Source organism: Equus asinus, chromosome 27, assembly GCF_041296235.1.
Source record: "Equus asinus isolate D_3611 breed Donkey chromosome 27, EquAss-T2T_v2, whole genome shotgun sequence".
NCBI classification, from domain to species: Eukaryota; Metazoa; Chordata; class Mammalia; order Perissodactyla; family Equidae; genus Equus; species Equus asinus.
This window is the reverse complement of record NC_091816.1, coordinates 40605362-40677450: the sequence shown is the minus strand read 5'-3', so window position 1 is coordinate 40677450 and position 72089 is coordinate 40605362.

The following is a 72089-nucleotide window of genomic DNA, read 5'->3' as shown; positions in this document are numbered from 1 at the left end:
CTAGGACTGGAAACATGCGGCCATCTTGGGTGACATGTTCACCGCGATGTCATAAACACCCTCAGAATTCTAAGTTGTCCTGAAAACCTCCATGCACGCAGTGGTTCAGACCCATCTCATACCAGTCTGACTATTCCCCCTTTCCAGGTAGGATAGTTTTCCTTGTTCTGGATTTCTTGTCAGTTTCTAACTTTCTCCTCGAACTTTGAAAGGTCTACTATATTCCCTCTAGACACCGGTTTCTTCCCTTAAAGATCATCCCTGGTTTCATCTCTTATCTTTTGTGGATATGGCCAAATGGGTGGGCTTTCCTTAGAGAATGTCCTGAAGTCCGTAAGAAGTTGATGTTGTCCAGGCAATCCCCTGATGCACAATGATCGTGTGATCTCCTAGCGGTGTGACAATTCCACCTTGGCAACTCACATGTTTAGTTTCCTTCATCATTTGGGCAAGTGTAGTTGACGCGTTCATAGATTGTAATATTCTCATGGTTCTTTTTCTGGTGAGTATTGATAAGGTCATCTCACACTTTCTACTTCTTTATGATCTCTGTGCCCACGAGACCATGAAATCTGGATTTCCTAATGCTAGTAATCTGATCCACACACGTGATGCTAGCCAATGAAGCCCCGGCCACCGAGGCGGAACGTGGGAACTTACCTGCTGCAATACAGGGCAGGCCCTGAATTGGACTTTTGGACCAAACTTTGTCCTGAACTTGGGAAGATGTTGGCCTGCTTGGCTCATGCATGAAGGGAATCAGTAGTAACAACATGGAAGGTAGCATTTTCCGTTGGTTCATGAGTTTAGCACGGAAGATGTTCTCTTCCTAGTATTCCTCTTCATCTCTTTGCAAAGGTCTACCTTTCTGTAGCATCATTAAGCATTTTGAGGTGATTACCAATCCTTGGAAGGTCATCCTCTGTAATCTGTTTCAGCCTCCAAAGCTTTAGGCCGTAAATCTGCACCCCTTTTTGGAGTTTTGATTTTATGTGAATTGGTGGCCGTAACCCTGCATTATAACATCCTATATCTTTCACATTTACATCCTCACAGATTTAAAGTTCTGTGTAGGTTACATCATCTTCACCACCATAAGCCTAATTACAGGCCCTCACCACACACTTGTGCCTATTCAACTATGTCTCCCTCGGGGCCCAGGCTCCCATTCCCTCTGGGAACCACCGGTTCCATCTCACGTGATTCCAGCTTGTTTGTCCTTTTTTTCTATATCTCTTTGTAACTTAGATCGCATGGTATTTGACCTTCTCCCTGGGCTTGTTTCAATTCCCCTCATACCCTCAGGAGCCATTCTGGTGGTCACAAATGACTGGACTGCATCCATTCCTACAGCTGAGTGCTATGCCATTGTGTGGATATAGCCCATCTTCCTTCTCCATTCGTCCCTTGATGGGCACCAGGGCGGCTTACAAGTCTTGTATCTCGGGAGTAAGGCTGTGGTGAACACATTGGTGCACGGATCTCTATGCATTAGTGTTTCCAAGTTCTATGGATAGACAAGCTGCTGAGGAATAGCTGGATCATATGGTAGAAATTTCTGAGGCAATTCGACACTGCTTTTCCTACTGGCTGCACCGGTTTACATTCCCACCAGTGGTGCAGGAGGCTTCCCTTGTCTCCACCTCCTCTCTGACACTTGTTGTTTCCTGTCTTGTTCCTTATAGCCATTCTGACCACAGGGAGCTGTTATCCCATTGCCGTTTGGATTTGCACTGGCCTGAGAATTTATGATGCTGAACATGTTTCCATACAGCTGTTGCCCATCTTTCTCTCTTTGGGAGAAATCTCTGTTTCCATCTTTTGCCCAGGTTTTACTGGGTTTGTTGTTTTTCCTCTTGTGGAGACGTGTGAGGTTATTGGATCGTTTGGCTATTCAGCCCTTCTCTGATGTGTGGTTTGCAAACATCCACTGCCAGTTGCTGTGCAGTCTTTGCATTGAGTTATGGTTTCCTTGGCTGGGCAGAACCTTCTGCGTTGGATAGAGTCCCGTTTGCTTCTTGTTTCCTTTCTTGCCCTTGCCCAGTCACACATGCTTCTTCCAAATAGGCAGCTAAGCCAGATGGTAAAGAGCACGCTGCCTGGGTTTTCTCCTAGAAGTTCCATGGACTGAAGTCTTACATTCAAGGCTTTAATCCATTTCGAGGTGGTATGTGCCTCGTTTAACATCATGTCCTACTCTCATTTTGTTACGTGTGGTTGTGCAGTCTTCCAAGAAACCTTTCTTCTCTAGACTTTCCTTTCTCCGCTGTCTTCTCTTGTCCCTCTGGTCGAAAATGAGCTGTCCATATTTGTGTGAGTAGACCTCTGTGCTCTTGATCGTGTTCTATTCGTCTGGGTGCCTGTTTTGGGGCCCAGACTGTGCTGTTTCAGTACCTAGTGCTTCGTCCTGTATGGTGAAATCAGAAAGGGGGGTACGTCCAGCTTTGTTCATTTTCCTCAGGATTCCGTTGGCTATTCAGTGTCCCTTATGCCTGGATAGAGACTTTAGGATTCTCTCTTCTATTTCTGTGGGAAAAATTACTACAACTTTGACTGGGATTGCATGGAATCCAGAGATTGCTTTATCTGTTACGAACTTTTCAAGTGTGTTAGTTCTTCCATTCCAAGAGCACGGTGTAGCCTTCCGTTTCCTTCTCTCTTCTGGAATTTATTTCCCAAAAGCTTTCTTCCCTTTCGTGTTACATAGCATGCACCCGTTTGGTTAAGGTCATTCATAGATATCTTATTCTTCTTACTGGTATGCTTCTGTTTTTGAGGTTCAGTATTTATGTTCTTTGCACCTTTTAATTGGTTCTGTTTTGGCAAACGTTTATGGCTGTGCTCACATCTGCTGACACTGCAGCTGTATTTGCTAAAGAAGAGTGGCCCTGTCTAACGTTGCTTCCCATCTGCCTCTGCACTACCTCGGACGCCTGCCCCAGAATGGCTGGGCCAACGGTGAGGAGGCTCACCCCCAGGAATCCACGTGGCCTAGCACGGGCTTCCAACCCAGAATGCACGGACTTCACTGCTACAACACGGGCTGGCCCCTTTCATGTTCCATTGCCAACCTGCTGTTGAGTGAAATGTGAATTAAATATGCTACATAAGCCCAAATCTGGCCCTGTGTAGACTAGGCCTGGTTTTCTATCCGGTCCACTGTGATGTCAGAGGATTTGTCAGAATTGTGTCTCTGCTGTCCCAGCAAGCTTCATGGACACAGGGTTTCAGAGCCCGCTTGGAGCAGTCTCGTAACTCACCCTTCCCAGTTAGCCCAGGTTTGACCTTCATTGCAAGTTTTGGGGTTGTGACCTTCTCGGTCTTTCCAACGTTCAAGCATAGTCTGTCTAAAGACTGACGTATTGCACTGTGGATCATTCAGGTGTGATTTCTGTTGGGCTTCCATTTTCTGGGACCCTGTTTTCTTTTCCATAGTCTAATCGTCATGGTCTTTCTGAGGTATGTCCCTTCGAGATGCTTGTCAGTACATTCTCCTTCATTCCAAGTTAGGAATTTTGTATTTCTTTAATCACCATATGTTCTGTAGGCCGATGTGTGAGTGCTTTCGTGATTCCTGGGTGTCGTCTTTGAATTTCCATCGGTCACTTGAGGGAGTCTTTGCTCTCTTAGTCTAGGTGCAACTGAGCACTGAGTTCGCGTGGTCATCTGGGTTCGTTTGACATTGTGAGATGAGAAACTCCAGGTACGACGTTGTCCTGGCAACCACCTTCAGGAACCCAATGCTTCTGAAACAAATTAGATGAATCTGATGAATTCCTCTGTCCAGGTGAGAGACCTTCTGTCTCTATTCTGGATTTGGGAAGTTTCAAACTTCACCCTTGATGCTTGAACTTTCCACTAGATTATGGCTAGATACTGGCTTACTTTGTTTCTACAGGTTTTGTTATGTGTTTGATTTACCTCCTCAGCTGTGGCGAGTTTATTTTTCTTTAAATATAATGGTAATGTTCTAATTTTCAGCAAACCTCCTTACGTGTGGTATCGAAACTCGTAATCAATATTCCTTGTACGGCAAGAGAGGGTGGAGAGAATCTCATTGATCCCAACTGAACACTCTAGCCTGGGAGGGCAGCCTTCACAAAGGAACAAAGCTCTCTGGAAAAGGTGCTTTTCAGCACACTTCTAGAGCCCTTCCAAACCAAGCGACATACCCAAGCATGGCAGGGGGCCATTCTTTCCAGGCTTCAATGAGATCTCTTCTGACACATTGGCATGTACCCAGTGGGCCCCCGTGACTTGAGAGCTATGGAAAGGGAGACTTGTCTTCAATGTTTGCTGAGGCCTAAGAAAGGTGGCCTCGCTTCTTCTCTTCAATGTCCTCAAGTAATCATTCTTGACTTTGGGTTATGGGTAAGGCAGAAGGACAATGTAGGTCTGATAAGCCCCAGGTACGGCCTCTTTTCTCAAAACAAGTTTCAAGCTTGAATCAGCATGGCCTCCCCATCTACGTGAGTAGATGACAATGTTCTAGTCTGAGTGCTTGTCCCTCTATTGTCGCTTCATTTCAGTGATTCCTTTCTCATCCCTTGAATACGCATCTGTTGGATCTCTTCAAGTTTCTGTGCCCGGTTTCTGTTTGGAAAAGCTGTTTCTGGGAATCTCTCACTTGAATATCCTAGCCTAGGCAAATCCTCGGGATGGAAACCTGGGACCATCTTGGGTGACATGGTCACCATGATGTCATAAACACCCTCAGAATTCTAAGTTGTGCTGAAAACCTCCATGCACACAGTGTTTAAGACCCATCTCATACCAGTCTGACTACTCTCCCTTTCCAGGTAGGACAGTTTTCCTTTTACGGGACTTCTTGTCGGTTTCTAACTTTCTCCTCGAACCTTGAAAGGTCTACTACATTCCTTCTAGACACTGGTTTCTTTCCTTTAAGACCATCCTGGGATTTATCTCTTATCTTTTGTGGAGGTGGCCAAATGTCTGGACTTTCCCCACAGAAAGTCCTGGAGTCCCTGCAAAGTTGAAGTTACCCAGGCAATCCTCTGATGAGCAATGATCGTGTCATCTCATAGTAGTCTGGCAATTCCACCTTGGCAGGTCACATGTTTTCCTTCCTTCATCATTTGGGGAAGTGTACCTGATGTCTTCATAGATTGTAATATTCTCATGGTTCATTTGCTGGTGTGTATTCATAAGGTATCCTCACAATTTCTACTTCTTCATGATCTCTGTTGGCACCATACCTTGAAATCCATATTTCCTACTGCTCCTAATCTGATCCAGACCCGTGATGCCACCCTGCCAAGCCTAGGCCGCCCCAGTGAAACATGGGCACTTACCAGCTACACTACAATGCCGGACCTGAATTGGACTTTTGGACCAACCTTTGGCTTGAACTTGGGAAGATGTTGGCCTGTATTGATTATTCATAAATGTAATTAGTAAAAACATGGTGGACGGTAACATTTTCCGTTGGCTCATGAGTTTAGCACAGAACGTGCTGTGTTGGTTGTGTTCCTCTTCATCTCTTTGCAATGGTCTAATTTTCTGTAGCATCGTTAAGCATTTGGAGGTGATTATCAATCCTTGGAAGTTCATCTTCTCTAAATTCTTTCAGCCTGCAATCTTTATGCCATAAACCTGCTTGCATTTAAGGAGTTTTGATTTTAGGTGAATTGATTTCCCTAACCCTTCATTATAACATCCTATAGCTTTCAGATTTACATCCTCATAGATTTAGACTTCTGTGTATGGTACATCATCTTCCCCACTGTAAGCCTAATTACAGGCCCACACTACAAAATTGTGCCTAAACAACTCTTTCTCCCACCGTCCCCTGCCACCCGTTACCTCTGGGAACCACCAATCCCATGTCATGTTCTACATGTTTGTTGGTCCCTATTTTAATCTTCTCCTTGTAAGTGAGATCCTTTGGTATTTGACATTCTCCCTGGGGGTTGTTTCAGTTCCCCTCATACCCGCAGGAGCCATTCTGGTGTCACAAATGGCTGGACTGCACCCTTTCTTACAGCTGAGTGCTAGGCCATTGTGTGGATATGGCCCACCTTCCTTCTCCATGGGTCCCTTGATGGGCACCAGAGGAACTTCCATGTCTTGCATATCGGGAGGAAGGCTGTGGTGAACACAGCGCTGCACGGATCTCTGTGCAGTAGTGTTCCCAATTTCTTTGGATAAACACGCCGCAGAGGAATAGCTGGACCATATGGTAGATGTATTTTGAAATTTCTGAGGCAATTCCACAAGGCTATGCCTAGTGCCTTCACCGGTTTGCACTCCCACCAGCGGTGCAGAACTCTTCCCATCTCTCTGCCTCCCCTCCGACACTTGTTGTTTCCTGTCTTGTTCTTTATAGCCATTCTGACCACAGTGAGCTGCTATCTCATTGCCGTTTGGATTTGCATTGGCCTTAGACTCCATGATGATGAACATGAGTTCATAAAGCTGTTAGCAACCTTTCTGTCTTCTTGGTGTAAATCTCTGTTTCCATCTTTTGCCCAGGTTTTAATGGGCTTGTTGTTTTTTCTCTTGTCGAGACGTGTGAGGTCATTGGATCTTTTGGCTATTCGGCCCTTCTCCGATGTGCGGTTTGAAATATTCTCTTCCTGCTGTTGTGCTGTCCTTGCATTGAGTCGATGGTTTCCTTGGCTGGACAGAACCTACTGCATTGGATGGAGTCCCGTTTGTTTCTTGTTTCCATTGTTGACCTTGACTAGTCACACGTGCTTCTTCCAAATAGGTGGCTACGCCAGATGGCAAAGAGCAAGCTCCCTGGGTTTTATTCTAGAAGTTTCACTGTTTCAAGTCTTAAGTTGAAGGGTTTAATCCATTTCGAGGTGGGGTGTGTGCCTGGTGTAACATCATGGTCTACTCTCATTGTGTTACATGTGGCTGTGCAGGCTTCCCAGCACCGTTTCTTTTAGAGACTCACCTTTCTCCACTGTCTCCTCTTGCCTTCCTCGTTGCAAATGAGTTGTTCATATATGGGTGAGTTGACCTCTGGGCTCTGGATTCTGTTCCATTGGTCTGTTTGCCTGTTTTTGGGAGCAGGCTATGTTTCGGTACCTAGCTCTTCGTCCTACATGTTGTAATCAGAAAGTGTTTTACATCCTGCTTTGTTCGTCCTGCTTTTTTCCTCAGGATTCCTTTGGGTATTCAGGGTTCTTGCTGCTGTATAGAGACTTTAGGATTCTCTCTTCTATTTCTGTGGGAAAGATTGCTGCAACTTTGACTGGGATTGCATGGAATCTAGAGATTGATTTATCCTTTACGGCCATTTCAGTTCTTACATTCCGAAAGCATGGAATACCCTTCCGTTTTCTTGTGTCTTCTGGTATTGCTTTCGCCAAAGCTTTGCTAGTTTTCGGTTTCCATTGCTTGCACCTGTTTGTCTAAGCTAATTCCTAGAAATCCTATTGTTCTTACGTGCATGTTTTTTCTTTCTGAGGTTCAGTTTTTCTATCCTATGCAACTTTTCATTGGTTTTGTTTTGGCAGATGTTCATGGCTGTGCTCACATCTGCTGGCGATGATGCTGTACTTTCTGAGGAAGATTGACGCTGCCTGACGTTGCTTCCCATCTGCCTCTACACTACCTCAGACGCCTGCCCCACAATGGCTGGACCAGCTGTGATGAGGTTCACCCCCAGGATTCCGCATGGCCTGCCCGGGGCTGCTGACCACAACATGCAGTGTTCACCACTACACCACTGGCCGGCACCTTTCATGTTCCATTGGCAACCTGCAGTTGAGTGGAATGTGACTTGAATGGGCTACTTGGGCCAAATGTGGCACTGTGTAGATGAGGCCAGTTTATTTTTCTTCTCCACTGTGATGTCAGAAGATTTGTCAGAATTCTGTCTCTGCTGTCCTGGCACACTTCATTGACACAGGTTTTCAGAGCCCGATGTTAGCAGTGTGATAACTCACCTTTGCCAATTAGGCTAAGTTTGACATTTGCTCCAGTTTTTGTGGATGTGACTTTCTCTGACTTTCGAACGTTCAGAGTATGACTAAAACTTAATTGTTTCATTGTGGATTATTCAGATGTGATTTCTGTGTGCCTTCCATTTTCTGTGACCGTTTTCTCTTTTCCATGGTATAATTGTTGTTATGGGCTCGGCGAGCTGAAGACTCAAATATAAGATTTCTTGGACTCTCAAGGTCTGGCATTGGTGCTCTTTTATTTAGAGAATAGTACGGGATGGCATGGGGACAGCACCCATGGGCAGTGAAAAGCTGCTGCTGCTCCCTGGGGATGGGACCCATGAGCAATCAGAGCTCCTGCTGCATCCCTCAGTTGAGGGTTAGTGATAATTTTATAAGGACTGGGTACATGACTTGTTTTTACTGGAAAAAGAAATGATGATGTTCAATGTCTTTAAATGATTTCAGTGCAGATGGGGTCTGGTTATTGTGCGGTCATATAACTTTGGATACGAATCTGCCCATATATATTACCATGTAGGTTAGTATGCCCTGAGATGCTCTCCATGGGACAGCCCTAATTCATATCAACAAAAACTCCACCGGGTCATATAGATTGGCATGTAGGCCAGGTCACCTTGGGCTTTTCTAGCTGGAGCAGCCTCAATCCACGACATAACCCCCCTCGAACCCATTTGGACTGGAAATATTTGAGGATATGGACGATGTTCACTCTTCTGTAAATACTTCTGGCTGTACAATGTTGTAGAGGTGTCCCTAAATGGGGCCATAGGCACAGGTAGAAGTTCAGTGGACCAGAAGTCTTCACCTGTGGAGTCCAAGGCTAAGTTATACAGAGCCCCTGGAGAGGAGAGAATCATTTGACGAGATGTGCTCCAAGAGGTGAAATATTTTGGCATGCAGAAGATAAACAACGAAACAGACAACAAACTACAAGTAGAAATACAAGCAGTATGTTTAACCCAATGAATAAGGTTTTGAAGTAGTGCAGAAACCTGGTACTGACTGGGAGTTCAACCAATCGTTTAGAGTTAGGGTTGGTCAGACATGGATTTAATTTGGTGGCTGGGATAGGAAGCCAGAAATATTTTGATGGTAGTCAAGAATATGGGCAAAACATTCACTTTTTATAACGGCACAGGTGCCCCCTGGTGCTGCTGTCAAGACATCCAGTGCCATTTGGATTTGGAGAACTGCCTTACACATTTGGGATACTTCTAAATTGAGCAGCGAAATGCTATGTTGTGCGTCATTTAATGCCTTCCTACTGAATTTGATTAGGACTTCCATGTGCAAGACAGCATTTTCAATTCCTAATTGGTGAAGGATAATTGAGTAAAGATGGAAATACCAGTGGAAGACACAGCTGGTCCAGCACTGTTGCAGTTGGGTAGGTTAGCAGGAGGAGATATATTAAATGTAGTTCTACCTTGCATGCAGACAAAGCCTAGGGTGCATCATCCAATCCATCCAGGTGGCAGCCAAGGCCATAAAGTGGACCCACATCGACACTGAGCACCATTAGGGGCTAACCAAAACGTGCTGTGCCGTCTATCCCAGTCAGTCCCAGACCAGTCAGTATTTTTTTTAAGGCTATGATACGAGAACACAAATAACAGGGAATTTTCCCCATAAGTCGAGTGCTATTAGGCCATGTATCACAGGTGTGATTGGTTTGTTCCCAACAGAGAGTGATCTTTTACTGGGTTGACCACTAGTAGGAGTGAACCAAATATATTCATTCCAAATTTGATATGGTCCATCCTGTGTCTTGATAAGCTGGGGACTTTAAATTTGGAACATGTTGTTTAGGATCCACCTGTGACAAAGCAAATGTATTTAGTATTCGGGCAGTAGTATTGAAGGAAAATGTTTGATGGTGGCCAGGGAACTCCCAGGTGTCAGAGATAGATGGCCACAAGGAGACATTATGATTAGCAATAGATGAATCTTGTAAAAGAAAACAGCTAGAATCTAATATCCAGGAATACCTACTATAGCTTTTACATAAACGTATTTTTTCTCTCTTAAATCACCCTCATTTTTACAAAAGATAGCCAAATTAGGATGAACTGGTTTGCAAATAAAGTGTAGCTTCAATACAACTTGCTCCAATTATTTACATAAGAGGAACAAGAATAGTAATTGCTTATACAGGCTTTTTAAAATCTGCTTTGCTGGACTTTTTTATGAGGAATCTCAGATTCAACTGTGAAGGCCTTGCAAGGCCAGAAAAGCCAAGCCAAGGACTTGCCATCAGATTTGGCCTGCAGTACTTACAGATTTGAGTGGTGTTCTCTTTGAGGTCCCCCAAAATATTCGGAGTTCCTTACACCTGTCAGATAAGCAAGCTTCCTTACTTACTGGGTAAGATTGCCAGAATCTCTGTAAACAAGGTACCAGGCCCATGTTTCCAAGTGGCTGTATTCCAGAAAGTCCAATCTTTGTTCCTGAAATGCTGTCTTGTCATATCTGAGCCTGTGTGTTTCAAATGTGACATTCCAGTCAAAGCCTTGGTAGTATAACCAATGTGTCCTGTTATAAGGAGAACAGATTCTTATGGAACTTATGCAAATATTGCCACTACATAACCATACTCGGTCACAAAGGGTTTCCCAATTCCAGAGGGATAAGGTAGGGAGAAAAAGATAAATGTTTCAGTTTTTCTCATAAAGGCATAATTTCACCAAATGGCTGTAAGTCAAAGTTAGCATAAGAGAAAAGAAAAAATATTTCCTTCATTGTGAGAAAACAAAACATCAAAACTCAACAATATTTCAAACAGAAGTCCTAAAAAATTATAATCATCCTCATCAGTTCACACAGTCCTGTATAATCAACTCTTGAGCTGAATCTTCTGTCAGCAGATCGATGAACTTAGTTGCTGGTAGAATTCTGTAATTTCTTACTCAGCTCAGTTTTACAATCTGAAAGTTTATCAGAAACGTGTAGTTTAGAACCTCTGTGTCAGAATCTTTTCCAGGAATTTCTCGGAAGATGAAAGATATTTGCAAAAGAAAAAAGCATCAGAGTAAAACAACAGCTATCTGCAAATGGACAAAGGACTCCAAAGGGCAATTGCCAAAGAAACTTGGCTACTTCTGTGACATATAACACTTCCAGATAATAATTGGACTTATGACTGATAACCAGGACAGATCAGAATCTTAAGAATGCCATATAATTTTAAGACATCTATATCAATAACATTTACCCATCTAATACCACCTAAGATAGTCTATCTTCATTTATTTCCCAATGTTTCCCATGTAATTTAATAGACCAAATAAGCCTAGTTAGTTTGGTATTTTCCTCCGTATAGGAAGAGAGAGAAAATTTCTTTGAGACGACTCAGGGGGCCTCTGAAAATCCTCAGAGTAATTTTTCTTCTGTCTACCAGGTCAAAAGAAAGCCTTCATTCAGGATTTGAATATTTTTGAGGGAGAAACTTGTCAAAACATACCCAAAGTTTTTAAAATGCTTCTTCAAATAGGAAACAACACTCACTGTGAAACAATGCTCAGCTATCTATTCAAAGTGATAACAGAAAGAGTGAAAAATCTTAAGAGTGACCTCAGTCATTATTTTCACAAAACAGATTTGTCTCTTAGGTAGAATTACTCAAAGGAATAGCTTTTATAATCTCTTTATCAAGAGCAGATCCAAAGTTCAAGAAAAAGTATCCTTTCAGAGAAAACCTAATTTGAATTTCTGCACGTACTTATTTTTAACATTCAAACTCATGCACTTAATTGAACTTACTTAAGTCTACTTGACCAGGCATAAAACTCCTTTCAGAATTTCTCCTTCACAAGCATTCTACAACTTTGTCCCAAAGTCTTTCTTTTTCCTTTCTAGTACATCACGACAAATTTATGTTTCTTAACCTATCAAACAATAATATTTCCATTCTTTATACCTTTTTTACTGAAAACATCCATTTTAACTTCCTTGAATACACAGCTCTTTTACTTATTAATTTCCAGTAGCTTTAATTCCATAGGTTAATTAGAACATTTAAACCTTAACAGACCTAGTAAACACTAAAAATGTAAACAATTATGAATTGTCTTTTATATCAGCATTCTAAACACTTCATAAATTTAGAAACGTGGTACTTTACAACAAAACACAAGGCATGCTTCTTAATACACCCAAACGCTTTTAGCCTCTTCACTAAGAAGCCAAAATCAGATAACTTAGCTATGTTTATTAATAATGTTTCAGTGTTTCATCCTATCCAAAAATGACCCAGGTATTCAGATTTTTATCATTTAACTTAACTTGGCAAAACTCAAGATTGTTACCAAAAAGAATTTCGAAGCTGTTTTTTTCCCCAAGTATACAGACTGTAAAAGTTATTGTGAGTTTTATGTATTTAAACCATTTTTTTCCGACAATTATGTTCAGATTACCTACGGAAACCTCATGAGGCATTTGAAAAAACTGGTCATCGTTTACAGCTATTATTTTGCTGACAAATTTAACAGACAACGTGAACTTATGTGACTAGTAAACCCAGGATGAATGCCTGCATACTATGCAAATACCGACAACTCTGACAAGAAGACTATTTTCAATCAAACCAACAAACTTAAACAAGTTTTCATTTAACATAGGTTAATTCACATCTCGTTTACTTTGAAAGGCACTGAGTTAATTTCTACTACATTTAGAATTTAATAAAGCACTTACTTTAAGCCAACTAAACAGAAATCTTAATTTTGGCCATAGCATCCAGGATAAAAGTATCACACTTATAACATACACATAGACACACCTACAGAGAGACTGTACAACCATCCTTTTAAAAACTACTGCTGTGAGTCAGGAACAATAATATTGAGCTCACAAGTTATGAATCCAAACTTTGTTTTGAGCCTTTTTACTAATACTTATGGAACAGACCTTTGACATGCTAGACTTTTGGCAAAGACACACTTATGTTCATTTAACCTTTCCCCTCCTTTTTTGTTTTTCAGTCTTAAGAATGAGTGATGGGCTACATAGTAGTTCCTTCAGAGGAGGAATGAGAATCCTTTTCATGATAAAGGAAGTAGGTGGAATCTGAACTGCCTCTAGAGCTGTCTTTCCAGTCTTGCAAGGATTTTGTAAGGACAGTTGCTCTTGATTTCTCAGAAACTGGACTGTGACTTGAAGGTCCTTTTAGGTTGATCCACCTGTCCAACTGCACCAGAAAGGCACAGAGAAAAATCACAGATTTTCTCCTAGTTGGAGTTTCTGGGGCATCACCCATACAATTGAAAGTGTTTCTAATTAGTTAGAAGGATTTTGAGTGGTGAGTCTCTGGGGATGCTTACGGCATTCCCCATGGCAGTAAAGCCAGTGTCTGACTGACAGTGGACTGGAAAAGGGTGCAGTGCCCACAGAAGCCGGGAACTGGCTGGAGGTCAGGGCTCCCAGCAGCCGGGTTGAGAGTTAAGTCCCTTGCAAAATGTTTTCAAGTTTTTCGATTTTACAGAAGGTCCAGGTTCTGGTCAGGTTCAGCCTGAACTTAAGCTCGACTTGGTGACAACAGACTACATGATGAGCAAAACAAAGAAAGGAAAAGAAGACACCAGACCTCACCCTCATGGCCACTCCCAGAGGGTTCTCAAGATAAGAGTCACACAACAGTTCCCGTGCTGGGGCACACTACCCTAGCATGACAGTTCACAGAATTAATCACAGGTCTGCTACCCTCATAGACAACTCAGTAGGTGACTAAAATCCTCAATCAGTCATCTGCCAAAAAAGGGCACCCTACTTGGTGTTGCCGTGGTGATCAGGGTAGAAAGCCAAAGTTGGGGTTCCCAGGCGTGGAGGCCTTGACTCTTCAAAGATTCTTCTGTTTTCCGGTTGCAAAGCTCAAAAGGAGATGAAAATGGCCCGTGTAACTCTAACAAAGATGAAAGAGACACGTCCATTTCCTTGAAAATCCCCTGTGAACCTAGGGCAGCATCCCACCTGTCGTTCCTAATGTGGGGCTCCTATAGCAATGGGTGATGGGGAAGTCCACCAGCATTGCATCCCTTGTGTACCTTCCCTCGGATGCCTGGCAGTAACAGGTGCCTGGTGAACATCTTTCCTATTCTGCCTGGCAGCAATAGATGCCTGGTGAATGGTCCTTGAGAGAAAAGGAGAAGTTTAAGAGAGAACAGGATAGAGAAAAATAGTGAGGAATTTTCCGCCGCTTTGGGGGACATTCTACCCAATTGCGTGTTGGAGCCATTCTCCGAGAAGGGTTTTCCATACTCAACCAAAGGTTAGACTTTCTTACTTGCCTTGAACTGGACTCCCAATTGGGACATTCACACAGTTCAGAGCATGGTCAGGTGCCATGGGAGGTAGCCCAATACAGCCTTAGGAAAAGAAACCATCCACGGGAGTCTTGTAGATTCCCGACCATCCTAATGACTTAAGTGGCCAACCCGTGCCCACGTGAAATTTATATATCAGAGATAGAGTCAGGAAGGAACGGATTAATTCATTCTACATCACCCTTAGGCTTAAGGTACTGATTCTCTTCAAGCCGAATGCCATGATTTGCCCCACAGAGTAGCCATGGGCAGCAAACGTGGATTCATACAGCTATCCAAGAAAGTTCCTGATGGAGAAGTGAATTTAGATCCATCCTCGAAAAGGAGAGAGGCACAAGGAAGGAAAGGGCATTTACCAGAAGTCAAGCTCACAAACCGATGAAGCAAAATCCCCGTACGGGCCACAAGATATGATGCGGGGTTGGCGAACTGAAGAGTCAAAAGAAAGATTTGTTGGACTCTCAAGGTCTGGCAGTGATGCTCTTTTATTTAGAGAACGGTACAGGATAGCATGGGGACAGGACCCATGGACACTAAAGAGTTGCTGCATGGGGACAGGACCCATGGGCAGTCACCGCTCCTGCTGCTGCCCTGAGTACAGGGTAAGTGCTAATTTTATAAGCATAGTTACGTGACTTACTTTTGCTGGAAAAAGAAAAGATGATGTAAAATGTCATGAAATGATTCCAGTTCAGTTGGGGTCTGGTTATTGTGTGGTCGGATAACATTAGATACGAATCTGGCCATATAGATAGGCATGTAGGTGAGCATGACCTGGGCTTCTCTCACTGGGGCACCTCTAATTCATACCAAAAAATGATTCACCGCGTCATGTAGTTTGGCATGTAGGCCAGGTAACCTTGGGCTTTTCGAGCTGGGGCAGCCTTAATCCACATCAATCGTCATGGGCTTTCTCAGCTATCTCCCATCGATATGCTTATCAGTCCATTCTCCTTCATTCAAGTTATTAATTTTGTATTTCTTTCATCACCATATGTTCTCCAGCCTGATGTATGAGTGATTTCCTGATTGTTGGGTATTGTCTTTGAATTTCAATCGTTCACTTGAAGGAATCTTTGCTAAGCTAGCCTAGGTCCAACTGAGCACTGAGAACACGTGGTCATGTTTGTTGGTTTGACATTCTGAGTTCAGAAACTCCAAATTCTAGGTTGTCCTGGCAACCACCTTATGGACATAATCTTTCCGAGACAAATTAGACAAATCTGATGAATTCCTCTCTCCAGGTAAAATATTTTTATGTCTCTTTTCTGAATTTTGGAAGGCTCGAACTTGAGTCCAGATCCCTGGTCGTTCAGCTGGATTATGTCTAGATACTGGTTTACTTTATTTCTGTAGGATTTGTTAGTTGTTTGATTTACATCCTCTGCTCTGGCATGTTTATTTGTCATTAAACATAAGTGTAATGTTGTAATTTTCAGGCAACTTCCTCATTATGGTGTCAAAACACATAATCAATACTCTTCTATGGCAATACATCGGGGGAGAGAATTTCACTGGTGCCAAACTGAGCATTCTAGCTTTGGATGGCAGCCTTCACTTTGGATGTGAGGTTCCCAGAGTAAAAGAAAAAATCCAAAAAGGCATGCAGATTTGTGTCAAAAAGCTTTTGAGGCTGAAAGACATTAGAGAAAACAAACTTCCAAGGATTGTGAATCTCCTCCAAATGCTTAATGATGATACAGAAAGGTAGACCATTTCAAATAGATTAAGAGGACTACTACGAAGAGAACGTGTTCCGTGCTAAACTCATGAACCAAGGGAAAATGTTACCGTCTATGAGGTTACTACTAATTACCTTCATGAATAATCACAGCAGGCCAGCTTCTTCCCAAGTTCAGGCAAAAAATTGGTCCCAAAGTAAAATTCAGGGCCAGCCATGTGTTCTGGTGTGTAAGAGTCCATGTTACTAGTGGGCGGCCTGGGATTCATGGATTCGTATGACACGTACGGATCACATTAGTAACATTAGGAAAGATAGGTTTCATGGTATGGTGCAGACAGAGATCATAAATAAGTGGAAATTGTGAGCATACCTTATAGATATGCACCAGGAAAAAAACATGAAAATATTGCAATCTATGACACATCTGGTACACTTCCCTAAATACAGAGGGAAGAAAGTGATGTGACCTGCATAGGTGGAATTGTCAGCCTGCACGAGATGACACGATCATTGCACGTCAGAGGATTGCCTGGGCAGCTTCCACTTGGGAGGGACTCCAAGACTTTCACTGGGGAAAGTCTAAACACTCGGCCATATCCACAAAATGTAACAGATAAAACCCAGGATAAAGTTAAAATAAAGAAACCAGTGTCTAGAGAGAATGTACTAGACATTTAAAAGTTCAAGGATAAAGTTAGAAACCGACAAGAAATCCAGGAAATGGAAAGGGGGAGTGCCAGACTGGTATGAGATGGCTCTGAAACACCGTGTGCAAGAAAGACGCCGTGGCAACTTAGAAGTTTGAGGGTGTTTATGACACCACAGTGAACCTGTCACCCAAGATGCCCTCATCTTTATAGTCTGAGGATTATCCTGGGACACGATACTCAAGTGAGAGATACCCAGAAAAGAATTTAAAAACAGAAACCAAGCACTAAAACTTGAAGAGATAGAATAGACGTTGATTAAATGGGTAAGAAAGAAGTCATCGTGATGAAGCAATAATACAGGGACAAGCACTGAGTGGAGACCATTGTCATCTACTCAAGTATATGGCGAGGCCATGCTGATTCAAGCTTGAAACTTGATTTGAAACCAGAGGCTGGACTTGGGGCTTATCAGACGTACAAATTCTCCTGCCTTACTCATAATCCAAAATCAAGAATGGTGTCCTAAGGACATTGTAGAGAAGGATTGATGCCTCCTTTCCTTTGCCTCTAGCATTAATTGAGGAGAAGTCTCACTTTCCATAGCTCTGGCATTACGGAGGCCAACTGGGTACATGCTAATGTGTCACAATACATCTCTTGGAACCCATGAAGGAATGGAACCCCGTCATGCTTCTAGTATGCCTCATTTTTTGGCAGGGCGCCAGAAGTGCGCTGAGAAACACCCTTTTCCAGATGGCTTCGTTGTTTTGTGAGGGCTGCACTGCCAGGCTAGTGTGTTCACTTTGGCTCCAATGAAATACCCTCCCCCATCTCTTGGAGTAGAACGATTATTGATAACGTGTATTGACACCATATCTAAGGAGGTTGGCTCAAAATTAGAACATTACCATTATCTTTATAGAAAAATAAACATGCCAGATCTGAGGATGTACATCAAACAAACAACACACCCTATAGAAATAAAGTAAACCAATATCTACACGTAGTCTAAGGGAACGTTCAACGATCGGTGGTCAAGTTCGAAACTTCCCAAATCCAGGAATGAAACAGAAAAGTACCTTCCCTGAAGCAGATTCATCAGATTCGTCTAATTTGTCTCAGATACATTATGTTCATGAAGGAGGTTGCCATGACTACCTATAATTTGGAGTTTAAGATCTCAGGAGGTAAGACCAAGCAAGATGACCACGTGTTCTCAAGCTCACTTTGACTTAGGCTAGCATGGCAAAGATTGCAACAAGTGACCAATGTAAATTCAAAGACAACACCCAAAATGAAAAGCACTCACACATAGGCCTATAGAACATAGGGTGATTATAGAAATAGAAAATTGATACCTTGGGATGAAGGAGAACTGACTGACAAGCATACCATAGGGAGAAATCTGAGAAATACCATGATGATTATACTATGGAAAGCAAAATGGGCTCAGAAAAGGGAAAGCAAACACAAATCACACCTGAATAATCCACAATGAAAGATGCCAGACTTTAGGCAGACTATGCTTGAACTTTTGAAAGTCAGAGAGTGTCACAAACCAAAAAACCGCAGTGAGGTAAAACCTGGGCTACCTGGAAAGGGTGAGAATAAGACTGCTCCAAACCTGCTCAGAAACACTGTGTCCATGAAGCTTGCCGGAACAGCAAAGACACAATTTTGACAAATTGTTTGACTTCACAGTTGACCAAAAATGCAAACTGGCTATGTCTACTCAGTGCCAGACTTGGGCTGAAGTAGCATATTTAAGTCACATTATACTGAACTGCAGGCTGCCAAAGGAATATGAAAGGGGCCGGCCAGTGGAGAATTGGGGAAGTCTGTGCATTCTGGGTCGGAAGCCTGGAGTTGACAGGGTGGAATACTGGGGGTAAACCTCTTCACCGCTGGCCAAACCATTCTGTGGCAGGCGTGGGAAGGAGTGTAGAGGCAGATGAGAAGTGACGATAGACAGGGCCACTCTTCCTTAGCAAATACAGGAGCACTGTCATCAGATGTGAGAACAGCGATAAACTTCTGTCAAAAGGAAGCAAATTAAAAGTTGCAAAGAATAGGAAAATTGAACCTCAAAAAAAAAAAAATGTCAGTGAGAAGCTTTAGATACCTAGGAATAACCTCGCCCCAACAGGTGAAAGCTCGGTAAATCGAAAACTAGCAAACCTTGTGGAAAGAAATGGGAGAAGACACAAGGAAGCAGAAGGATATTCCATGCTCTTGAAATGGAAGAATTAACACACTGGAAACCTCCACTCCGTATAAAGCAATCTCTAGATTACATGAAGTCCCAGGCAAAGTTGCAGCAATATTTCTCACAGAGATAGAAGCGAGCATCCTAAAGTTCACATCCAGCAACAAAAGACCACGGATGGCCAAAGGAATCCTGAGGAAAACGAACAAAGCTCAATGTATCACACTTTCTGATTTCAACATATAGGATGAAGAAATAGGATTGGAAATGGCGCAGGCTGGGATGAAAACAGACACGCAGAACCATGGAACACAATCGAGAGCCCAGAGGTATACACACACACACATGGACAGCCCATTTTCGACCACGGAACCAAGAGGAGACAGTGGAGAAAGGAAAGTCTCTACAATAAACGGTGCTGGGACGACTGCAGAGCCTTATGTAAGACAAGGAGAGTAGACCACGATGTTACACCAGGCACAAACACCAACACAAAATGCATTAAAGTTTTGAATGTAAGACTGCAAACCACGAGACTTCTGTCAGGAAACCTAGGCAGCATGCTATTTGACATCTGTCTTAGCCTCCTATAAGTAAGATGCATGTCTGCTTGGGCAGGGGCAACAACGGAAACAAGAAACAAATGGGACTACATCAAATGCAAAAGCTTCTGCCCAGCCAAGGAAACCATCGACTCAATGAAAAGACAATACAACCTAGGGAGAGGATGTTTGAAAACCACACATCGGTGAACGGGTGAATAGCCAAAAGATGCAGTGAACTCATATGCATCCACAAGAGAAAAAAAAAAATAAGCCCATTAAAACCAGGGCAGTAGGTGGAAACAGAGATTTCACCCAAGAAGAGATAGAGATAGCCAACAGGTGTATGAAAACATGTTAATCATCATTAAGACTCAGGGCAATTGAAATCCAAATGGCAGTGAGATAGCAGCTCACTGTGGTCTGAATGAAGATAGGTAAAAAGTCAGGAAACAAGTGTCAGAGAGGAGCTGCAGAGATGGGAAGACTCGTACAGTGCTGCTGTGAGTGTAAGCTGGTGCAGCCACGACGCAAATCAGTGTGGAATTGCCTCAGATATGTCAGAATCCATCCATGGTAGATGGATTCTACCATATGATCCAGCTATTATTCAGTGGCGGGTTTATCCAAAGACCTTGGAAGAAGTCGTGCACTGATATATGTGCACCCCTGTGTTCACCCTGGCCTTACTCCCGTTATCCAAGACTTGGAAGCCGCCCTGATGCCCATCAAGGCAGAAGGACGAATAGAGAAAGAAGATTGGAGAAGGAAGCTTGGCTTTATGAACACAATGGCATATCTCTGAGCCATAACAAAAGAGAGAATCCAGCCATTAGTGACCAGAAGGATGGTTCTTGAGGGTTTCATTGGAAGTGAAACAGCTCGCAGGGAGAAACTCAAGTACCGTAGGAGCTCACTTACAAGGAGAAGAGACAAACAAGGACCAACAAACTGGAAAGCTTTGCGCAAAGAAATTAAAGAACACATAAGGAAACGGAAGTCTATTCACCGCTCTTCAAATGGAAGAACGAACACACTTGAAACTTCCATATTGGATAAAGCAATCTCTGGATTCCACGCAAGCCCCATCGAAGTTTCAGCAATCTTTCCCACAGGAATAGAAGAGAGAATCCTAAAGTTTCTATCCAGCAACAAAGGAGCAGGGAAGGCCAAAGGAATCCTGAGGAAAACGAACAACTCAGCAAGTACCACATTTTCGAATTTCCACATATAGGACGAACTGCTAGGTACCGAAACGGCAAAGGCTGGCCACAAAAAGAAGCACACAGTCACAAGGAACAGAATCGAGAGCCCAGAGGTCAACTCCCACATATATGGACAGCCCATTTTAGACCAAGGAGCCAAGAGGAGACAGCGGAGAAAGGAGAGTCTCGACAAGAAACGGTGCTGGGAAGACTGCACAGCCACATGTAACACAATGAGAGTAGACCATGATGTTACACCAGCCACACACACCACCTGGAAATGGATTAAGGCCTTGAATGGAAGGCTTGAAACCATGCAAATTCTAGGAGAAAACGCAGGCAGCTTGCTCTTTGCCATCTGGCTTAGCCGATTATTTGGAAGAAGCATGTGTAACTGGGCAAGGGCAACAAAGGAAACAAGAAACAAGCAGGACTCCATCCAATGCAGAAGCTTCTGAACAGCCAACGACTCCATCGACTCAATGCAAAGACAGCACAACAACTGCGAGTGGATGTTTGCAAACCACACATCGGAGAAGGGTTGATTAGTCAAAATATTCAATGAACTCATATGTCTCCACAATAAAAAAACAACGAGCCCCATAAAACGTGGGCAAAAGATGGAAACAGATATTTCTCCCAGGAAGATAAAAGATGGCCAACAGTCTGTATGAAAACATGTTCATCATCATTAAGTCTTTGGCAATGCAAATACGAACGGCAATGAGATAGCAGCTCACAGTGGTCAGAATGGCTATAGGGATGAAGACAGGGAACAACAAGTCTCGGAGAGGAGGTGGAGAGAAGGGAAGACTCCTGCACTGCTGGGGGGAGTGTAATCAGGTGCAGCCACTACCCAAAGTGCTGTGGAATTGCCTTAGAAATTTCAGAATCCATCTACCATATGATCCAGCTATTCCTCTGTGGCATATATATCCAAAGAACTTGGAAACACTAATGCTCAGAGATCCATGCAGCACTGTGTTCACCACAGCCTTACTCCCAATATCCAAGACTTGGAAGCCTACGTGGTGCCCATCAAGTGACGAATGGAGAAGGAGGATGATCTATAGCCACACAATGGCCAATCTTCGTACTGTATAGATGTGGCCATCTTGGGTGACATGTTCATAAACACCCTCAGAATTCTAAGTTGTCCTGACAACCTCCATGCACACAGTGTTTCAGAGCCATCGCATACCAGTCTGACCACTCCCCATTTCCAGGTAGGACAGTTTTCCTTTCTCTGGATTTCTTGTCGGTTTCTAAATGTCTCCTCGAACTTTGAAAGGTCTACTACATTCCCTCTACACACCAGTCTCTTTCCGTTACGATTATCAAAGATTTTCTCTCTTGTGTTTTGTGGATATGGTGAAATGGGTGGACGTACCCCATAGAAAGTCATGGACTCCCTCCCAAGTTGAAGTTGCCCAGGCAATCCCCTGATGCACACTTATCATGTCATCTCCTAGCAGTCTGACAATTCCACCAGGCAAGTCACATGTTTCCTTCCTTCATCATTTGGGGAAGTGTAGCTGATGCGTTCATAGATTGTAATATTCACATGGTTTTTTTCTGGTGCATATTGCTCAGTTTCCCTCACCATTTGTACTTCTTTATGATCTCTGTGCCCACCAGACCGTGAAATCTGGATTTCCTAACGCTAGTAATCTGATTCACAACCGTGGTGCTATCCTGTGAAGCTCAGGCCGCCCAAGCGGAACGCGGGCACTTACCTGCTACATCACAGGTCCGCCAATGAATTGGACTTCTGCACCAACTTTTGGCCTGATCGTGGGAGGATGTTAGCCTGCTTCGATTATTCGTGAAGGGAATCAGTAGTAACATGAATGACGGTAACATTTACCTTTGGTTGATGAGTTTAGCAAGGAACATATTCTCTTGCTAGTATTCCGCTTCATCTCTTTGCTAAGGTCTACCTTTCTGTAGCATCATTAAGCATTTGGAGGTGATTACTAATCCTTGGAAGTTCATCTTCTCTAATCTCTTTCAGCCTCCAAAGCTTAGGCCGTAAATCTGCACCGTTTTTTGGAGTTTTGATTTTATGTGAATTGATTGCCGTAACCCAGCATTATAACATCCTATAGCTTTTCACATCTACAATCTCATAGATTTAGACTTCTGTGTAGGTTACATCATCTTCACCACTGTAAGCCTAATTACAGGCCCTCACCACACACTTGTGCCTAATCAACTCTTTCTCCCTCAGACCCCCGCATCCATTTCACTTTGGGAACTACCAATCCCATGTCACGTCCTACCTTTTTGTTGCTCCGTTTTTCCTCTTCTCCTTGTACATGAGATCCTGTGGTATTCAACTTTATACCTGGGCCTTGCTTCAGTTCCCCTAAGACCATCAGGAGCCATTCTGGTGGTCACAAATGGTTGGACTGCATCCATTCCTACAGCTAAGAGCTATACCATCGTGTGCCTATAGCCGATCTTCCTTCTCCATTCATCTCTTGATGGTCACCACGGACGCTTCCAAGTCTTGGATATCGGGAGTAAGGCTGTGGTGAACACAGCAGTGCATCGATCTCTGTGCATTAGTGTTTCCATGATGTTTGGATATATACGCCACAGAGGAATAGATGGATCGTGTGGTAGGTGGATTCTGAAATTTTTGAGGCAATTCCACACCACTTTGTGTAGTGGCCGCACAGGTTCACATTCCTACCAGCAGTGCAGGAGGCTTCCTTTCTCTCCACCTCCTCTGTGAAACTTATTGTTTCCCGTCTTCATCCTTATAGCCATTCTGACCACTGTGTGTTGCTATCTCATTGCCGTTCGGATTTGCATTGACCAGAGAATTAATGATGATGAACATGTTTTCATACAGCCTGTTGGCTATCTTCCTATCTTCCTGGGAGAAATGTCTGTTTCCATCTTTTGCCCAGGTTCTATTGGGCTCATTGTTTTTATTCCTGTGAAGACGTATGAGTTCATTGGATCTTTTAGGTACTCACCCCTTCTCTGATGTGTGGTTTGCAAACAGCCTGTCACAGTTGTGCTGTCTTTGCATTGAGTCGATGGAGTCATTGGCTGGGCAGAAGCTTCTGCATTGGATGGAGTCCCGCTTGTTTTTTGTTTCCTTTGTTGCCTTTGCCCACTGACACGTGCTTCTTCCAAATAGGCAGCGAAGCCAGATGGCAAAGAGCAAGCTGCCTGGGTTGTCTCCTAGAAGTTGCACGGTTTCAAGTATTCCATTCAAGGCTTTAATCCATTTCAAGGTCGTGCGTATGTCTGGTGTAACATCATGGTCTACTCTCATTGTGTTACCTGTTGGTGTGCAGTCTTCTCAGCACCGTTTCTTGTGGAGACTCTCCTTTCTCCACTTTCTCCTCTAGGCTCACTGTTCGAAAATGCACTGTCAGTAGATGTGTGAGTTGGCCTCCGGGCTCTCGTTCTGTTGCATGAGTCTGTGTGCCTATTTTGGGGGCCAGGCTGTGCTGTTTCCGTACCTAGGGCTTCGTCCTATATGTTGAAATCAGAAAGTGTGATACTTGCTGCTTTGTTTGTTTTCCTGAGGATTCCTCTGGCTATTCTGGGTCCTTTGTTGCTGAATAGAAACTTTAGGATTCTGTCTTCTATTTCTGTGGGAATGATTGCTGCAACTTTGACTGGGACTGCATGCAATCCAGACACTGCTTTATGCGGTATGGACGCTTGAAGTATGTTCGTTCTTCCATTGGAAGAGCATGGAATAGCCTTCCGTTCCCTTGTGTCTTCTGTAATATCTTCGCCCAAACCTTTTCAAGTTTTCTGTTTCCATAGCTTTCTGCTGTTTGGCCACGTTTATTCCTAGATATCTTTTTCTTCCTACTGGAATGCTTTCTTTTTTGAGGTTCAGTTTTTCTATTCTTTGCAACTTTCAATTGGTTTTGTTTTGACAGAAGTTTATAGCTGTGCTCACATCTGCTGGCCATGCTGCTGCATTTCCTGAGGAAGAATGGCGATGTCTATCGTCGCTGCCCATCTCCCTCTACACTACCTCAGACGCCTTCCCCAGAATGGCTGGACGAGCGGTGAGGTGGCTCACCCCCAGGATTCCACATCGCCAACCCTGGTCTGCTGAACCAGAATGTGCAGACTTCACCACGGCCCCACTGGCTGGCCCTTTTCATGTTCCATTGGCAACCTGCAGTTGAGTGGATTGTGACTTGAATATGCTACTTGAGCCCAACTCTGGCCCTGTGTAGATGAGGCCAGCTTGATTTTCTGGCCCACTGTGATGTTGGGTGATTTGTCAGAATCGTGTCTCTGCTGTCCGGTCTAGCTTCGTGGACACAGGCTTTCAGAGCCTGCAGGGAGCAGTCTCATAACTCACCCTTCTCATTTAGGCCAGGTTTGACCTTTGCTGCTGTTTTTGGCGTTGTGACTTTCTCTGACTTTCAAACGTTCAAACAGAGTGTGTCTAATGACTGACGTCTTTCACTGTGGATTAGTCAGCTTTGATTTCTGTTGGCCTCCATAATCCGGGATCCTTTTTTCTTTTCTATAGTCTAATTGTTATGGTCTTGCTGAGATATCTCCATTCGATTTGCTTATCAGTGCATTCTCCTTCCTTCAAAGTTAGGAGTTTTGTATGTCTTTAATTACCATAGGTTCTGTAGCCCGAGGTGTGAGTCATTTCGTGATTGTTGGGTGTGGTCTTGGAATTTCCATCGGTCACTTGTAGGAATCTTTGCTATCCCAGCCCAGGTGACACTTAGCCATGAGAACACATGGTCGTCTTGGTAGGTTTGAGATTCTCAGATCAGAAACCCCAGATTCGAGGTTGTCCCGACAACCACCTTCACGGACATTATGTTTTTGAGAGAAATTAGAGAAATCTGATGAATTCCTCCCTCCAGGTAAGTGATTTATCTGTCTCTTTTCTGGATTTGGGAAGTTTCAAACTTGACCCCTGATCATTGAATGCTCCAACAGAGTACGTCTGGGTACTGGGCTTTTTTTTTCTACATGGTTTCCTACTGGTTTGATTTTCATTCTGAACTTTGGCAGGTGTATTTTTATTTAATAATGGCAATGTGCTAATTTTCAGCAAACCTCATTCAATATGTTGTCAGAACAAGAAATCAATACTGTTTCCATGGCAAGAGGTGGGGGAGAGAATTTCATTGGAGCCCAACTGAGCACTGTAGCCTGGGAGGGCAGCCTTCACACAGGAATGGAGCCCTCTCGAAAAGGGTGCTTTTAAGCACACTTCTACAGCCCTCCAAACCAAAGGACACACCCCAAGTATGACAATCATCCATTCCTTTAAGTCTTCACAGAGATGTCTTGGGACACATTAGCATGTACCCAGTGGGACCCCGTGACGCCAGAGCTATGCAAATGGAGACCTCTCTTCAAAGAATGCTAGGGGCCTAGGAAAGAAGGCCTCAATTGTTCTCTTCAATGTCCTCAAGAGATCATTCTTGACTTGGGATTATGAGTAAGGCAGAAGGAAAACGTAGGTCTGATATGCCCCAAGTCCAGCCTCTTGTTTCAAATCAAGTTGCAAGCTTCAATCAGCACGGCCTCCACACATCTACTTGAGTAGATAACAATGTTCTCCTCTCAGTGCTTGCCCCTCTAGTGTCCCTTCTTCCCAATGATTCCTTTCTTATCCCTTGAATCAGTGCCTCTTTGCTCTCTTCAAGTTTCTGTGTGCTGTTTGTGTTTGGAAAAGCTGTTTCTGGATATCTCTCACGTGGGTATCCTAGCCACGGCAATCCTCGGACCCTAAACTTGCTGCCATCTTGGTTGACACGTTCACCGTGACGTCATAAACACCCTCAGAATTCTAAGTTGTCCTGAAAACCTCCAGGCACACAGTGTTTCAGAGCCATCTCATATCAGTCTGATGACTCCATCTTTCCAGGTAGGATAGTTTTCCTTGTTCTGGGTTTCTTGTCAGTTTCTAACTTTCTCGTGGAACTTGAAAGGTATGCTACATTCCCTCTACCCACCGGTTCCTTTCCTTTAGGATTATCCCTTGTTTTATATCTTATCCATTGTGTATATGCCCAATTGGGTGGACTTTCCTCAGAGAATGTACTGGAGGCCCTCCCAATTAGAAGGTGCCCAGGCAATCCCCTGATGCACAATGATCGTGTGATCTCCTAGCTGTCTAAAAATTCCACTTGGCAGGTCACATGTTTTCCATCCTTCATCATTTGGGGAAGTGTTCCTGATGCGTTCATAGATTGTCATATACTCATGGTTCTTTTTCTGGTGCATATTGTTAAGGTCTCGTGACAATTTCTCCTTCTTTATGATCTCTGTGCCCACCATACCTTGAAATCTATATTTCCTAATGCTAGTAATCTGATCCGCACCCCTGATGCTAGCTGGTGACGCCCGGGCCGCCCAAGTGGAATGTAGGAACCTACCTGCTACATCACAGGGCCGGCCCTGGATTGCACTTTTGGACCAACCTTTGACCTGACCTGTGAAGATGTTGGCCTGCTTCGATCATTCGTGAAGGAATCAGTAGTAACATCATGAACGGTAACGTTTTCTGTTGGTTCATGAGTTTAGCACGGAACATGTTCTCTTGGTAGTATTCCTCTTCATCTCTTTGCAAAGGTCTACCTTTCTGTAGCAACATTGAGCATGTTGAGGTGATTACCAATACTTGGAAGTTCATCTTCTCTAACCTCTTTCTGTCTCCAAAGCTTCCAGTTGTAAATCTGCATCTCTTTTGGGAGTTTTGGTTTTATGTGAATTGATTGCCGTAACCCAACATTCTAATGACCTATAGCTTTCAGATCTACATCCACATAGATTTAGACTTCAGAGTAGGTTACATCATCTTCACCAACGTAAGCCTAATTACTGTCCCTAACCACACACCTGTGCCTAATCAACACTTTCTCTCTCCGGCCACTGCCCCACTTTCCCTCTGGGAAATGCCAATCCATTGTCAAGTGATACCTGTTTGTTGGTCCATTCTTGCTCTTCTCCTTGTACGTGAGATCCTGTGGTATTTGACCATACCCCTGGGGCTTGTTTCAGTTCCCCTAAAACCGTCAGGAGCCATTCTGGTGATCACAAATGGCTGGCCTGAATCCGTTCCTATAGCTGAGTGCTATGCCTTTGTGTGGCTATAGCCCATCTTCCTTCTCCATTCATCCCTTGATGGGCACCTGGCAGGCTTCCAAGTCTTGGATATCGGGAATAAGGCCAGGGTAAATAGAGGTGTGCACCAATCTCTGTGTATGAGTGTTTCCAAGTTCTTTGGATAAACACACCACAGAGGAATAGCTGGACCATATGGTTGATGTATTCGGAAATGTCTAAGGCAATTCCACACCGTTTTGTGTCGTGGCTGCACCTGTTTACACTCCCTCCAGCAGTGCAGGAGGTGTCTCTTCTCTCCACCTCCTCTCCGAAACTTATTTCCTGTCTTCATCCTTATAGCCATTCTGACTGCCGTGAGCTGCTATTTCATTGCCTTTCAGATTTGCACTGACCAGAGACTTAATGATGATGAACATGTTTTCATACAGCCTGTTGGCCATCTTTCTATCTTCCTGGGAGAAATGTCTTTTTCCAGCTTTTGCTCAGATTTTAATGGGGCTTGTTTTTTTTTTTCCTTGTGGAGCCGTATGAGTTTATTGGATCTTTTGGCTATTCACCCCTTCACCAATGTGTGGTTTGCAAACATCCTCTCCCAGTTGTTGTGCTGTCTTTCCATTGAATCAATGATTTCCTTGGCTATGCAGAAGCTTTTGTGTCTGATGTAGTCCCATTTGTTTCTTGTTTCCTTTATTGCCCTTTCCCAGACAGATATGCTTCTTCCAAATATGAGGCTAAGAAAAATGACAAAGAGCACCCTACCTACGTTTTCTTCCAGAAGTCTCATGGTTTCCAGTATTACATTCTAGACTTCAATCCATTTCGAGTTGGTGTTTGTGCCTGATGTAACACCATGGTCTACTCTCCTTGTCTTACATGAGACTGCACTCTTCCCAACACCGTTCATTGTAGAGACTTTCCTTTCTCCACTGTCTCCTCTTGGTGCCGTGATCGAAAATGGGCTGTCCATATATGTGTCCCTATACCTCTGGGCTCTTGATTCTGTTCCATGGTTCTGTTTCTCTGTTTTGCATCCCAGCCTGCGCTGTTTCCATTTCAATTTCTTCGTCCTATGTGTTGAAATCAGAAAGTGTGATACCTTGAGCTTTGTTCTTTTTCCTCAGGATTCCTTTGGCTATTCGGTGTCTTTTGTTGCTGGATGTGAACTTTAGGATGCTCGCTTCTATCTCTGTGAGAAATATTGCTGCAACTTTGACTGGGACTGCATGGAATCAAGAGATATCTCTATGCGGTGTGGACATTTCAAGTGTGTTAATTCTTCCATTTCAAGAGCATGGAATATCCTTCCGCTTCCTTGTGTCTTCTCCCATTTCTTTCTGCAAAGGTTTGCTAGTTTTCTGTTTCCAGAGCTTTCACCTGTTGGGGTGAGGTTATTCCTAGGTATCTTATTCTTCTTACTGGCATCCTTTTTCTTTTTTATTGAGGTTCAATTTTCCTATTCTTTGCAACTTTTAATTTGTTTCCTTTTGAAAGAGATTTATCACTGTGCTCACATCTGCTGGAAATGCTCCTGTATTTGCTGAGGAAGAGTGGCTCTGTCTAATGTCGCTTCTCATCTGCCTCTACATTACCTCCCACTCCCGCCCAAGAATGGCTGTACCAGCGGTGAGGAGGTTTACCCCCAGGATTCTACCCTGCCAACTCCTGGCTGCCAACTCAGAGTGTGTGGACTTCCCCAATTCTTTACTGACCAGCCCCATTCATGTTCCCTCAGCAACCTGCATTTGAGTGGAATGTGACTTAAATAGGCTACTTCAGCCCAACTCTGGCACTGAGTAGATGTAGCCAGTTTGTATTTTCGGTCAACTGCGATGTCAGAGAATTTGTCATAATTGTGTCTCTGCTCTCCCGGCAAGCTTCATGGACAAAGGGTTTCATAGGACTTTTGGAGGAGTCTCATACCCACCCTTTCCAGGTAGCCCAGGTTTTACCTCACTGCAGTTTTTTGGTTTGTGACACTTTCTGACTTTCAAAAGTTCAAGCAGAGTCTGTCTAAAGTCTGACACCTTTCGTTGTGGATTATTCAGGTGTTATTTGTGTTTGCCTTCCCTATTCTGAGCCCATTTTGTTTTTCCATAGTATAATCATCATGGTCTTTCTCAGATTTTCCCTTTTGGTGTGCTTGTCAGCCAGTTCTCCTTCATCCCAAGGTATCAATTTTCTATTGCTTTAACCACCCTATGTTCTATAGGCCTACGTGTGAGTGCTTTTCATTGTTGGGTGTTGTCTTTGAATTTACATTGGTCACTTGTAGCAATCTTTACCATGCTAGCCTTGGTCAAAATGAGCACTGTGAACACGTGTTCATCTTGGTTGGTCTGACGTTCTGACATCTTAAACTCCAAATTCTAGTTTGTCATGTTAACCTTCTTCATGAACATAATGTACCCGAGACAAATTAGACAGATGTGATGAATTCCGTTCCAGGTAAGATACTTCTCTGTCTCATTTCTGGATTTGGGAAGTTTCGATCTTGACCCCCGATCCTTGAACGTTCCACTAGATTACGTCTAGATACTGGCTTACTGTATTTCTATAAGGTGTGTTATTTGTTTGATTTACAACCTCATGTTTATTTTTCTATAAAGATAATTGTAATGTTCTAATTTTCAGACAACCTCCTTTCACATGGTGTCAATACACGTCATCAGTAATCATTCTACTCCAAGAGATGGGGGAGAGTATTTCATTGGAGCCAAACTGAGCACACTAGCCTGGTAGGGCATCCCTCACAAAGCAATGAAGCCCTCTGGAAAAGGGTGATTCTCAGCACACTTCTGGAGCCCTGCCAAACAATGCGACATACTTGGAGCATGACGGGGTTCTAGTCCTTCAAGGGTTCAAAGAGATGTATTGTGACACATTAGCATGTACCCAGTGGGCCTCCGTAATGCCAGAGCTATGGAAAGTGAGACTTCTCTTCAATGAGTGCTAGGGGCATAGGAAGGGAAGCATCGATCCTTCTCTACAACGTCCTCAGGAGATCATTCTTGATTTGGGATTATGATTAAGGCAGAAGGACAACGTAGGTCTGATAAGACCCAAGTCCAGCCTCTGGTTTCAAATCAAGTTGCAAGCTTCAATCAGCACGGCCTCCACATCTACTTTAGTAGATCACAATGTTCTCCACTCAGTGCTTGTCTCTCTGTTATTTATTGCTTCTCCACAATGACTTCTTTCTTATCCCTTTAATCAGCGGCAATTCTAACTCTTCAAGTTTCAGTGCTGGTTTCTGTTTTTAAATACTTTTCTGGGTATCTCTCCCTTGAGTATCGTAGCCTAGGACAATGCTCGGACTATATAGATGAGGCCCTCTTGGGTGACATGTTCACTGTGATGTCATAAACACCCTCAAACTTCTCAGTTGTCCCGGCATCTTCCATGCACACAGTATTTCAGAGCCATCTGATAGCAGTCTGATAGTTTTCCATTTCCTGGATTTCTTGTCTGTTTATAACTTTATCTTTGGACTTTTAAATGTCTACTACATTCTCTCTAGACACTGAATTCTTTACTTTAAGTTTATCCTTGGTTTTATCTGTCACATTTTGTGGATATGGCCAAATATGTAGACTTTCCCCAGAAAAAGTCCACGAGTCCCTCCCAAGTTGAAGTTGCCCAGCCAATCCTCTGATGTTCAATGATCGTGTCATCTTGTGCAGTCCGACAATTCCACCTATGCAGGTCACATCACTTCCTCCATTCTGTATTTGAGAAGTCTACCAGATGCGTCATAGAGTGCAATATATTCATGTTGTTTTCCTGGTGCATATGTATAAGGTATGCTCACAATTTCCACTTATGTATGATCTCTGCCCACACCATACCATGAAATCTATCTCTCCTGATGTTACTAATCTGATCAGCACCCGTGATGCAAATCCATGAGTCCCAGGCCACAGACTAGGAACGTGGGCTCTTACACACCAGAACACATGGCTGGCCCTGAATTTTACTTTTGGACCAATCTTTTGCCTGAACTTGGAAAGAAGCTGGCCTGCTGTGATTATTCGTGAAGGTAATGAGTAGTAACCTCACAGAAGGTAACATTTTCCCTTGGTTCATGAGTTTAGCACGGAACACGTTGTCTTTGTAGTATTCTTCTTAATATATTTGCAATGGTCTACCTTTCTGTAGCATCATTAAGCATTTGGAGGAGATTCACAATCCTTGAAAGTTTATCTTCTCTAATCTCTTTCAGCCTCAAAAGCTTTATGCCATGAATCTGCACAGCTTTTTGGATTTTTTCTTTCCCTCTGGGAACCACCAATCCAAAGTGAAGGCTGCCATCAAAGCTAAAATGCTCCATTTGGCCCCAATGAAATTCTCTCCCCCTATCTCTTGTCATAGAAGAGTATTGATTATGTGGTTTGCCACCGTATGTGAGGAAGTTGGCTGAAAATTAGAACATTACACTTATATTTAACGAAAAATAAACATGCCAGAGCTGAGGATGTAAACCAAACAACTAGCAAACCCTACAGAAATAAAGTAAACCAGTATCTAGATGTAATCCACTGGCACAATGAAGCATCCGAAGTCAAGGTCTAGCCTACCCAAATTCAGAACAAAAGACATAAAAATATCTTACCTGGAGAGAGGAATTCATCAGATTTGTCTAATTTGTCTCAGAAACATTATGTCCATAAGGTGGTTGCCAGGACAAACTAGAATTTGGCGTTTCTGATCTCAAAATGTGAAACCAACCAAGATGACCTCGTGTTCTCAGTGCTCAGTTGGACCTAGGCTAGGATAGCCAAGATTCCTTCAAGTGAACGATGGAAATTCAAAGACAAAACCCAACAATCACGAAAGCACTCACATCAGCCTAGAGAACATATGGTGATTAAAGTAATGCAAAATTCCTAACTTGGATTGAGGGAGAACACACTGATGAGCATATCTATGGGAGACAGCTGTGAAAGACCATGAGGATTGATGTGGATTAAGGCTGCCCCCATTCGAAAGCCCAAGGTTAGCTGGTGAACATGCAGAACTATAGGACCCGTTGAATTTCTTTTGGTATGAATTAGAGGTGCCCCAGTGAGAGAAGCCCAGGTCATGCTCACCTACATGCCTATCTATGGGGCCAGTTTCGTATCTAGTGTTATATGACCACATAATATCCAGAACCCATCTGAACTGAAATCATTTAATGACTTTTTACATCATCTTTTCTTTTTCCAGGAAAAATAAGTCACGTACCGATGCCTTATAAAATTAGTCCTTAACCTCTACTCCGGGCAGTAGCAGGAGCTGTGACTGCCCATGGGTCCTTTCCCAATGCAGCAGCAGCAGCAGCTCTTCACTGCCCATGGGTCCTGTCCCCATGCCTGCAGCTCTTCACTGCCCATAGGTCCTGTCCCCATGCTATCCTGTACCATTCTCTAAATAAAAGAGCACCACTGCCAGACCTTGAGGGTCCAAGAAATCTTATTTTCAACTCTTGAGCTTGCCGACCCCACATCATATCTCGTGGCCCATATGGGGATCGTGCTTCATTGGTTTGTGAGCTCGAATTCTGGTAAGTGCCCTTTCCTTCCTTGTGCCCCTCTCTTTTTCGAGGATGGATCTAAATTCACTTCTCCATCAGGAACTGTCTTGAATAGCTGTATGAATTCATGTTTGCTGCCCATGGCTACTCTATGGTGCAAATCTGGCATTCAGCTTGAAGAGAATCAGTACCTTAAGCCTAAGAGTGATGTAGAATGAATTAATCCATTCGTTCCTGACCCTATCTCTAATACATAAATTTTACGTGGGAACGGGTCAGCCATTTCAGTCATTAGGATGGTTGGCAATCTCCAAGACTCTCGTGGAAGGTTTCTATCCCTAAAGCTGGATTGGGATACCTCCCATGCACTTGACCATCTGAACGGTGTGAATGTCCCAATCGGGACTTCAGTTCAGGGAAAGTACCAACGTCTAACCTTTGGCTGAGTATTGGAAACCCTTCTTTGGAGAATCGCTCCAACACGCATTGGGTAGAATGACCCCAGCGTGGCGGAAACTTCTTCACTATTTCTTTCCATGATGTTCTCTCTTAAACTTCTCCTTTTCTCTTGGGGACCACTCACCAGGCACCTATTACTTCCAGGCAGAATAGGAAAGATGTTCACCAGGCACCTGTTACTGCTAGGCATAGCAGGGAAGGTATCCAAGGGATGCAATTCTGGGGGACACCCCCATCACCCCTTGCTATAGGCACCCCACAGTAGGAACAAAATGTATGATGCTTCCCTAGGTTCAGGGGGGATTTTCAAGGTAATGGACCTGTCTCTTTCATCTTTCTTAGAGTTACAATGGCCATTTTCAACTCCTTTTGAGCTTTGCAACCGGGAAACAAAGAAATCTTTCAACAGTCAAGTCCTCCAACACTGGGAGCCCCAACTTTGGCTTTCTGGGCCTGATCACCCCGACAACCCCAAGTAGGGTGCCCTCTGTTGGCGGTTGACTCATTGAGTATTTTAGTCACCTACTGAGTTGGCTATGAGGGTAGCAGACCTGGGATTTATTCTGTGAACTGTCATGCTAGGGTAGTGTGCCCCAGCATGGGAACTGTTGTGTGACTTTTATCATGATAACCCTCTGGGAACGGCCATGAGGGTGAGGTCTGGTGTCTTCTCTTAATTTCTTTGTTTTGCTCATCATGTCCTCTGTTGTCACCAAGTCTTGGTTAAGTTCAGGCTGGACTTGACCAGAAACCGGACATTCTGTAAAATTGAAAAACTTGAATATATTTTGCAAGGGACTTAACTCTCAACCCGGCTACTGGGAGCCCCGGCCTCCAGCATGTTCCAGGCTTTTGTAGGCACTGCACCCTTGTCCAGTTCACTGTCAGTCCGACACTGGCTTTACTGCCATGGGGAATGATGTAAGCATCCCAAGAGACTCACCACTTAGGGTCGTTCTAACTAATTAGAAACACTTTCAATTGTATGGGTATGCCCCAGAAACTTCATCTGGGAGAAAATTTGTGATGTATCTCTGTGCCTTTCTGGTGCAGTTCGACAGGTAGATCAACCTAGAATGTCCTTCAAGTTTCAGTCCAGTTTCTGAGAAATCAAGAGCAACTGTCCTTACAAAATCCTTGCAAGACTGGAAAGACAGCTCTAGAGGCAGTTCAGATTCCACCTACTTCCTTTATCATGAAAAGGATTCTCATCCCTCCTCTCCAGGAACTACTATGTAGCCCATCACTCATTCTTAAGACTGAAAAAAAAAAGAGGGGAAAGGATAAATGGTCATAAGTGCGCCCTTGCAAAAAGTCTACCATCTCGAGGGTCTTCTCCATAAGTATTAGTAAAAAGGCTCAAAACAAAGTGTGAATTCATAACTGGTGAGCTTTATATTATTGTACCTGATTCACTGGAGTAGTTTTTAAAACAATGGTTGTACAGTCTCTGTCTATGTGTGTCTATGTGTACATTATACGTGTGATATTTTTACCCCTGGATGGTCTGGCCAAAATTAAGATCTCTGTTTAGTTGGCTTAAAGAAAGTGCTTACATAAATTCTAAATGTAGTAGAAATTAACTCAGTGCCTTTCAAAGTTAATGTGATGTGAATTAACCTTTGGTAAATGAAAGCTTGTTAAAGTTGGTTGGTTTGATTGAAAATTATCTTCTTGTCAGAGTTGTCTGTATTTGCATAGGATGCAGGCATTTCAGCCTGGGTTATCTAGTCATATAAATTCACTTTCTTAAATTTGTCAGTAAAATAATAGCTTTAAATGATGACCAGTTTTGTCTAATTCCTCATGAGGTTTCCATAGGTAATCTGAACATAGTTGTTGGAAACAAATGGTTTAAATACATAAAACTCATAAAGGTGAGTACAATAACTTTTATGGTCAGTATACTTGTTGAAACAAAGCAGCTTCAAAATTTTTCTGTGTAACAATCTTGACTTTTGCAAAGTTAAGTTAAATGATAAAAAGATGAATATGCAGGTCATTTTTGGATAGGATGAAACACTGAATCATTATTAATAAACATATCTAAGTTATCTACTTTGGGCTTCTTCTTGAAGAGGCTAAAAGCGTGTGGGTGTATCAAAAAGCATGCCTGTGTTTTATTGTAAAGCTGCATGTTTCTAAAGTTATGAAGTGTTTAGAATGCTGATATAAAAGACAATTCATAATTGCTTACTTTTTTGTGTTTAGTAGATCTGTTAAGGCTTAAAAGTTCTAATTAACTTATGGAATTAAAGCTACAGGAAATTAATAAGGAAAAGAGCTCTGTATTCAGGGAAGTTAAAATGTATGCTTTCAGTAAAAAAGGTATAAAGAATGGAAATATTTTTGTTTGATGGATGAAAAAAGATAAATTTGTCCTAATGTCCTAGAAAGGAAAAAAGAAAGAGTTGTTGACACATTCTGAAAACGAAAAAGAAAGTTGTAGAAGGTTTGTGAAGGAGAAATTCTGAAAAGAGTTTTATGCCTACTCAAGTAGACTAAAGTAAGTTCAATTAAGTGAATGAGTTTGAATGTTCAAAATAAGTAGGTGCAGAAATTGAAATTTGGTTTTCTCTAAAAGGATACTTTTTCTTGAACTTTGGATCTGCTCTTGATAAAGAGGTTATAAAAGCTCTTCCTTTGAGTAAGTCTACCTAAGAGAGAAACGTGTTTTGTGAAAATAATGACTGAGGTCACTCTTAAGATTTTTGACTCTTTCTGTCATCACTTTGAATAGATACCTGAGCATTGTTTCACAGTGAGTGTTGTTTCCTATTTGAAGAAGCATTTAAAAAACTTTGGATATGTTTTGACAAGCTTCTCCCTCAAAAATATTCAAATGCTGAATGAAGTCTTTCTTTTGACCTGGTGGACAGAAGAGAAATTACTCTGAGGATTTTCAGAGGGCCCCTGAGTCTTCTCAAAGAAATTTGCTCTCTGTTCCTGTAAGGAGGAAAACATCAAACTAATTAGGCTTATTTTTTCTATTAAATTACATGGGAAACATTGTGAAACAAGTGATGATAGATATTCTTAGGTGGTATTAGATGGGTAAATGTTATTAATATAGATGTCTTCAAATTATATAGAATTCCTAAGATTCTGATCTGTCCTGGTTATCAGTCATAAGTCCACTTATTATCTGGAAGGGTCATATGTCACAGAAGTATCCAAGTTTCTTTGTCAATTGCCCTTTTGAGTCCTTTGTCCATTTGCAGATAATTGTTGTTTATCTCTGATGCTTTTTTCTTTTGCAAATATGTTTCATCTTCTGAGATATTCTGGGAAGAGATTCTGACACAGAGGATCTAAACTACAGGTTTCTGATAAACTTTCAGATTGCAAAACTGAGCTGAGTAAGAAACTACAGAATTGTAACAGAAACTAAGCTCCTCGATCTGCTAAGGACAGATTTAGCTCAAGAATTGATTATAGAGGACTGTGTGAACTGATGAGGACGATTATAATTTTTTAGGACTTCTGTTTGAAATATTGTGGAGTTTTGATGTGTTGTTTTGTTTTCTCATAATGAAGGAAGTCTTTTTCTCTTTTCTCTTATGCTAACTTTGACTTACAGCAATTTGGTGAAATTATACCTTTATGAGCAAAACTGAAGCATTTATCTTTTTCTCCCTACCTTATCCCTAAGGAATTGTCAAACCCTTTGTTACTGAGTATGGTCATTTTGTGGCAATAGTTGCATAAGTTCCATAAGAATCTGTTCTCCTTATAACAGGTCACATTGGTTATATTACCAAGGCTTTGACTTGAATGTCATATTTGAAACATACAGGCTCAGATATGACAAGACAGCATTTCAGGAACAAAGATTGGACTTTCTGGAATACGGCCTCTCAGAAACACGGGCCTGGTACCGTGTTTACAGAGATTTTGGCAATCTTACCCGTTAAGTAAGGAAGCGTGCTTATCTGGCAGGTGCAAGTAACCTCCAAATACTTTGGGGGACCTGAAAGAGAACTCCACTCAAATCTGTAAGTACTGCAGGCAAAATCTGATGGCAAATCCTTGGCTTGGCTTTTCTGGCCTCTAGAGGCCTTCACAGTTCAATCTGTGATTCCTCATAAAAATTTCCAGCAAAGCATTCTTTAAAAAGCCTGTATAAACAATTGCTATTCTTGTAGCTGTTATGTAAATAATTGGAGCAAGTTGTATTGAAACTACACTTTACTTGCAAACCTGTTAATCCTGATTTGGCTATCTTTTGTAAAAATGAGGGTGATTTAAGAGAGAAAAAATTATGTTTCTGTAGAAGCTATAGTAGGCATTCATGGATATTAGATTCTAGCTCTTTTCATCCACAAGATTCATCTATTACTAATCGTAATGTCTCCTTGTGCTCATCTATGTCTGACACCTGCGAGTTCCCTGGCCACAATCAAACATTTTCCTTTAAAACTACTCCCCAAATACTAACTAGATTTGCCTTGTCACAGGCGGATCAGAAACAACAAGTTCCAAAGGGAAAGTCCCCAACTTATTGATACACACAGGATGGACAATATGAAATTTGGGATGAATGTATTTGGTGCACTCCTACTAGTGGTCAACTCAGTAAAAGGTCACTCTCTGTTGGGAACAAATCAATCACACTTGTGATACATGGCCTAATAACAGCCGACCTATGGGAAAAATTCGCTGTTATATGTGTTCTCATATCATAGTCTTAAAAAAGTACTGATTGGTTTGGGACTGACTTGGATAGACAGCCCAGCATGATATGGTTAGTCTCTAATGGTGCTCAGTGGCTATGCGGCTCCAATTTATGGCCTTTGCTGCCACCTAAGTGGATTGCATGATGCACACTAGGCTTTGTCTGGATGCAGGGTAGAACTACATTTACTACATCTCCTTCTGCTATCCTACCCAACCTGCAGCAGCGCTGAACCAGGTCTGTCTTCCACTGGTATGACCATCTTTCCGCAATTTTCCTTCCCCAATTAGGAATCGAAAGTGTCGTCTTGCACATGGAAGTCCTAAACAAATTTATTATGAAGGCATTAAATGATGCACAACATAGCATTTCGCTGCTCAGTTTAGAAGTATCCCAAATGTGTAAGGCAGTCCTCCAAATCCAAATGACACTGGATGTCTTGACAGCAGCACAAGGGGGCACCTATGCCATTATAAAAACTGAATGTTGTGTCTATATTCCTGACTACTGTCAAAATATTTCTGGCTTTCTATCCCAACCACCAAATTAAATCCGTGTCTTATCCACCCTAACTCTAAACGATTGGTTGAACTCCAAGTCAGGACCAGGTTTCTGCACTAATTCAATACGTTATACATTGAGTTAAACATACTGCTTGTATTTCTTATTATAGTTTGTTGTCTGTTTCATTGTCTGTCATCCGCATGTGAAAAAAGTTTCACCTCCTGGACCACCTCTCGTCAAATGATTCTCCCGTCTCCAGAGGCTCTGTATACCTTGTCAGCCTTGAACTCCACAGGTGAAGGCTTCCAGTCCACTGAACATCCTACCTGTACCTATGACCCCATTTAGGGACAGCTCTGCAACCTTGTACAGCCATAAGTAGTTACAGAAGACTGACCATCGTCCATATCCCCAAACCTCTCCAGTCCAAATGGGTTCAGGGGGTGTTTATATTGTGGATTAAGGCTTCCCCAGCTAGGGAAGCCCAAGGTGATCTGGCCTACATGCCAAACTATATGAGCAGGTGGAATTAGGGCTGACTCAGGGAGAGAAGCTCAGCGCATCCTCAGCTACATGCTGATCTACAGGGCCAGATCCGTATCTAAAGTTATATGACTGCACATTAACCAGACACCATCTGCACTGAAATCATTTAAAGACATTTTACCACATCATTTCTTTTTCCAGTAAAAATAAATCATGTACCCATGACTTATAAAACTAGCCCTAACCCTCAACTCAGGGCAGCAGCAGGAGCTTTGACTGCTCAGGGGTCCCATCCCCAGGGAGCAGCAGCAACTCTTCACTACCCATGGGTCCTGTCCCCATGCTATCCCATACTATTCTCTAAATAAAAGAGCACCAGTCCCAGACCTTCAATGTCCGAGAAATCTTTCATTCGAGTCTTCAGCTCGCCGAGCCCATATCAACAATTATAACATGGAAAACAAAAAACCGTCCCAGAAAATGCAAGGCACACAGAAATCACACCTGAATAATCCACAATGAAAGATGTCCGTTTTGGACATTCCCTGAACGTTTGAAAGACAGAGAAAGTCACAAACCCAAAAACTGTAGCAAATGTCAAACCTAAGCTAACTGGTCAGGGTGAGTTATGAGACTGTTAAAATCTGGCTCTGAAAACCTGTGTCGATGAAGTTTGCCATGATAGCAGAGACACAATTCTGAGAAATCCTCTGACATCAGAGTGGAGAAGAAAAACAAACTGGCCTCGTCTACACAGTGCAAGATTTGTCCCAAATAGCATATTCAACTCACATTCCACATCAAATGCAGGTTTCCAATGGAACATGAAAGGTGCTGGTCATGGTGCAGTGGTGAAGTCTGCAAATTCTGGGTCGGCACCCAGGGCAGACCATGCAGAATGCTGGAGGTGAACCTCCTCACCGATGGTCCAGATATTCTGGGGCAGGCGTCCAAGGTAGTGTAGAGGCAGATGGGAAGCAACGTCAGACAGCGTCATTCTTGCCCAGCTAATACAGCAGCATCGCCACCAGATGTGGGTACAGCCATAAACATCTGCCAAAACAAAAACAATGAAAAGTTTCAAAGAATAGAAAAACTGAACCTCTGGAAAAAAACATGCAAGTAAGAAGAATAAGATTTCTAGGAATAAGCTTAGACAAACAGCTGCAAGCTATGGAAACCAAAAACTAGCAAAGCTTTAGGGAAAGAAATTCCAGAAAACACAAGGAAACGGAAGGGTATTCCATGCTCTAGGAATGTAAGATCTGAAACACCTGAAACGTCCGCAATGGATAAAGCAAACTCTGGGTTGCATGCAATCCCAGTCAAATTTGCAGCAATCTTTTCCACAGAAATAGAAGAGAAAATCCTAAAGTCTCTATCCAGCAACAAGGGACCCGGAATACCCAAAGGAATTCTGAGGAGAACGAACAAAGCAGGACTATCACACTTTGATTTCAACATGTAGGATGAAGCGCTTATTACCGAACCACCGCAGCCTGGTCCCAAAAACAGGCACAAACCCCAGGGGAACAGAATGGAGAACACAAGGGTCAACTCACACATATATGGACAGCGCATTTGCAATGAGGAAGGCAAGAGGAGACAGTGGAGAAAGGAGAGTCTCTAAAATAAATGGTGCTGGGAAGACTGCACAGCCACATGTAACACAATAAGAGTAGATCATGATGTTACACCAGGCGCACACACCACCTCGAAAAGGATTAAAGCCTTCAACGGAAGACTTGAAACAGTGAAACTTCTAGGAGAAAACACAGGCAGCTCGCTCTTTGCCATCTGGGGTAGCCGCCTATTTGGAAGAAGCATGTGTGACTGGGCAAGGGCAACAAAGAAAAGAAGAATGAAGCGGGCCTCCATCCAACGTAGAAGCTTCTGTCCAGCTGGGGAAACTGTCCACTCAATGCAAAGACAGCACAACAACAGGGAGAGGATGTTTCAAACCACACATCTGAGAAGGGCTGAATAGCCAAAAGACCCAATGACCACACACGTCTCCACAAGAGAAAAAACAACAAGCCCATTAAAACCTGGGCAGAACATGGAAACAGAGATTTACCCCAAGAAGACAGAAAGGTGGCCAACAGCTGTATGAACACATGTTCAACACCATTAAGTATAAGGCCAACGCAAATCCTCATGGCAATGAGATGACAGCTCCCTGTGTTCATAATGGCTATAAGGAACAAAACAGGAAACAAGTGTCAGAGAGAAGGTGGAGAGAAGGGAAGAGTCCTGCACCTCTGGTGGGAGTGCAAACCGGTGAGGCCACTAGGCATAGCCATGTGAAATTGCCTCAGAAATTTCCAAATCCATCTACCATATGATCCAGCTATTCCTCTCCAGCGTGTTTATCCAAAGAACTGCAAAACACTAATGCACACAGATCCGTGCCCCACTGTGTTCACCACAGCCTTACTCCCGATATCCAAGACTTGGAAGCCGCCCTGGTGCCCATCAAAGGACCAATGGAGAAGGAAGTTGGGCTATATCCACACAAAGGCAAAACACTCAGCTGTAAGAAACAGTGCAGTCCAGCGATTTGTGACAGCAGAATCACTCCTGAGGGTGGGAGGGAACCTGAAACAAGCCCAAGGGAGAAATCAAATACCATCGCATCTCACTTATGAGCAGAAGATTAAAATAAGGACCAACAAACAGGCAGAACGTGATATGGGATTGGTGGTTCCCAGAGGGAACGGGTGGCAGTGGACGGTGGGAGAAAGAGTTGATTAGGCACAAGTGTGGGGTGTGCGCCTGTAATTAGGCTTACTGTGGGGAAGAAGATGTAGCATACACAGAAGGCTAAATCTATGAGGATGTAAATCTGAAAGCTATAGGATTTTCTAATGCTAGGTTATTGAAATCAATTCACCTAAAATCAAAACTCCATAAAGGCAAGCAGGTTTAAGGGATAAAGTTTGCAGGCTGAAAGAGTTTAGAGATTATGAACTTCAAAGGATTGATAATCACCTCGAAATGCTTAATGATGCAACATAAAGGTAGACCATTGCAAAGAGATGAAGAGGAACACTACCAACAGAACATGACCCCTGCTAAACTCCTGAGCCAACTGAAAATGTTGCTGTCCACGATGTTACTGCTAATTAAATTTACGAATAAACAATGCAGACCAACATCTTCCCAAGTTCAAGCCAAAGGTTGGTCCAAAAGTCCACTGCAGGGCCAGCCCTCTGGTGTAGTGGGTAAGTGTCCGTGTTCCACTTGGGCGGCCTAGGACTGGCAGGCTGGCATCGCAGGTGCAGATCCGATTAGGAGCATTAGAAAATATAGATTTCAAGGTATGGTGCCGACTGAGATCATGAAGAAGTAGAAATTGTGAGGATACCTTATGAATACACACCAGGAAATGAACCATGAGAATATTACAATCTATGAAGACATCAGGTACACTTCCCCAAATGATGAAGGAAGGAAAACATCTGACCTGCCAAGGTGGAAACACCAGACTGCTATGAGTTGACATGATCATTGCTCATCAAAGGATTGCTTGGGTAACTTCAGCTTTGCAGGGACTCCAGGACTTTCTGTGGGGAAAGTCCACACATTTGGCCACATCCACAAAAGATAAGAGATAAATCCCAGGACTATCTTAAAGGAAAGAAACCACTGTCTAGAAGGAATGTAGTAGAACTTTCAAGGTTCGAGGATAAAGTTAGAAACCGACAAGAAGTCCAGAAAAAGGAAAACTATCACACCTGGAAAGGGGGAGTCGTCAGACTGGTATGAGATGGCTCTGAAACACTGTGTGCATGGAGGTTGTCAAGACAACTTAGAATTCTGAGCGTGTTTATGACATCACAGTGACCATGTCACCAAAGTTGGCCATAGGTTTCCAGCTCTAGGATTGGCCTGGGCTAGGATATTCAAGTGAGAGGTACACAGAAACAGCTTTTCCAAACACAAACCGGGCACAGAAACTTGAAGACATCAAAGAGATGCTAATTCAAGGGATGAGAAAGGAATCATGGGGAAGAAGAGACAATAGAGGGTCAAGTACTCAGAGGACAACATTGTCATCTACGGAAGTCTGCGGAGGCCATGCTGATTCAAGCTGGAAATGTGTTCTGAAAAACGAGGCCAGACCCGGGGCTTATCAGACCTACGTTGTCCTTCTGCCTTACCCATAATACAAAGTCAAGAATGATCAATTGAGGACATTGAAGAGAAGAATCGAGGCCTCATTTCCTAGGCCCCTAGCATTCTTGAAGAGAATTCTCAAATCCCACAGCTCTCAAGTCACGGGGTTCCACTCGGTATATGCCAATATGTCACAAGAGAGCTCATTGATACCTTGAAGGAATGGACCCCTGCCATGCTTGGGTATGTCTCTTGGTTTGGAAGGGCTCTAGAAGTGTGCTGAAAAGTACCCTTTTGCAGAGGGCTTCCATCCTTTGTGAAGGCTGGCCTCCCAGGTTACAGGGCTCAGTGGGATCAGTGAGATTCTCTCCCCATATCTCTTACCATAGAAGGAGTATTGATTATGTGTTTCAAAACCACACGTAGAGAGGATGGAAGAAAATTAGAACATTGCCATTATACTTAAAGAAAAATAAACATGCCACAGCTGAGGATGTAAATCAAACAAATAACAAACCCTGTAGAAATAAAGTAAGCCAGTATCTAGACGTAATCTAGTGGAAAGTTCAAGGATCAGTGGTCAAGCTCGAAACTTTCAAATCCAGAAAAGGGACAGAAGGTCTCTCACCTGCAGAGAGGACTTCATCAGATTCATCTAATTTGTCTCGGAACCATTGCGCCCATGAAAGTGGTTGCCAGGATAACCTCGAACCTGGAGTTTATCATCTCACAATGTCAAACGAACCAAGATGACCACGTGTAGTCAGTGCTCAGTTGGATCTAGGCTAGGATAGCAAAGATTCCCTCAAGTGAACGATGAAAATTCCAGGGCAACACCCAACAATCACGAAAGGACTCACACCTTGGCCTACAGAACATATGGTGATTAAAGAAATACAAAATTCCTAAAATGGAGTGAAGAAGAACGCACTGATAAGCATGTCAAAGGACAAGCTCATAAAGAACATGACGATTAGACCATGGAAAAGCAAACAGGGTCCCATAAAATGGAAGGCCAACAGAAATCAGTGAAAGACGTCAGTCTTTAGACAGACTCTGCTTGAACAATTGAAAGTTCGGGAAAGTGACCACCCCAAAAACTGCAGGGAAGGTCTAACCTGGCCTAACTGGGGAGGGTGAGTTATGAGACTGCTCCACGCGTGCTCTGAAACCCTGTGTCCACCAAGCTAGACCAGACAGCAGAGACACGTTTCTGAAAAATCCTCCGACATCACAGCAGGCCAGAGAAACAACCTGGCCTCATCTACACATGGCCAGATTTGGGCTCAAGTAGCATATTCAAATCACATTCCACTCAACCGCAGGTTGCCAATGGAGCATGAAAGGGTCCAGCCAGTGGGCCAGCGGTGAAGTCCGCGTGTTCTGACACTGCAGCCCAGGGTCGGCCACGTGGAACCCTGGGGGTGAGCCTCCTCAACGCTCGTCCAGCCATTCTGGGCCAGGCGTGTGAGCTGGTGTAGAGGCAGATGGGAAGCGACATGAGACAGTGCCACTCTTCCTCAGCAAAGACAGCGGCATGGCCAGCAGATTTGAGGACAGCTGTAAACTTCTGCCAAACAAAACCAATTAAAAGTTGCAAAGAATAGAAAAGCTGAACCTCAAAATAAAACGCATGCCAGTGAGAAGAAAATGGTATCTGCGAATAACCTTGGACAAACAGGAGAAAGCAATGGAAACCAAAAACTAGCAAAGTTTTGGGGAAAGAAATTCCACAAGTCACAAGGACACGCAAGGCTATTCCGTGCCGTTCGAATGGAACAACGGACACACTTGAAACGTCCATACCGCATAAAGCTGAGAAATATAAATGGAAAGCAATGGGATATATTGGAGTATATGAGGAAGCCATTTGGTATAGACATAATTCGGCCTGATTTTGTTTTTTCCAAAAGGGCCTGACTATGGCTATTTAGCACACATTGCATATCTGCTTAGACATTTCCTATGGCCCTTGAGATAAAGGTGCAACTTCCCCCAACATTAACATTTTTTTAGGGATAAGCATTTCTCCCTAGGCTAGGAACTGATTGCTGCACTCACCTTTGACCACCCAGCTCACCTGTGACCAGTCAGCTGGAGACAACAGACTGCCACCCTACTGTGTTCACTGAGACAGAAGACCTACCTGCTATTTCCATCAATCGCTGTGGCCACAGAGCAGTCTCGCAACTATTGTAAATGGGACATTTCAATCCTATGTGAAACATCCTCTATGAGGGGAATACAACCAGTCTGTGCACCCCACTTCTCTGATGCTCTTTCTTCCTTTGGGTAGAAAGGCCCTGGGTTATAATCCTCAGATTGAAGCTCAGAATAAACTCCCCCAAATTTTCATTTACAGATTGGTTACAGATTACTTTTGTCAACAAAGCAATGTCTGGATTCCATGCAGTCCCAGTCAAAGTTGCAGCAATCTTTCCCGCAGAAGTAGAAGAGAGAATCCTAAAGTTTCTATCCAGCAACTAAGGACACTGAATAGCAAAAGGAATCCTGGGGAAAACGAACACAGCAGCAATTATCACACTTTCTTACTGCCACATATAGGACGAAGAGCTAGGTACCAAAACAGCACAGCCTGGCCTGCAAAGGAGGCACACAGATGCATGGAACAGAATCGAGAGCCCAGAAATCAACTCTAACATCTATGGACAGCCCATTTTCGACCAGGGAGCCAAGAGGAGAAAGCGGAGAAAAGAGACTCTCGACGGGAAATGGTGCTGGAAAGACTGCACAGCCAGATGTAACACAATGAGAGTAGACCGTGATGTTACACCAGGCACACACGCCACCTCGAAATGGATTAAAGCCTTGAATGGAAGACTTGAAACCGTGACACTTCGAGGAGAAAACGCAGGCAGCTTGCTCTTTGCCATCTGGCTTGGCCGCCTATTTGGAAGAAGCATGTGTGACTGGGCAAGGGCAACAAAGGAAACAAGAAACAAGCAGGACTCCATCCAACACAGAAGCTTCTGCCCAGCCAACGACACCATCGACTCAGTGCAAAGACGTCACAACTGCGACAGCAGGTTTGCAAACCACACATCGGAGAAGGGGTGAATAGCCAAAAGATCCAATGAAGTCATACGTCTCCACAGGAGAAAAAACAATGAGCCAAATAAATCCTGGGCAAAAGATGGTAACAGACATTTCTCCCAGGAAGATAGAAGGATGGCCAACAGGCTGTATGAAAACATGGTCATCATCATTAAGTCTCTGCTCAATGCAAATACGAACGGCACTGAGATAGAAGCTCACAGTGGTCAGAATGGCTATAAGGATGATGACAGGAACCAACAAGTTTCAGAGAGGAGGTGTAGAGAAGGGAAGCCTCCTGCACTGCTGGTGTGAGTGTAAACCGGTGCAGCCACGATGCAAAGTGGTGTGGAATTGCCTCAGAATTTTCAGAATCCATCTACCACAGGATCCAGGTACTCCTCAGTGGCATATATATCCAATGAACTTGGAAACGCTAATGCACAGAGATCCGTGCACCACTGTGCTCATCACAGCCTTACTCCTGATATCGAAGACAGGGAAGCCTCCCTGGTGCCCATCAAGGGACGAATGGACAAGAAAGATGGGCTATAGCCACACAATGGCATAGCACTCAGCTGCAGGAACAGATGCATTCCAGCCATTTGTGACCAACAGAATGGCTCCTGAGGGTTTTATGGGAATGGAAACAAGCCCCAGGGGGAAGGTCAAATACCACAGGGTCTCACTTCCAAGAAGAGGAAAAAAAGGACCAAGAAACAGGTAGCACGTGACATGGGATTTCTTGTTCCCAGAGCGAAAGGTGGCGGGGCCCAGATGGAGAAATAGTTGATTAGACACAAGTGTGTGGTGAGGGCCTGTAATTAGGCTTACGGTGGTGAAGATGATGTAACCTACACAGAAGTCTAAATCTTTGAGGATGTAGATCTGAAAGGTATAGGATGTTATAATGCTGGGTTATGGCAAACAATTAATGTAAAATCAAAACTCCCAAAAGACGTTCAAGCAGACTCTTTGTAAACACTGACTTCATTCACTGTGGAGTATTCAGGTGTGATTTCTGTTTGCCTTCCATTTTCTGGGAGCTTGTTTTCTTTCCTTAGTCTAATCGTAGTGGTCTTTCTGATCTCTCTCCCTTCGATATGCTTATCAGTGGGTTCTCCTTCATTCTAGGTTAGGAATTCTGTATTTTTTTAATCACCATATGTTCTGTAGGCCGACGTGCGGGTGCTTTGGTGATTGTTGGATGTTGTCTTTGAATTTCCATCTGTCATTGAAGGAATCTTTGCTATCCTAGCTTGCGTCCAACTGAGAACTGAGGACACGTGTCCATCTTGGTTCGTTTGACATTGTGAGATGAGAAACTCCAGGTTAGACGTTGTCCTGGCAACCACCTCCACGGACACAATGGTTCCGAGACAAATTCGATGAGTCTGATGAATTCCTCTCTCCAGGTGAGAAATCCTTCCGTCTCTTTCCCTGGATTTGGGAAGTTTCAACGCTCAGCCCTGAACCTTGAATGCTCCCCTAGATTACATCTACATACAGGCTTACTTTATTTCTACAGAGTCTGTTACTGTTTGATTTACATCCTGAGCTCTGGCATGTGTATTTTTCTTTAAATATCATGGTAATGTTCTAGTTTTCAGTCAACCTCCTTCCATATGGTGTCAAAACACAGAATCAGTACTCCTTCTACGGCAAGAGATGGGGGAGTTAATTTCATTGGAGCCCAACTGAGCACTGTAGCCTGGGAGGGCAGCCTTCACACAGGAATGAAGCCCTCTGGAAAAGGGTGCTTTTCAGCACACTTCTAGAGCCCTTCCAAACCAAGCTACATACCCCAAGCATGACAGGCATCCATTCCTTCAAGGCTTCAAAGAGATCTCTTGGGAAACCTTAGCATGTAGCCAGTGGGCCCCCGTGAGGCCAGAGCTATGCAAAGGTAGAGTTCTCTTCAAAGGATGTTAGGGGCCTACGAAAGGAGTCCTCGATTCTTCTCTTCAACGTCCCCAAGAGATCATTCTGTACTTTGGATTATGAGTAAGGCCGAAGGACAATGTAGGTCTGATAAGCCCAAAGTCTGGCCTCTTGTTTCAAATCAAGTTCCAAGATTGAATCTGCACGACCTCACCATCTACTTGAGTAGATGACAGTGTTCTCCCCTCTGGGCTTGTCCATCTATTATCACTTGTTCCCAATGATTCCTTTCTTCTCCCTTGAATCAGAGTCTGTTTGATCCTTTCAAGTTTTTGTTTGGAAAAGCTGTTTCTGGGTATCTCTCACTTGAGTGTCCTAGACTAGGCCAATCCTCGGACTGTAAACATGCGGCCATCTTGGGTGACATGTTCACCGTGATGTCATAAACACCCTCAGATTCTAAGTTGTCCTGACAACCTCAATGCACACAATGTTTCAGAGCCGTCTCATCCCAATCTGACTAGTGCCCCTATCCAGGTAGGATAGTTTTCCTTGTTCTGGATTTCTTGTCGGTTTCTAACTTCCTCCAAGGACTTGAAGGGTCTACTACATTCCCTGTAGACACCGGTTTCTTTACTTTAAGCTTATCCCGGGTTTTATCTCTTATGTTTTGTGGATATGGTGAAATGGGTGGACTTTCCCCAGAGAACGTCCGGGAGGCCCTCTCATGTTGAATTTGCCCAGGCATTCCCCTGATGCACACTGATCGTGTGATCTCCTAGCAGTCTGACAATTCCACCTTGGCAGGTCACATGTTTTCCTTCCTTCATCATTTGGGGAAGTGTTCCTTATGTGTTCATAGATTGTAATATTCTCGTGGATCCTTTTCTGGTGCGTACTCATAAGGTCTCCTCACCATTTCTACTTCTTTATGATCTCTGTGACCACCAGACCTTGAAATCTGTATTTTCTATGCTAGTAATCTGATCCGCACACACGATGCTAGCCGGTGAAGCCCGGGCCGCGCAAGCGGATGTGGGCACTTACCTGCTACACCACAGCCCGGTCCCAAATTGGGCTTTTGGACCAACCTTTGGCCTGAATTTGGGAAGATGTTGGCCTGCTTCGATCATTCATGAAGGGAAGCGGTAGTAACATCAGTGTCGGTAACATTTGCCGTTGATTCATGATTTGGCTCGGACCATGTTGTCTTGGTAGTATTCCTCTTCGTCTCTTTGCAAAGGTCTACCTTTCTGTATCATCATTAAGCATTTGGAGGCGATTGCTAATCCTTGGATGTTCATCTTCTCTAATCTCTTTCAGCCTCCAAAGCTTTAGGCCGTAAATCTGCACCCGTTTTCGGAGTTTTGATTTTATGTGAATTGATATCCGTAACCCTGCATTCTAACATCCTATAGCTTTCAAATCTACATGCTCATAGATTTAGACTTCTGTGTAGGCTACATCATCTTCACAAGCGTAAGCCTAATTACAGGCCCTCACCACACACTTGTGCCTAATCAACTCTTTGTCCCTCCGTCCCCCGCCCCCCTTTCCCTCTGGGAACTGCCAATCCTATGTCACGTGCTACCTGTTTCTTGGTCCATTTTTCCTCTTCTCCTTGTACGTGAGATCCTGTGGTATTTGACCTTACCCCAGGGCTTGTTTCACTTCCCCTGATACCCTCAGGAGCCATTCAGGTGGTCACAAATGGCTGTACTGCATCTGTTCCTACAGCTGAGTGCTATGCCATTGTGTGGCTATAGCCCATCTTCCTTCTCCATTCGTCCCTTGAAGGGCATCAGGGAGGCTTCCAAGTGTTGCATATCGCGAGTAAGGCTGTGGCGAATACAACAATGCACGGGTCTCTGAGCATTAGTGTTTCCAAGATCTTTGGATATATACGCCACAGAGGAATACCTGGATCATACGGTAGATGGATTCTGAAAATTCTGAGGCAATTCCACACTAGTGTGCGTAGTGGCTGCACTGGTTTACACTCCCACCAGCAGTGCAGGAGGCTTCCCTTCTCTCCACCTCCTCTTTGAAACTTGTTGGTTCCTGTCTTCATCCTTATAGCCATTCTGACCACTGTGAGCTGCTATCTCAGTGCCGTTCGTATTTGCATTGAGCAGAGACTTAATGTTGATGAGCATGTTTTCATACAGCCTGTTGGCCATCTTTCTATCTTCCTGGGAGAGCTGTCTGTTTCCATCTTTTGCCCTGGTTTTATTGGGCTTGCTGTTTTTTTTTCCTGTGAAGACGAATGAGTTCATTGGATCTTATGGCTGTTCCCCCTTCTCCGATGTGCGGTTTGCAAACATCTGCTGTCAGTTGTTGCACAGTCTTTGCAGTCAGTTGATGGTGTCATTGGCTGGGCAGAAGCTTCTGTGTTGGATGGAGTCCCGCTTGTTTCTTGTTTCCTTTGTTTCCCTTGCCCGGTCACACATGCTTCTTCCAAAAAGGTGGCTAAGCAAGATGGCAAAGAGCAAGCTGCCTGCGTTTTCTCCTAGAAGCTGCACGTTTTCAAGTCTTCCGTTCAAGGCTTTAATCCATTTCGAGGTGGTGTGTGTCCCTGGTGTAACATCACGGTCTACTCTCACTGTGTTCCATGTGGCTGTGCTGTCTTCCCAGCACCATTTCTTGTCGAGACTCTCCTTTCTCTGCTGTCTCCTCTTGGCTCCCTGGTCGAAAATGGGCTGTCCATATGTGTGTCAGTTGACCTCTGTTCCATGGTTGTGTCAGTTGATTCTGTTCCATGCGTCTGTGTGCCTCTTTTGGCGCCAGGCTGTGCTGTTTCCATACCTAGCACTTAGTCCTACATCTGGAAATCAATAAGTGTGATGCCTGCTGCTTTGTCCGTTTTCCTCAGTATTCCTTTGGCTATTCAGTGTCCTTTGTTGCTGGATAGAAACTCTAGGATTCTCTCTTCCATTTCTGTGGGAAATAGTGCTGCGACTTTGACTGGGACTGCATGGAATCCAGAGATGGCTTTATGCGGTATGGACGCTTCAAGTGTGTTAGTTCTTCCATTCGAAGAACACGGAATAGCCTTCCGTTTCCTTGTGTCTTCCGGAGTTTCTTCCCCAGAAACTTTGCTGGATTTTGGTTTCCATAGCTTTCTCCTGTTTGGCCAAGGTTATTGCTAGATATCTTTAACTTCTTACTGGCATGCTTTCTTTTTTGAGGTTCGATTTTTCAATTCTTTGCAACATTCGATTGGCTTTGTTTTGGCAGAAGTTTATGGCTGCACTCACATCTGCAGGCCACGCTGCTGTATTTGCTGTGGAAGAGTGCAGCGGTCTAATGTCTCTTCCCATCTACCTCTACACTACCTCACACATCTGCCCCAGAATGGCTGGACGAGCCGTGAGGATGCTCACCCGCAGGATTCCATTTGGCCGAAGCCGGGCTCCCGAACCAGAATGCGCAGATTTCACCACTTCCCCACTGGCTGTCCCATTTCATGTTTCATTGGCAACCTGCATTTGAGTGGGACGTGACTTGAATATGCTACTTGAGCCCACCTCTGGCCCTGTGTAGATGAGGCCAGCTTCTTTTTCTGGCCCTCTGTGATGTCGGAGGATTTGTCAGAATCGTGTGTCTGCTGTCCTGTCTAGCTTCGTGGATGCAGGCTTTCAGAGCCCGCGTGGAGCAGTCCCATAATTCACCCTTCACAGTTAGTCCAGGTTTGACCTTCGCTGCAGTTTTTGGCGTTGTGACTTTCTCGGACTTTCAAACGTCCAGTCCGAGTCTGTCTAATGACTGAAGTCTTTCACTGTGGATTATTCAGATGTGATTTCTATTGGCCTTCCTTTTTCAGGGATTTTTTTTCTCTTTTCCAAAGTCTAATCGTTACGGTCTTTCTGACCTATCTCTCTTCGATATGCTTATCAGTCCGTTCTCCTTCATTGCAAGCTATGACTTTTGTATTTCTGTAATAACCATATGTTCTGCATGCCGAGGTCTGAGTCTTCTCGTGATTGTTGCATGTTGTCTTGGAATTTCCATCGGTCACTTGTAGAAAACTGCTATCCTGGCCGAGGTGACACTGAGCCCTGAGAACACGTGGTCGTCTTGGTTGGTTTGACATTCTGAGATCGGAAACTCCAGATTCGAGGTTGTGCTGGCAACCACCTTCACGGACATTATGTTTCTGAGACATATTAGAGAAATCCAATGAACTCCGCTCCAGGTAAGATACTTTTCTGTCCCATTTCTGGATTTTGGAATTTTCGAACTTTACTCCCGATCCTTGAGTGTTCCACTAGATTACGTCTAGATACTGGCTTACTATATTTCTATAGAGTGTTTTACTTGTTCGATTTACATCCTCAGCTCTGCCATGTTTATTTTTCTATAAACATAATTGTAATGTTCTAATTTTGAGCCAACCTCCTTACATATGCTGTCAACACATGATATTAATAATCATTCTACTTCAAGAGATACGGGGAGAGAATTTCATTGAAGCCAAACCAAGCATACTAGCCTGGTAGGGCAGCCCTCACAAAGCAACGAAGCCGTCTGGAATAGGGTGCTTCTCAGCACAATTCTGGAGCCCTGTCAAACAATGGGACATACACGAAGCATGACGGGGGTCCATTCCTTCAAGGGTTCAAAGAGATATCTTGTGACAGATTAGCATGTACCCAATGGGCCTCTGTAATGCCAGAGCTATGGAAAGTGAGACTTCTCTTCAATGAATGCTAGGGGCATAGGAAAGGAAGCATCAATCATTGTCTACAGTGTCCTCAGGAGATCATTCTTAATTTTGGATTATGATTAAGGCAGAAGGACAATGTAGGCCTGATAAGACCCAAGTCCAGCCTCTGGTTTCAAATCAAGTTTCAAGCTTGCATCAGCATGGCCTCCCCATACACTTGAGTAGATTACAATGTTCTCCACTCAGCGCTTGTCCCCCTATTATTGCTTCCTCACAATGACTTCTTTCTTACCCCTTTAATCAGCATGTATTCTCTCTCTTCAAGTTTCAGTGCCTGGTTTCTGTTTTTAAATTCTCTTCTGGGTATCTCTAACTTGAGTATCGTAGCCTAGGACAATCCTCAGACTATAACCATGAGGCCATCTTGGGTGACATGTTCACTGTGATGTCATAAACTCCCTCAAACTTCTAAGTTGTCCCAGCATCTTCTATGCACATGACTACTCTCCCTTTCCAGCTTGAATAGTTTTCCATTTCCTGAATTTCTTGTGGGTTTCTAACTTTACCCTTGAACTTTTAAATGTCTACTACATTCTCTCTAGACATGGTTTCTTTACTTTAAGTTTATCCTGGGTTTTATCTGTTACATTTTGTGAATATGGCCGAATGTGTAGACTTTCCCCAGTGAAAGTCCTGGAGTCCATCCAAAGTTGAAGTTGCCCACTCAAGCCTCTGATGTGCAATGATCGTGTCATCTCATGCAGTCCGCCAATTCTACCTATGCAGGTCACATCACTTCCTTCAGTCTGTATTTAGGGAAGTGTACCAGATGCGTGATAGATTGCAATATTTTCATGTTTTTTTCCTATTGCCTATCTCTAATGTATGCTCACAATTTCGACTTCTTTGTGATCTCTGTACACACCACACCATGAAATCTATCTTTCCCAACGTTACTAATCTGATCAGCACCAGTGATGCGAATCCATGAATCCCAGGCAACCCAATAGGAATGTGGGCAGTTACACTCCTGAACACATGGCTGGCCCTAAATTTTACTTGTGGACCCATATTTTGCCTGAACTTGGGAAGAAGATGGCCTGCTGTGATTATTCGTGAATGTAATTACTCGCAACATCATAGACGATAACATTTTCCCTTGGTTCATCTGTTTAGCACGGAACACATTCTCTTCATAGTATTCCCCATAATCTATTTGCAATGGTCTACTTTCTGTAGCATCATTAAGCATTTGGAGGAGATTCACAGTCCTTGGAAGTTCATCTTCTCTAATCTCTTTCAGCCTCAAATCCTTTATGCCCCAAATCAGCACGCCTTTTTGGATTTTTTCATTCCCTCTGGGAATCACCAATCCAAAGTGAAGGCTGACATCCAAAGCTAGAATGCTCAGTTTGGCACCAGTGAAATTCTCTCCCATCTCTGGCCGTAGAAGATTATTGACTATGTGTTTTGACAGCATATGTGAGGAAGTTGGCTGAAAAGTAGAACATTACACTTATGTTTAACGAAAAATAAACATGCCAGAGCTTAGGGTGTAAATCAAACAACTTACAAACCCTACAGAAATAAAGTAAAGCAGTATCTAGAGGTAATCTACTAGAAGGACCATGGATCCGGGGTCAAGTTCCAGCCTTCCCAAATTTAGAAAAGAGACATAAAAATATCTTACCTGGAGACAGGAATTCATCACATTTCTCTAATTTGTCTCAGAAACATTATGCCCATAAGGTGGTTGCCTGGACAACCTAGAATTTGGAGTTTCTGATCTCAGAATGTCAAACCAACCAAGATGACCTCGGGTTCTCAGTGCTCAGTTGGACCTAGGCTAGGATAGCAAAGATTCCTTCAAGTGAACGATGGAAATTCAAAGGCAATGCCCAACAATCATGAAAACACTCACACATCAGCCTAGAGAACATATGGTGATTAAAGAAACACAAAATTCATAACTTGTAATGAAGGAGAACGGACTGATAAGCGTATCTATGGGAGATAGCTGAGAAAGACAATGACGATTGATGTGGATTAAGGCTGCCCCAGCTCGAAAAGCCCAAGGTTACCTGGCCTACATGTCAAAGCATATGACCCGGTGAATCTTTTTTGGTATGAATTAGAGGTGCCCCAGTGAGAGAAGCCCAGGCGATGCTCACCTACATGCCTATCTATATGGCCAAATTCGTATCTAATGTTATACGACCACACAATAACCAGACTCCATCTGTACTGAAGTCATTTAATGGCTTTTTACATCATCTTTTCTTTTTCCAGTAAAAATGTCACGTACACATGCCTTATAAAATTTGCCCTTACCCTCAACTCAGGGCAGCAGCAGGACATCTGACTGCCCATGGCTCCTTTCCCCATGCAGCAGCAGCAGCTATTCACTGCCCGTGCATCCAGTTCCCATACCTGCAGCTCTTCACTACCCATAGGTCCTGTCCCCATGAAGCAACTCTTTACTGCCCATGGGTCCTGTCCCTATGTTATCCTGTACCATTCTCTAAATAAAAGAGCACCTCTGCCAGGCCTTGAGAGACCAAGAAATCTTTCTTCTGACTCATCAGCTCGCTGACCCACCATCATATATTGTCCCCCCCCTACCGGGAACTTGCTTCATCGGTTTCTGAGCTCAACTTCTGGTAAGTGCCCTTTTCTTCCTTGTGCCTCTCTCTGTTTCGAGGATGAATCTAAATTCACTTCTCCATCAGGAACTGTCTTGGATAGCTGTTAAGAATCCACGTTTGCTGCCCATGGCTACTCTATGGGGCAAATCATGGCATTCAGCTTGAAGAGAATCAGTACCTTATGCCTAAGGGCGATGTAGAGTGAATTACTCCATTCCTTCCTGACTCTATCTCTAATATACAAATTTTAGGTGGGCACGGGTCGGCCACTTAAGTCATTAGGATGGTCGGCAATCTGCAAGACTCCCCTGTAAGGTTTCTTTTCCTAAGGTTGGATTGGGATACCTCCCATGGCACCTGACCATGCTCTGAACTGTGTGAATGTCCCAATTGGGACTCCAGTTCAAGGAAAGTACCAAAGTCTAACCTTTGGTTGCGTATGGGAAGCCCTTCTCGGAGAATGCCTCCAACACACAATTGGGTAGAATGTCCCCAGAGCAGCGGAAAATGCCTCACTAATTTTCTCCATCCTGTTCTCTCTTGAACTTCTCCCTTTGTCTTGGGACCATTCACCAGGCACCTATTACTGCCAGGCAGAATAGGAAGGATGTTCACCAGGCACCTGTAACTTCCAGGCATACCAGGGAAGATATGCAATGGATGCAATGCTGGGGGACACCCCCATCACCCCTTGTTATAGGAACCCAACAGTAGGAATGACAGGTAGGATGCTGCCCCAGGTTCAGGGGGGATTTTCAAGGTAATGGACCTGTCTCTTTCATCTTTCTTAGAGTTGCAATGGCGATTTTCGTCTCCTTTTGAGCTTTGCAACAGGGAAGCAAAGAAATCTGTCAACAGTCATGGCCTCCACCCCTGGGAGCCCAAACTTGGCATTTCTGGGCCTGATCACCCCGGAAAGCCCAAGTATGGTGCTCTCTCTTGGGGGGTGAGTCATTGAGTGTTTTAGTCACCTACTGAGTTGGCTATGAGGGTAGCAGACCTGTGAGTTATTCTGTGAACTGTCATGCTACAGTAGTGCGCCCGAGCATGGGAACTGTTGAGTGAGTCTTCTCTTGAGAACCCTCTTTGAGCGGCCATGAGGGTGAGGTCTGATGTCTTCATTTCCTTTCTTTGTTTTGCTCATCATGTCCTCTGTTGTCACCAAGTCTTGGTTAAGTTCAGGCTGGACTTGACCAGAACCTGGAACTTCTGTAAAATCGGAAAACTGAAAACCCTTTGCAAGGAACTTCATTCTCAACCCGGGTACTGGGAGCCCCGGCCTCCAGCCAGTTCAAGCCCTTTGTATGCACTCCTCCCTTCTCCACTTCACTGTCAGTCGGACGCTGGCTTTACTGCCATGGGGAATGAGATAAGCATCCCTTAAGACTCATCACTCAGGGTCATTCTAACTAATTAGAAACACTTTCAATTGTATGGGTTATGCCCCAGAAACTCCAGCTGGTAGAAAATGTGTGATGTTTCTCTCTGCCTTTCTGGTGCAGTTGGACAGGTAGATCAACATAGAACGTCCTTCAAGTTACAGTCCAGTTTCTGAGAAATCAAGAGCAACAGTCCTTAGAAAATCCTTGCAAGACTGGAAATACAGTTCTAGAGGCAGTTCAGATTCCACCGTGTTCCTTTACCATGAAAAGGATTATCTTCCCCCCTCTCCAGGTACTACTATCTAGCATATCACTCATTCTTAAGACTGAAAAAAAAAAAAAAAAAAGGAGGGGAAAGGATAAATGGCCATAAGTGTGCCCTTGCAAAAAGTCTAGCATGTTGAGGGTCTTCTCCATAAGTATTAGTAAAAAGGCTCAAAACAAAGTTTTGATTTGTAACTGGTGAGATTTATATTATTGTACCTGATTCATGGCAGTAGTTTTTAAAACAATAGTTGTACAGTCTCTGTGTATATGTGTCTATGTGTACATTATATGTGTGATATTTTAACCCCTGGATGGTCTGGCCAAAATTGAGATCTCTGTTTAGTTGGCTTAAAGTAAGTGCTTTCTTAAATTCTAAATGTAGTCCAAATTAACAGAGTGACTTTCAAGGTTAACGTGATGTGAATTAAACTTTGGTAAGTGAAAGCTTGTTTAAGTTTGTTGGTTTCATTGAAAATTGTCTTCTTGTCAGAGTTGTCAGTATTTGCATAGGATGCAGGCATTCACACTCGGTTTACTAGTCATATAAGTTCACGTTGTCTGTTAAATTTGTCAGCAAAATAATAGCTTTAAATGATGACCAGTTTTGTCTAATGCCTCATGAGGCTTCCGTAGTAATCTGAACATAATTGTTGGAAACAAATGGTTTAAATACATAAAACTCATAAAAGTGAGTACAATAACTTTTATGGTCTGTATACTTGGGGAAAAAAAACAGCTTCGAAATCCTTTTTGGTAACAATCTTGAGTTTTGCCAAGTTAAGTTAAATGATAAAAAGATGAATATGAGAGTCACTTTTGGATATAACAGAACACTCACACATTATTGTTAAACATATCTAAGTTATCTACTTTTGGCTTCTTATTGAAGAGGCAAAAAGCGTTTGGGTGTATCAAAAAGCATGCCTTGTGTTTTAGTGCGAAGTGGCATGTTTCTTAAGTTGTGAAGTGTTTAGAATGCTGATATAAAAGACATTTCATAATCGTTTACCTTTTTAGTGTTTACTAGGTCCGTTAAGCGTTAAAGGCTCTAACTAACCTATGGAATTAAAGCTACTGGAAATTACTAAGCAAAAGAGCTCTGTATTCAAGGAAGTTAAAATGTATGTTTTCAGTAAAAAAGGTATAAAGAATGGAAATATTTTTGTTTGATGTGTTAAGAAAGATAAATTGCTCCTGATGTACTAGAAAGGAAAAAAGAAAGACTTTAGGACAAGTACTGAAAATGAAAAAGAAAGATGTAGAAGGTTTGTGAAGGAGGAATTCTGAAATGAGTTTTATGTCTGCTCAAGTAGACTAAAGTAAGCTCAATTAAGTGAATGAGTTTGAATGTGAAACATAAGTAGGTGCAGAAATTCAAATTTAGTTTTCTCTAAAAGGATACATTGTCTTCAACCTTTGATCTGCTCTTGGTAAAGAGGATGTAAGTGCTGTTCCTTTGAGTACGTCTACCTAAGAGACTAATCTGTTTTGTGAAAATAATGGCTGAGGTTACTCTTAATATTTTTGACTCTTTCTGTTATCACTTTGAATAGATACCTGAGCATTGTTTCACAGTGAGTGTTGTTTGCTATTTGAACAACATTTTAAAAACTTTTGATATGTTGTGACAAGCTTCTCCCTCAAAAATATTCAAATCCTGAATGAAGGCGTTCTTTAGACCTGGTAGACAGAAGAATGATTACTCTGAGGATTTTCAAAGGGTCCCTGAGACTTCTCAAAAAATTTGCTCTCTCTTCCTACAAGGAGGAAAAAGCTAAAGTAATTTGGCTTATTTGGTCTATTAAATTAAAGGGGAAACATTGTGAAATAAGTGACAATAGACTTTCTTAGCTGGTATTTGATGGGTAAATGTTATTAATATAGACGTCTCAAAATTAGATAACATTCCTAAAATTCTGGTCTGCCCTGGTTGTCAGTGATAAGTTCACTTATTATCTGGCAGTGTTATATGTCACAGAATTAGTCAAGTTTCTTTGCCAATTGCCCTTTTGATTTCTTTGTCCATTTGCAGATAGTTGTTGTTTTACTCTGATGCTTTTTCCTTTTGCAAATATGTTTCAACTTCCGAGAAATTCCTAGAAAGGATTCTGACACAAAGAGTCTAAACGACAGGTTTCTGATAAACCTTCAGATTGTAAAACTGAACGGAGTAAGAAATGACAGAATTCTAACAGAAACTAAGCTCATCGATCTGCTAACAGAAGATTCAGCTCAAGAATTGATTATACAGGACTGTGTGCACTGATTAGGACGATTATAAATTTTTAGTACTTCTGTTTGAAATATTGTTGAGTTTGGATGTGTTGTTTTGTTTTCTCATAATGAAGGAAATCTTTTTATCTTTTCTCTTATGCTAACTATAACTTACAGCCATTTGGTGAAATTATACCGTTATGAGCAAAACTGAAACATTTATCTTTTTCTCCCTACCTTATCCCTCTGGAATTTGGAAACCCTTTGTGACTGAGTATGGTCATTTCGTGGCAATATTTGCATAAGTTCCATAAGAATCTGTTCTCCTTATAACAGGACACATTGGTTATATGACCAAGGCTTTGACTGGAATGTCATATTTGAAACACACAGTCTCAGATATGACAAGACAGCGTTTCAGGAACAAAGATTGGACTTTCTGGAATACAGCCACTGGGAAACACAGACCTGGTGCCTTGTTTACTGAGATTTTGGCAATCTTACCCGGTAAGTAAGGAAGCTTGCTTATCTGGCAGGTGCAAGGAACCTCCGAATATTTGGGGAGACCTCAAAGAGAACACCACTCAAATCTGTAGGTACTGCAGGCCAAATCTGATGGCAAGTCCTTGGCTTGGCTTTTCTGGCCTCGAGAGGCCTTCACAGTTCAATCTGAGATTCCGCAGGAAAAGATCCAGTGAAGCACATTTAAAAAAGCCTGTATGAACAATTACTATTCTTGCTGATCTTATGTAAATAATTGGAGCAAGTTGTATTGAAACTACACTTGATTTGCAAGCCTGTTAATCCTGATTTGGCTATCTTTTGTAAAAATGAGAGTGATTTAAGAGAGAAAAAATTATGTTTCTGTAGAAGCTATAGTAGGCATTCATGGATATTAGATTCTAGTTCTTTTCTTCCGCAATATTCATGTATTATTAATAGTAATGTCTCCTTGTGGCCATCTACCTCTGACACCTGGAAGTTCCCTGGCCACAATCAAACATTTTCCTTCAATACTACTGTCCAAATACTAACTAGATTTGCCTTGTCACAGTTGGATCATACAGAACAAGTTCCAAAGGTAATGTACCTAACTTATTAATACACACAGGATAGACAATACAAAATTTGGGATGAATATATTTGGTTCACTCCTACTAGTGGGCAACTCAGTAAAAGGCCACTTTCTTTTGGGGAAAAAAAATCACCCCTGTGATACATGGCCTTATAGCACTCGACCTATGGGAAAAAATCCCTGTTAGAGGTCTTCTCATATCATAGCCTTAAAAAAAATACTGATTTGTTTCAGACTGCCTGGGATACATGGCTCAACACGCGTTGGTTAGGCCCTAACGGTGCTCAGAGGATATGTGGCTCCAATTTATGACCTTGGCTACCACCTGCATGGATTGGACGATGCACTCTAGGCTTTGTCTGGATGCAAGGTGGAACTACATTTACTATATCTCCTCCTGCTAACCTACCCAACTTGCAACAGCACTTGACCAGCCTGTCTTCCACTGGTATGACCATCTTTCCGCAATTTTCTTTCACCAATTAGGAATCGACTTTTGTAGCATATTCAAGTCTTGCACATGGAAGTCCTAGACAAATTTACTATGAAGACATTAAATGATACACAACGTAGCATTTCACTGCTCAATTTAGAAGTATCCCAAGTGTGTAAGGCAGTCCTCCAAATCCAAATGGCTCTGGATATCTTGACAGCAGCACAAGGGGGCACCTGTGCCATTATAAAAACTGAATGTTGTGTCTATATTCCTGACTACCATCAAAATATTTCTGGCTTGGTATCCCAGCCACCAAATTAAATCCATGTCTGACCAACCCGAAATCTAAATGATTGGTTGAACTCCTAGTCAGGACAAGGTTTCTGCATTACTTCAAAACCTTACTCATTGGGTTAAACATACTGCTTGTATTTCTTATGATATTTTGTTGTCTGTTTCATTGTTTGTCTTATCCATGTCAAAAATATTTCGCTTCCTGGACCACTTCTTGTCAATGACTCTCTCATCTCCAGAGGATCTGTATAACTTGTCATGCTTGAACTCAATGGGGCAAGCCTTCTGGTCCACTAAACTGCCTAAGTGCACCTATGGCCCCATTTAGGGACAGCTCTACGACCCTGTACAGCCAGAAGTAGTCACAGAAGACTGACCATCATCCATATCCCCAAAGATTTCCAGTCCAAATAGGTTCAGGGAGGTTTTATGATGTGGATCAGGGCTGCCCCAGCTAGGGAAGCTAAAGGTGACCTGGACTACATGCCAAACTATATGATCCAGTGCATTTTTTTATGGTATGAATTAGGGCTGCCCCAGGGCGAGAAGCCCAGGGCATTCTCACCTACATGCTGATCTATATGGCCAGATTCGTATCTAAAAATATGACAGCACAATGTCCAGACTCCATCTGTACTGAAATCATTTAAAGACATTTTACATCATTATTTCTTTTTCGAGTAAAAATAAGTCATATACCCATGCCTTATGAAATTAGCCCTAACCCTCTAGTCAGGGCAGCAGCAACAGCTCTGACCAGCCATGGGTCCTGTCGCCAGGCAGCAGCAGAAGTAGCTCTTCACTGCTAATGTGTCCTGTCCCCATGCTATCCTGTACTGTTCTCTCAATAAAAGAACACCAATGCAGGATCTTGAGAGTCCAAGCAATCTTTCATTCGAGTCTTCAGCTCGCTGAGCCCATATCAACGATTCTACCACGGAAAATAAAAAACGGTCCCAGAAAATGGAAGGCACACAGAAATCACACATGAATAATACATAAAGAAAGATGTCAGTTTTAGACATACTCTGAACGTTCGAATGTCGGAGTAAGTCAGAATCCCAAAACCCAAGCGAAGGTCAAACCTAGGCTAACTGGTAAGGGTGAGTTATGAGACTGTTAAAATCAGGCTCTGAAAGCCTGTGTCTATGAAGTTCGCAGGGACAGCAGAGACACAATTCTGACAAATCCTCTGACATCACAGTGGAGAAGAAAAACAAACTGGCCTCATCTACACAGTGCCCGAGTTGGGCTCAAGTGGCATATTCAAGTCCCATTCCACTCAACTGCAGGTTGCCAATGGAACATGAAAGGTGCTGGCCCGTGGTGCAGTGGTGAATTCTGCACGTACTGGGTCGGCAGCCCGGGGCTGGCCATGCAGAATCCTGGTGTGAACCGCATCACCGCTGGTCCAGCCATTCTCGGGGAGGCATGGAAGGTAGTGTACAGGCAGCTGGGAAGCAACGTCAGACAGCGTCAGTATTCCTCAGCAAATACAGCAACATCAACAGCAGATCGGAGCACAGCCATAAACATCAGCCGAAACAAAACTAATGAAAACTTGAAAAGAACAGAAAAACTGAACCTCAGGAAAAAATGAATAAGATCTCTAGAAATAAGCTTAGCCAAATAGGTGCAAGCTATGGAAATCGAAAACTAGCAAAACTTTGGGGAAAGAAATTCCAGAAGACACAAGCAAATGGAAGGGTATTCTGTGTATAGGAATGTAGGAACTAAAATAATTGAAACCTCCATAACGGATAAAGCAATCTCTGGATTCCATGCAATCCCAGTCAAAGTTGCAGAGTTTTTGCCACAGAAACATAAGAGAGAATCCTTAAGTCTCTATCCAGCAACAAGGGACCCTGAATACCCAAAGGAATCCTGAGGAAAACGAACAAAGCAGGACACATCACATTTACTGATTTCAACATGTAGGACGAAGTGCTACGTACCGAAACGGCACAGTCTGGTCTCAAAAACAGACACAGAGATCAACGGAAAAGAATCGAGAGCCCAGAGGTCAACTTACACATATATGGACAGCCCATTTGCAACGAGGAAGGCAAGAGGATCAGTGGAGAAAGGAAAGTCTCAAGAAGAAAAGGTGCTGGAAAACTGCACAGCCGTATGTGACGCAATGAGAGTAGACCATGATGTTACATCAGGCTCACACACCACCTCGAAATGGATTAAAGCCTTGAATGGAAGACTTGAAACCTTGAAACTTGTAGTAGAAAACCAGGCACCTTGCTCATGGCCATGTGGCATAGCCGCCTATTTGGAAGAAGCATGTGTGACTGGGCAAGGGCAACACAGGAAACAAGAAACAAATGGGATTGCATCCAACGCAGAAGCTTCTGCCCAGCCGAGGAAACCATCCACTCAATGCAAAGACAGCACAACAACTGCGAGTAGATGTTTCAAACCACACATCGGAGAAGGACTGAATAGCCAAAAGAGCCAACAACTGCACATGCCAACACAAGACAAAAAACAACAAGCCCATTAAAACCTGGGCAAAAGATGGAAACAGAGTTTTAGCAAATAAGATAGAAAGATGGCCAACAGCTGTATGAACACATGTTCATAATCATTACGTCTAAGGCCAATGCAAATCCAAATGGCAATCAGATAACAGCACATTGTGGTCAGAATGCCCATAAGGAACAAGACAGGAAACAACAAGTGTCGGAGAGGAGGTGGAGAGAAGGGAAGCCTCCTGCACCGTTGGTGGGAGTGTAAGCCGGTGCGGGAACTACACAAAGCGGTGTGGAATTTCTGCAGAAATTTCAGAATCCATCTACCATATGATCCAGCTATTCCTCTGCAGCGTATTTATACGAAGAACTTGGAAACACCAACGCATAGGAATCCCTGCACCGCTGTGTTCACCACAGCCTTAATCCTGATGTCCAGGACTTGGATATCACCCTGGGGCCCATCAAGGGACGAATGGAGAAGGAAGATTGGCTATAGCCGCACAATGGGATAGCACTCAGCTGCAAGAAAGGGTGCAGTCCAGCCATTTGTGACACCAGAATGGCTCCTGAGGGTATGAGGGGAACTGAAAGAAGCCCCAGGGAGAAAGTCAAATACCGTAGGATCTCACTTACAAGGAGAAGAGTAAAATAAGGAGAAACAAACCGGTAGCACATGACAAGGGATTGGTGGTTCCCAGAGGGAATCGGTGGCAGAAGACAGTGGAAGAAAGAGTTGATTAGGCACCAGTGTGTGGTATGGGCATGTCATTAGGCTTACGGTGGTGAAGATGATGTACCATACAAAGAAGTCTAAATCTAGGAGGTTGTAAATCTGAAAACAATAGGGTGTTATAATGCAGGGTTATGGCAATCAATTCATGTAAAATCAAAACTACAAAAAGGCAAGCAGGTTTATGGCCTAAAGCTTTGGAGGCTGAAAGAGATTAGAGAAGATGAACTTCCAAGCATTGCTAATCACCTCCAAGTGCTTAATAATGCTACAGAAAGGTAGACAGTGGCAAAGAGATGAAGAACAACTCTACCAAGAGAACATGTTCCGTGCTAAACTCAGGATCCAAAGGAAAAGGTTACCGTCCATGATGTTACTACTAATTACCTTTACAAATAATCAAAGCAGGCCAACATCTTCCCCAGTTCAGGCAAAATGTTGGTCCAAGAATCCAATTCAGTGCCGGCCCTGTGGTGTACTGGGTAAGTTCCCACATTCCACTTGGGTGGTACAGGCTTCATCGGCGAGCATCACAGGTGCGGATCAGATTAGTAGCATTAGCAAATATAGATTTCACGGTATGGTGCAGACAGACATCCTAAAGAAGTAGAAATTGTGAAGAGACGTTATGAATACACATCAGAGTAAGAACCATGGGAATATTGCAAGCTATGAACGCATCAGGAACACTTCCCCAAATGATGAAGGAAGGAAAACATGTGACCTGCCAAGGTGGAAATGGAGATGACACGATCATTACGCATCAGAGGACTGACCAGGAATGTCAATCTCGGGAGGGACTCCAGGGCTTTCTCTGGGGAAGGTCCACCCATTTGGACTCATCCACAAAAGATAAGAGATAAAACCCAGGATAATCTGAAAGGAAAGAAACTGGTGTCCAGCGGGATTGTAGTAGACCTTTCAAAGTTCGAGGATAAAGTTATAAACAGACACGGAATCCAGAACAAGGAAAACTATCCTACCTGGAAAGGGGAAGTAGTCAGACTGGTATGAGATGGTCGTGAAGAACTGTGTGCATGGAGGTTTTCAGGACAGCTTAGAATTCTGAGGGTGTTTATGACATCACGGTAAACATGTCAGCCAAGATGGCCGCAGGTCTCCAGCCCGGGGATTGGCCTAGGCTTGGATACTCAAGTGACAGATACCCACATACAGCTTTTGCAAACAGAATCTGGGCACAGAAACGTGAAGAGATGCAAGAGACGCTAATTCAATGGATAAGAAAGGAATCATTGGGAAGCAGTGATAACAGAGGGACAAGCACTGAGAGGAGAACATTGCCATCTCCTCAAGTCGATGGGGAGGCCATGCTGATTCAAGCTTGAAACTTGACTTGAAACAAGAGGCCGGACCTTGAGCTTATCAGACCTATGTTGGCCTTCTGCCTTACTCATAATCCAAAGTCAAGAATGATCTCTTGAAGACATTGAAGAGAAGAATAGAGGCCTTGGTCCTAGGTCCCTAGTATTCTGTGAAGAGAAGTCTCACTTTCCATAGCTCTGGCGTCATAGGCACCCACTGGGTACATGGTAATGTGTCACTAAGCATCTCTTTGAAGCCTGGAAGGAATGGGCCCCTGTCATGCTTGGGGTATGTCTCTTGGTTTGGAAGGACTCAGGAAGAGTGTGCAAAAGCACCCTTTTGCAGAAAGCTTCATTACTGTGTGAAGGCTGTCCTCCCATGCTAGAGTGCTCAGTTGAGATCAATGAGATTCCCTCCCCCATCTCTTGCCGTAGAAGGAGTATTGATTAGGTGTTTGACATCACACATAACGATGTTTGCTGAAACTTAGAACATTACCATTCTATTTAAAGGAATATAAACATGCCACAGCTGAGGAGGTAAATTAAACAAATAACAAAACCTGTGGAAATAAAGTAAGCCAGTATCTAGACGTAATCTAGTGGAGCGTTCAAGGATCAGGTGTGAAGTTCTGAACTTTCCAAAGGATCTCTCACCTGGAGAGAGGAATCCATCAGATTCATCTAATTTGTCTCGGAACCATTGTGTCTGGGAAGGTGGTTTCCAGGACAACCTCAAACATGGCGTTTCTGATCTCACAATATCGAACCAACCAAGATGACCACGTTTACTCAGTGCTCAGGTGGATCTAGGCTAGGATGGCAAAGATTCCTTCAAATGACCGATGGAAATTCAAAGACAACATCCAACAATCACCAAAGCACTCACACATCAGCCTACAGAACCTATGGTGATTAAAGAAATACCAAACTCCCAACTTGAAATGAAGGAGAACACACTGATAAGCATATCGAAGGGAGATAGCTCAGAACCATGACGATTAGACTATGGAAAAGAAAGCAAGCTCCCAGAAAATGGAAGGCAAACAGAAATCACACCTCAATAATCCACAGTGAATGACTTCAGTGTTTAGTTAGGGTCTGCTTGAACGTTTGAAAGTCCGAGAAAGTCACAACCCCAAAACTTGCATTGAAGGTCAAACCTGGGCTAACTGGGAAGGGTGAGTTCTGAGACTGCTCCACGCGGGCTCTGAAACCCTGTGTCCCCGAAGCCTGATTGGAAAAGAGACACGATTCTGACAAATACTCCGACATCACAGTGGTCCAGAAAAAGAAGCTGGCCTCATCTACACAGGGCCAGAGTTGGGCTCAAGTAACATGTTAAACTACCTTCCACTCAACTGCAGGTTGCCAATGGAACATGAAAGGGGCCAGCCAGTGGGGCAGCCGTGAAGTCCCTGTGTTCTGAGTCAGCATCCCAGGGTCGGCCAAGTGGAATCCTGGGGGTGAGCCTCCTCACCGCTCATCCAGCCGTTCTGGGCCAGGCGTGCGACCTAGTGTAGAGGCATATGGGAAGCAACCTTATACCACGCTACTCTTGCTCAGCAAATACAGCAGCATGGCCAGCAGATGTGAGCACAGCCATAAACTTCTGCCAAAACTAACCAATTAAATGTTGCTAAGAATAGAAAAAAGGAACAGCAAAAAAGAAAGCATGCCAGTAAAAAGAAAAAACATCTAGGAATAACACTGGCCAAACAGGAGAAAGCTATGTCTACCGAAATCTAGCAAAGCTTTGGGCAAAGAAATTCCACAAGACACAAGGAAACGGAAGTCTATTCCATGTTCTTTGAATGGAAGAACATACACACTTTAAGCATCCATACCGCAAAAAGCAATGTCTCCATTCCATGTCGTCCCAGTCAAAGTTGCAGCAATCTTTCCCACAGAAATAGAAGAGAGAATACTAAAGTTTCTATGTGGCAACAAAGGACCCTGAATAGGAAGAGGAATCCTGAGGAAAACGAACAAAGCAGCATGTATCACACTTTCTGATTGCCAAATATAGGATAAAGCGCTAGGTACCGGTACAGCACAGCCTTTCCCCCAAAATAGGCACACAGACACATGGAACAGAATTGAGCCCAGCAGTCAACTGCCACATATATGGGCAGCCCATTTTCGACAAGGGAGCCAAGAGGAGACAGCAGAGAAAGGAGAGTCTCGAAAAGAAACAGTGCTGCGAAGACTTCAGAGCCACAAGTGGCACAATGAGACTAGACCATGATGTTACACCAGGCACACATACCACATTGAAATGGATTAAAGCTTTGAAGGGAAGACTTGAAACCATGAAACTGCTGCCGGAAAATGCAGGCAGCTTGCTCTTTGCCATCTGGCATAGCCGCCTACTTGGAAGAAGCATGTGTGACTGGGTAAGGGCAACAAAAGAAACAAGAAACAAGCGTGACTCCATCCAACGCAGAAGCTTCTACCCGGCCAACGACTCCATCGACTCAATGCAAAGACATGACAACAACTGCGACAGGATGTTTGCAGAACAGACATCGGAGAAGGGGTGAACAGCCATAAGATCCAGTGAACTCATACATCTCCACAGGAAAGAAAACAATGAGCCCAACAAAACCTGGGAAAAAGATGGAAACACACATTTCTCCCAGGAAGATAGAAAGATGGCCAACAGGCTGTATGAAAACATGTTCCTCATCATTAAGTCTGAGGCCAATGCAAATCCGAAGTGCAATGAGATAGCAGCTCACAGTGGTCAGAATGGCTATAAGGGTGAAGACAGGAAACAACAAGTTTCAGAGAGGAGGTGGAGAGAAGGGAAGCCTCCTGCACTGCAGGTGGGAGTTTGATCCAATGCAGCCACTACACAAAGGAGTGAAAATTCAGAATGTTTCAGAATCCACCTAGCATATGATCCAGCTATTCCTCCGTGACGTATGTATCCAAAGATCATGGAAACAGTAATGCACAGAGATCCGTGCACTGCTGTATTCACCACAGCCTTACTCCCTATATCCAAGACTTGGAAGCCTCCCTGATGCCCATAAAGGGACGAATGGAGAAGGAAGATGGGCTATAGCCACACAATGGCATAGCACTCAGCTGTAGGAACAGATGCAGTCCAGCCATTGGTGACCACCAGAATGGCTCCTGAGGGTACTAGAGGAACTGAAACAATCGCCGGGGTAAGGTCAAATACCACAGGATCTCACGTACAGGAGAAGAGGAAAAACGGACCAACAAACAGGTAGCATGTGACATGGGATTGGTAGTTCCCAGCGGAAAAGTAGGCGAGGGCCAGAGGGAGAAAGAGTTGATTAGGAACAAGTATCGTCAGAGCCTGTAATTAGCCTTATGGTGGTGAAGATGATGTAACCTACGCAGAAGTCCAAATCTATGAGGATGTAGATCTGAAAGCTATAGCATGTTAGAATGTAGGGTTACGGCAATCAATCCACATAAAATCAAAACTCCAAAAAGGGGTGCAGACTTATGGCCTAAAGCTTTATAGGCTGAAAGAGATCAGAGAGGATGAACTTCCAAGGATTGGTAATCACCTCAAAGTGCTTAATGATGCTACAGAATGGTAGACCTTTGCAAAGTGATGAAGCGGAATACTAGCAAGAGAACATGTTCCGTGCTAAACTCATGAACCAATGGAAAATAATACCTTCCATGATGTTACTACTGATTCCCTTCACGAATGATTGAAGCAGGCCAACATCTTCCCAAGTTCAGGCCAAAGGTTGGTGCAGAAGTCTAATTCATTGCCGGCCCTGTGGTGCAGCAGGTAAGTGCCCAACTTCCTCTTGCGTGGCCCGGGCTTCAGGGGCTAGCATCATGGGTACAGATCAGATTTCTAGCATTAGGAAATCCAGATTTCAAGGTATGGTTGGCACAGAGATCATAAAGAAGTAGTAATTGTGAGGAGACCTTATCAATACTCACCAGAAAAAGAACCATGAGAATATTAGAGTCTATGAACGCATCTGGTAGGCTTTCCCAAATCATGAAGGAAGGAAAATATGTGACCCACCAAGGTGGAATTGTCAGACTGCCATGAGATCACACGATCATTGTGCATCACAGGATTTCCTGGGCAACGTCAACTTGGGAGGGAGTACAGGACTTTCTCTGGGGAAAGTCCACCCATTTGGCCATATCCACAAAAGATATGCGATAAAACCCAGGATAATCTTAAAGGAAAGAAACCGGTGTCTAGAGGGAATGTAGTAGACCTTTCCAAGTTAGAGGACAAAGTTGAAAACCGACAACACATCCAGAACAAGGAAAACTATCCTTCCTGGAAAGGGGGATTAGTCAGGCTGGGAGGAGACGGCTCTGAAACACTGTGTGCATGGAGGTTGTCAGGACAACTTTGAATTCTGAGAGTGTTTATGACATTACAGTGAACGTGTCACCCCAGATGGCTGCATGGTTACAGTACCAGAATTGGCTTAGGCTGAGATACTCAAGTGAGAGATACCCAGAAACAGCTTTTCCAAACAGAAACCAGGCACAGAAACTTGAAGAGATCAAAGAGATGCTGATTCCAGGGATAAGAAAGGTACCATTGTGATGATACTTCATTCTTCCTTCGTTTTCTTCCATTCCATGCGCAATGATGCCCTTCCATTTCCTTGTATCTTGTGGAATTTCTTTCCCCAAAGCTTTGCTACTTCTCGGTTTACATAGCTTTCACCTGTTTGGCACAGCTTATTCCTAGATACCTTGTTCTTCCTAGTAGCATGCTTTTTTTTCTTTTTTGAGGTTCAGTTTTTCTATCCTTTGCAACTTTTGATTGGTTTTATTTAGGCAGATGTTTACTGCTGTGCTCACATCTGCTGGCAATGCTGTTGTATTTGCTGAGGAAGACTGGCCCAGTCTAACGTCGCTTCCCATCTGCCTGTTTCCTTTGTTGCCCATTCCTGTCACACACGCTTCTTCCAAATAGGCTGCTAAGACAGATCGCAATGAGCATGCTGCCTAGGTTTTCTCCTAGAAGTCTCATGATTTCAAGTCTTCCATTCAAGTCTTTAATCCATTTCGAGGTGGTGTGTGTGACTAGTGTAACATTATGCTCTACTCTCATTGTGTTACATTTGGCTGTGCAGTCTTCCCAGCACCGTTTCTTGTCGAGACTCTCCTTTCTCCGCTGTGTACTCTTGGTTCCCTGGTTGAAAATGTGTTGTGCATGTATGCATGTGCATATATGCATGAGTTGACCTCTGGGCTCTCGATTCTGTTCCATGGATTTGTGTGCCTGTTTTTGAGCCCAGACTGTGCCGTTTCGGTTCCTAGTGCTTCGTCCTATATGTGGAAATCAGAAAGTGTGATACGTCCTGCTTTGTTCATTTTCTTCAGGATTCCTTTGGGTATTCAGGGTCCTTTCCTTCTGGATAGAGACTTTATTATTCTCTCTTCTATTTCTGTGGGAAAGATCACTGCAACTTTGACTGGGATTGCTTGGAATCCACAGATTCCTCTATCCTCTATGGACGTTTCAAGTGTGTTAGTTCTTCCATTCCAACAGCAAGGAATAGTCTTCCATTTGCTTGTGTCTTTTGGAATTTCTTTAGCCAAAGCTTTGCTTGTATCGGTTTATAATCCTTCCACCTGTTTAGTGAAGGTTAGTCCTAGATACCTTATTATTCTTAGTGACATGCTACTTTTTTTGAGGCTCAGCTTTTCTATTCTTTGCAACTTTTAATTGGTTCTGTTTTGGCAGAAGTTTATGGCAGTGCTCACAACTGCTGGTCGTGCTGCTGTATTTGCTGAGCAAGAGTGGCACTGTCTAACGTCACTTCCCATCTGCCTCTACACTACCTCCCAGGACTCTCCCAGGATGGCTGTACCAGCGGTGAGGAGGCTCAACCCCAAGAGCACAAATGGACGACCATGGGCTGCGGACCCAGAAGGCACGGACTTCACAGCTTCAGCAGTGGCCAGCCCCTTTCATGTTCCATTGGCAACCTGCTGTTTTGGAATGTGACTTCAATATGCTACTGGAGCCCAGCTCTGGCCCTGTGTAGATGAAGCCATGTTGTTTTCCTGGTCCACTGTGATGTCATAGGATTTCTGAGAATTGTGTCTGTGCTGTGCCAGCAAGCTCCATGGGCACAAGGTTTCAGAGCCCGCTTGGAGCAGTCTCAGAACTCACCCATTCCATTTAGCCCAGGTTTGACCTTCACTGCAGGTTTTGGGGTTGTGACTTTTCTGACTTTCAAACGTTTAAGCAGAATGTGTCTAAACACGGCCGTC